The sequence below is a fragment of the Mizuhopecten yessoensis genome, unplaced genomic scaffold (assembly GCF_002113885.1).
Source record: "Mizuhopecten yessoensis strain PY_sf001 unplaced genomic scaffold, ASM211388v2 scaffold10913, whole genome shotgun sequence".
Classification (NCBI taxonomy): domain Eukaryota; kingdom Metazoa; phylum Mollusca; class Bivalvia; order Pectinida; family Pectinidae; genus Mizuhopecten; species Mizuhopecten yessoensis.
In genome coordinates this window covers 684,739-756,827 of record NW_018408784.1, presented here as the reverse complement: position 1 = coordinate 756,827, position 72,089 = coordinate 684,739, and the positions used below count along the sequence as shown (strand labels likewise).

The 72,089-nt window shown below is 39.4% G+C and overlaps 1 protein-coding gene across 1 annotated transcript; it reads left to right on the top strand.

The window, feature by feature from the left end:
* The first annotated feature begins 41,959 nt into the window (after positions 1–41,959).
* LOC110463522 (disrupted in renal carcinoma protein 2 homolog) lies at positions 41,960–65,704 on the top strand. Its single transcript, XM_021518165.1, has 12 exons — positions 41,960–42,364; positions 47,795–47,885; positions 48,379–48,542; positions 49,119–49,182; positions 50,859–50,905; positions 51,236–51,280; positions 55,217–55,346; positions 55,792–55,900; positions 60,410–60,477; positions 62,350–62,468; positions 63,268–63,450; positions 65,108–65,704. Exons 1-12 carry the CDS (start codon positions 42,091–42,093, stop codon positions 65,245–65,247), a joined length of 1,434 nt encoding a protein of 477 aa, XP_021373840.1. The 5' UTR covers positions 41,960–42,090; the 3' UTR covers positions 65,248–65,704.
* The last annotated feature ends 6,385 nt before the right edge of the window (positions 65,705–72,089 follow it).

Genomic DNA, 72,089 nt, shown 5'->3' with positions numbered 1-72,089 from the left:
TATTCCACAAAAACCTTTCTGACTCACTTTGTTGTGTTTGTGGCTTTCTGATAGAATATAACTTTCATCTTTTTATTTACTTGTGTTAATTATACTCGTAATAGACAGCAGTGCTTAACTGATATAATCTTAAAATACAATATTCATGACAATGTAGATGTTCTTTTATGGGGTGATCTCACACTAAATGATAGGGGAAAATGCAGAAATATTCATTTCCGTGCAGAACATTATCGTCAACAGCTGCAGATTTTAATTGCATATCTAAATTAGTTTTCCTTTTCACCACTGACGTAACTATTTCTTTGTGATTCCTTAGGAATCTTTATCAATTAATTTTCTTTATATTCCTTACTAAGTATCAGCTCGTTGTCAAAGTCATTTACTATCGATCACATACTGTATAACTGTAGTATTTGTTGTATTATCTTAAGAATGTTTGTCCGTCTCATCAATGATGTGTGTCAATGTCCATGTAAAGTGCTGCAACTGTACTAGAGGAGAGGAATTCATTTAAGCATTGAACTGCTTTTGTATGGTATTTATGATCTATTTGAATGACACAGCTTTGCAAGCAAACAACTCAAAATGCGCGCTTAAAATACCATACAAAAACAGTTCAATACTTATATTTACGTTTTCTCTGCCTCCTATGTTCTTTTTTAACTTATAATTTATATTTAAAATTAAAAATGCCCGCCTTATCGACAGTCCACACAATTTCGTTCAATAGTTTGAACAGCGTATTGTCGCGTGCTGATTGGCGAACAAAGTAGTACTTTGAAATTTTGACAAACACTTCAATTTTATTCCATAATTCAGCACCAATACAATTGCGTATGATATGTCTATAGGGTGATTTAAGTTTATTAATAGAACTCTGAGCTGAAAGTTAGATTTGAAATTGTTTCGATTTCTCCCCGGAAAAAATTTCGCGCATGGACAAATACAGTGAACACCGTAAATCCGACCTTGCCCTCCACGAGGGAGTTATGTTTGGAAGTTAATTCGAACTTTTCTCTTCGCTCATTTGGTGAAGAATCCAGGCGTGAATTTATTTGTTGATTGTATGGAAACCTGACAACAGTCGGTAGAATCTATAACGGCCTCGTTATTTGACATGTCGTCAGAAATCAGGAACCGTGGATACGAGACGCGTGAAACTGATAGCGCTTGAAGTAAGTGATCTTGCGACGGAGCACAGGTTCGTTACAAAATGTCTGAAATGTTTATGTGTTCTGTGACTCATATCAGTAGGTCTGTAACATATGTGTCAGTAGGTCTATAGAATATGTGTATTTCAGACATTTGTAACGAACCCCTGTTGATCAGTGCAGTGTAACAGACGATATTTCTGATAAATTGCATTAGCGTTAAAAAAAATTCCATTGCCGGCATTGGTGATTTCAACCGATGTGCATTTTGTACGATATTGCAGACCTTGGTCTTGTTTTCGTTGTAATAAAAGTTGGGGTAATTTACAATGACATTGTCAAATCTCACAATGCCCAGCGATATTTCAGCAGTCGTCATGTTTATTTATATTTCAAAGAGGCTATATAGTGACAATGCCATGCAAATGTAAATATATAAGCGTATAGCTTGTTTTCCGATCCTTGTTGTATCTGCACTGTATTGTATTGAAGTGTGCAAATGATGAAATAATGTATTGTTTAAACTAAAACACCATACATGTTATTCCAGGGACGTATATGCTATCCCTGGTTATTCTAATATGGCCGCTTTAATAGAGAGAATTACCCGGATATACAAAGGGCGATAACACATACAGGCAGCTACTTGTAAGGTAGCGGTACAGTTATATTGTCGTGAATTCGGTGTGTGAATAAACACACTGTCACAACAAGTAGTTGTAAATGCTCTCAGCTCCTGAAATCAAAGACAAGGTGGAGGAAATTCACTCACGTGTTGCTGGTTCGATATCAAGAAGTAAAAGAGACCGCGCCAACGCGTCACAGCGATGATATCACGTAGCTCACGATATCTCGTGTCGGCGCGGTCCACGGTCCAAGGGAGATAACTCTCCCGAAATTCACCACACTCCTCCCCGTTTTATGAAGGCCCCTTCTGGGGCCTGGTTATGGCCAGGAAGAAGTCCATTGATCGGAAACCGCCTAGGTGTTGGCGCTTGGCGTCGGCCAGACGGATGTCGGCCCTCCGGAGGTGGATTAATGGGGAGGTCAGAATCCCCCTTAAATGAACAGTGTTTTGCGAAGGTCAGATCCCCCCTTAAGTGAACAGTGTTTTGTGAAGGTCGGAACCCCTATTAAGTAGATAATACATTGTCGCCCTCTAGAATTGAGCGACAAGTTATTTAGTAACTCCTTAAGTAACAATATGTTAAGCACAGTCCTACCGTACCCATTTGGAGATGAGATTAGTGGTGGAGGCCAGTGTTTGATTTAGGCCTCAATAATCACAGCTTCTAGACTTGCTGGGCTTATCTCCCCAAGGAACACCACGGCTATGGATACAATCCACACGATAGGCACAGTCACCCCGTGCCTTGATAAGTATGAGAATAGTCTCCCCGTGACAGTGCCCAACATTAGCTACGGGGAACGTGGCAACACTGTTGGTCGATACGACAGTGTGTTCCCCTGCAAATTGCATTGATGGGCATGCTGCCTGTAGGCGGCCCCATTTAAGCTGTTATCCTACCAATTACTGGCGAAGGGAGCTGCCTTATCACAATAGGAACCTAGGTAGCCAATAAAATGTTCAGGGAAAGAATGCCCTCCCAATTTGTAAAAAGATGTAGGATGACTTGGTTTTAGAGGATAATAGGGAAGCTTAACCTCCCCTGCCTGTGAATGACACAGACAAGTCCAGGGGCTACTTTAGTGCCCCCCACTTTGAGTTTGGAGTTAAGGAGGAGAGAATCCCACTCCCCTTACTACCACCGTACTTCTAACGTGCTGACGGGTTACTCGCACGGAGTGCAGGAGTAAGCTGGTGGGGAAGTGATCCCTCCCCACACTGCAGGTGTGCCATACAACTGGCGACGACTGTTGCTAGCTATGCCCCTTACTCGAAAGAGTAGAACTCCCTGGCGTTGGCATTGAGCTGGCTCGCCAGGAGATACACGTTATCTCCCCTGAGCTAGGCCAACTCCTCCAGGGTATGCCTTAGGAGCCAGGGGCTGTTGATTCCAACCCCGGCTCCTGTAGGCACCAGGTAGGGGGCATCCGACTCTAGCAATAATCTGCTAGGGTCAATGCCCCCAGGGCCAGTCGCGTGGAGGGGGCTCTAAGGGATAGAGCCGTCACCCAAATATGGAGGTTCGGCAGCAGCTGCCGCCAAGCCTCAATATCCTCCACGGACCCAGTGAAACAGTGCCAATGCACCGCCAGCGTGGAGGCCNCCGCTAACGCTATAGAAGGGGACCTCCGACCAGTCCCCCTCCCCCTCAGGGCCCTCTGTCCCTTCCTCCACCTCCGGAGGAGCTAATTCCCCCTCTGGAGGTGCCGCCTCCTCCTCCGCACTAAGAAATTCCTCACTGGGGGAGTAGTCAAGACGCAGTATGCCATCCATTCTGTAAAGGAAAGAAAACCTTCCTCTACTATGGTGAAATAGAAATACCCTTTTTTGAAGACTCGCTCTCAATTAAAGCTGTCTCCCTCACCTGCACCCTGTGACTTCATTTAACAAGTCCCAGGAAATACGGAGGGATTTTTACTATCCTTGCTACTATCCCTAGAGCGCTTTTCTATACCCGTTAGGTATAGTATTTTTTATATACCATACCCCCAACTATGCTCTCTGCACTGGTTTTAGTGAAGAACATAGTTGTCGAGTTTCTGGGGTGCCCTTATCTGCCTTCCCGTGCGGGTACGTACCCCACTCGGAATGACACTAGCTTTACCTAGCCGCTCATCAACGATACGGTGCCCATGCTCAGAGACCTGTCCTTTCCTACCCTCGTCATGCGTTCCCACCAAGGGTTCGGGAGAACCTGCCCCCGTCGGGGGTTCGGGTCCCTGCGTGCGCGTCTCACGATTCTTCGCACCTACGACCGGCACCTGTACGGGCAATGAGAGAGAATGTTTCATGCGACGCAACCACAAGGGCAGAAACCGCCCATTGTAAGCTTTTAACCGATCATGATGGCAGTGCTTTGGCCCCTTGTGATTCTTCAAATTGTAAACTGGGTGCTTTACCCCAGCTATTAGGTATGGTCCTATCCAGGGGGGCTTCAGCTTTGAGCTTTTTCCTACCTTCGTGGACGTGTCCCTTTTGTATACGACGTCCCCTACTTCGAATATGGTTTCCGCCAACCTAAGGTCATAGTCCCGTTTTTGTCTCCGCTGAACCTTTCCCACCTGTTGCCGGGCAACAGTATAAACCTCTGCCAGCGAATCAACTAAATGCCTAACCCACCCATGAGGCTCCCTATCTGCGGGAGTCGGGAGACCCAATAGGAGATCTAGTGGCTGTAACGTTTCCCTTCCCAACATCATCATGTTGGGAGTAAATCCGGTGCTCCTGTGTTCTGTCGCATGCAAGGCCATCTTGATTAGAGGGAGGTAGTAATCCCAGGTATCATCTTTACCCTTAATGCAGCAGCGTATCATTTGTAGCACCGTACTGTTTAACCGTTCCACTTGTCCGTTTGAGGAGGGGTGATAAGGCGTTGTACGAGTCTTGGCGATCTCCAGTAGTCGACACAAGCTGGTGAACAATTCGCTTACGAAATTCGGCCCCTGATCTGTATGGATCTGTAAGGGGCACCCAAAAGTGGACAGGATGTTCTTAACCACACTGTATGCGACAGCCTCTGCACACTGGGTCGGGAGAGCTTCCATCTCCACCCATTTGGTGAACTGATCCACCATCATCAGGATATACCTGTTGCCCATTTTGCTAGGGGAGAATGGTCCCAAAATGTCAATGTGTACCCTCTCCATAGGGAATCCGGCATGGAAGGACTTAAGCCCGGACTTAGCTTTTCTTTGCTTCTTGTTCCGAGCGCAGGAAGTACAGGACTGCATGTGAAGTTTGGCATCCAGCGTCATAGTGTACCACCAGACATGCTGCCTCAACCGGAGGAACGTCTTCCTCTCCCCCAGGTGACCTCCGATGTCGCTATCATGTGCACAGCTCAATGCCGTGTCACGCAGACTGGCAGGGAGAACCACCCGGGGCCGCTTGTGGCGCACAGTAGGCTGTAAAAGTCTATACAATACCCCCTTTTGTAGAACTAACGAATTCCTTATTAACCACAAGGCCTTGACGGCGCGACCATGTCCAAATAGCTCCGCCTCCGTCAGACAGCTGTTATTCTCTATCCATAACATCACTGGCCCTATGTCAGGGTCTCGGAGCTGTGCCGTCCTTAAACCTTCTCCACTCAGTCCTTCCATCCAGTTAACGAGTTTTCCCTGATGTTTCCCGGATTTCTCAGTTCCTGTTGGGGGTGTTCCATCCCCGTTTCCAGAGGCCTTACTTACTTCAGCCTCGCTCTCCGCCTCAGAGGAGGAGTCACTACGGTCTGGTGTAACATCTGCCCCATCTCCCTCATTCGACCAATTGTCGTCTGGAACGCCGCCAGGTACCTCTTCATTTGACTCTGGCTTAGTTGGCGGAGCAGATTACTCCGGTTCGCTCTCATTGTCTGTCAGGTTGTCCCCGGAGAGGCCATTTAACCCCCCCCCCTCGTCACTGTTCAGCAACCGTGAGGCAATTACGGGTTGGACTGCCAATCCTAAGGTAATGGGAGAGTACTCCTGGGGAGGACTCAATGGGGCAATGACTCGGTAGGCTAGTGGAATCACATCATCTACATCTTCCCCAAATCTCTGCCACTGTTGGTGGGCACGTCTGCAGTATGAGCATCCCCCACAAGGAAGACTTTCAGCCTGCGTGCCTGCTCGGTAACAGTTACAGAGTTCCTCATGGGCCGGAATTCGAGATAGCCCGTCTGCATTCCCGTGGTCCTTGCCAGGTCGATGTAGAATGTGCATATCAAATTGAGCTAACTCCTCTAGCGATCGCGCGAGTTGACCCTCAATATGTTTGAATCGGGTCAACCACACCAAACTATTGTGATCGGTGCGTAGATAGAACCTCCTACCTAGCAGATAATGACGAAAATGCCGACAAAACTTCACCACCGCTAAGAGTTCCTTGCGTGTAGTACAGTACTTCCTTTGAGCAGGAAGGAGAACATGGCTGGCGTACGCAATGACCCTGATCTGTCCATCCTGTATCTGAGAAAGTTCTGCTCCGATGGAGGACTCGGAGGCGTCTGTATCAAGTATAAACTCCCCATCTCCGTCCGGATAAGACAAGCAAGGTGCGCTTGCTAGTGCCGCCTTGACATTCTCAAAGGCGTTCTGGTGCCTTTCCTCCCACTGGAAGTCAGCGGTCACCTTGGTCAATTCATACATTGGTTGTGTCATTCCAGCATAGTTCTGGATATGGTTGCGGTGGTAATTTGCGAAGCCCAAAAAAGACATAAGCTTAGTTTTATCCGCCGGTATTGGCCAGGTCTTGATGGCCTCGACCTTCTTTGGGTCCATTGATATTCCGGACTCGTTCACCAGTCGTCCCAGGAAAACCGCCTCCTTTCGGAATAGCTCGCACTTCTTTGGTTTGAGCTTCAACCCGTACATTCGGAATCTGTCAAAAACTCGCTTCAGCTTGGCCAAGGTATCCTCGAAGGACTTCCCGAGTATTACTATATCATCTAAGTACACTAACACCTCCGACCATGTTAGTCCCCGTAGGACGAGGTTCATCGCCCTTTGGAAGGTAGCTGGAGCGTTACAGAGACCAAAACCCATTCGGGTATGTTCAAATAACCCGTACCGAGTAATAAATGCTGTTTTCCTGCGATCCGCCTCATCCAGCACTATTTGGTAATAGCCTGAGGCCATATCCAGGGTTGAGAAGTACTTAGTTCCCTGGAGCGCGTCTAGGCAGTCGTCAATATTCGGTAAAGGGAAACGATCCTTCACCGTCTTATCGTTCAGGGCCCGATAGTCTATACACCATCTAAGACTCCCGTCTTTTTTCCTCACCAGCACCGGAGCTGAGGACCATTCCGAGCAAGAGGGTTGTATAACGCCGGCAGCCAGCATCTTATCAAGGTGTTCCCTCTCCTGATCTTGGAAATGGGCAGGTGTCCGCCTCATTTTATGACGGACGGGCACCTCCATGCCAGTGTCTATCTTGTGGGTAATGTCCATCAAGCAGCCTATATCCAGATCATGTTGAGCAAATGCATCCTGATACTCTATTAGCAATTCCTCCAGCTGTTGACGCTGTTCTGGGTCGAGCTCCTTACTTGATCTGTTTACCAGCTCTGCCAGGAAGTCAGGTACTTTTTGAGCATTATCCCTGAGGGGCACATCTTGGCCACACCCCGGGCCTTCCTCAGGGAGTGCAGGTACGACCTCCACGGACTCCTTTACTCCTATGCTCTGCCCTTTCTTCATTTTTACTGACTTGGCGGAGTCATTCACTACTCTCATAATGGAATGTTGTGCTCCCGGGGGTACCAATGCATTGGCTATTATAGCTCCCCCGGGACGTTGTGTCGGTTGGATCATGGACGTGCTCCCGTTGGGTTTAGCCCAGTCCACTTGACAGTGTCCTATGGTGTTTGGTGGTATTGTTACATTTTGTGCTACCTTGACAGCAGAAGATGTCCTCTGTTCCTCTAACCTTGATGTGATAGGTATTGCCTGATTACCAATGAACAGGACGCCCGCATCTAGGTCGATGACACAGTTGTTCCGAGACAGGAAATCCACCCCCAGCAACATGTCGTCCATGATGGGGGCCTCACATACGGTCCAGGGTACCTCAGTGTTCCCTATTCCGATATTTAGGTCTTTTATTTCCCACACTATCTCCACATTGCCAGTAAAACCCCGGAGCCTCACTCGTTTTCCAAGCACCAGTGGTCCCTCAAGCTTGTCTACCAGCTCCCGCTTAATCAGTGTCATAGTTGCTGCTGTATCCACGACAGCTTGAATAGAAGTTCCATTCAAAGTGAGTGGTATGGTGATGCTACTGCCATCTGAGACCGCCAGCTTCACCTCTCTCAAAGGTTGGACCTCCTTTCTAGGCGTGGGTGATGGAGACCTTGATCTCTCTGCCTGGTTATTCCGTCCTTTGTCGTTACCCCAACTGGCGGGACCGTTGCTCCCTCTATATGGTTCCGGGGACGCAGATGGAGATCTTTGACGGTACGCCTGGGTATTCCGTCCTCGGTCGTTACCCCAACTGGCGGGGCTGTTGTTGCCTCTCCCTGGTTCCCATGGGCCCCTGCCTGGTTGATTTTGACCTCGGCCTTGTGACCCTGTGCCAGGTGAGTCCCCCTGATATCTGGGTGACCAGTTACGGTTCCGCGAAGGATCTTGTTCAGCGTATGGTGACCTGTCGCGGGGTCTACCGTCGTACCTATTACGTCCGTTGTCCTGGGGTGGACGAGGGTACTGGGGCCTATCGCGATAATCTGATGAGGGATAAGGGACCGGTGTCCTATCACGATAATCCGGAGATCGGTTTCCCCCATAGTTTTGAGGGAACCCTCGGTCGCGTTCCGGAGATCGGTAGTCACCCCAAGGTGGAGGAGAAGACGGACGGGCAGATACGCCGCCCGCACTAAGCCGGGCCAGGTATTTCTTTAGCTCCTGTAGCTCATCTTTTGAGAACTGTACAGGGGCTTCCTCTACTTTATCATCCCCCGACTTAGTGCCCTCCGCAAACTCTACCTGCCTACTAGGGTAGTGAGGCGCGCGAGAACCAAACAAAGCACGCTGATTGGCCACGGAGGCCTTTATGTATTTCAGAGCTTTGTGAACCGTCTTGGGATTCTTCTCCATGGCTCTCTGTGCTGCCATCTTCTCGCGACAGCCTTTGAGGAATGCCTCCGTAGCGATCTGGTTCCTGGTGGTGGTGTCTGCGTGAGCAAAGCCATCCCCCGTAATGGTTTGAATCCGCTGAGCAAATTCTGCCAAACTCTCACTCTCCTCTTGTCTAGTGAAGTTTAGCTCCCTGCGGGCCACTACTGGAACGTCCTTGTCGCTAAACCGTTCCTTCATCTTTTTCTTGAGTTTTGCGAACCCAAGAGTTCGTGGGAGTTTATCTGCGTACTCCAACGCATCACCCACCAGACAATCGAAAAACCGTTGTTTGGTCTTACGGTCCGACCATCTACTGTCTTCTATTATCCTGGTGAATTTAAGAGCGAATGGCTCCCAGCGCTCTTTACCCGAGTAAGTGGGCATCTTATGTCGCTGAGGACTCCTACTCCTTTGACGATGCCTCTGGTAGTCGTCGGAGGAGTCCCCTGAATCTGTATTGCTGTCCCCCTCTCCCTCACTGGAGAAATCGGGGTCCGATTCGTCGCTCTCTGACGAATCATCACGTCTGCGCCTTGTAGGCGCACGGCGCGTGCCTTGTGGTTGGCGCACATGTCGCTCACCGAGGACGCGATGCGTGCGCCTTGCAGGACGTTCGTTGTCCAACCTGTCGCGGGTCCGTCTATTTCTATTCTCCTCGCGGGTAGCATGCGCCGATGTGGTTACGCCACAATTTGTGCTGGTTATGGGCACCCTCGCGTAAGCACCGGCAACGGCCGAAGGCAGACCATGAGCAGGAATAGTATGTTGTTCTATCTTAACCTGATTTTGCCCTAACTGAGTGTCTATGTGTCCCAACAGGGGATAGTTACTTATCCCGCCATTGGTGTATGGCAGCCTATTACCTGGGGGTATGTTACCCCCCCTATGTTGAAAAGCTGGCTGTGAAGGGTCATATCCCCCAGGATAATTCCCCCCTCCCTGCTTGCGAGGCGTCAAACTAGGCTTGACATCTTCCAACAGGAAGTCAGCCCCCTTTTCATTGTCCGATGATAGGCATGACAAGGGCAGACTCATTTCCCCTTCAACTTTTGGGGCCGATTCCAGCTTAAACCCCCACTTAGAAGCAATGGGTGCAATGGGTGCATTGGCACCTCCAGCTGTCCATGTTGATACATGGGCACCCTGATCTTGACCCCTTACATACCTTCCATCCTTCGGGATAGCTTGTAAGATAGGGTCAAACTCTGACTCCTTCTGTTTAGGAATCATTGTCTGCGAGTTCGAGTATGGTGGCACGGAGGTTGAGGTAGCATGAGTGGTACCCCTATCCCCCCAGGGTGACCAGCTATTTATTTGTGGCCTCTGGCTGACATACTGACCACCACTAGGTGTAGTCAGTAGCATAGTGCCGGGAGTAGAGCTCTTTTTCGGAGGCGAGGCAGCACGAGCCGCCAGACTCTCTGATTTTCTAAGAGCCTCCGTCTCCAATGTTACCATTAACTCCCTGAATTGGACCCGCAGTTCCTTAACTTCCTGCTTTATGTCCATAACCTCGTCCTCCTGTCTGTCTAGCCTATCTGCCCGTGATGAGGTCGACCGGGTTGGTGATTGCGCCTCTACAGGGGCAGTGACCATTATGCCCGTGATGACCCCATCACTTAGCCATTTCTGCCACTTCTCAATGCCCACTCTGGAAACAGTCACCAGTTTCTGCAGAGTGAGCCCCTCATCATCTCTTATACTCAAGATTTTCTGTGCCGTCGCGGGGCCTAAACCCTCCAACGTGCACAGCTCATCTTCTGTAGCTGTCCGTATATTTATGACAGCCATGACAAAATATAAAGTTCCAAGAAAGAAATAAGTCAACACACTTAATTAAACAATTACACAATTATGTACAGGGACTTATATCAACAGTGCTATAGTAGACACGTGCCACCGTCCCGTACAAAATTCCAACGATTACAACTACGATTTACAGTTTACAAAATAATTTCTAATTCCTAAAATAACTAATTTCTAACCTAATGTAATAATAACCTAACTAAACATATAATAATTTCCCTACAATATAAAAATAATATCCTATACTAACGATAACTCAAGTCTCGCCTGTCATATGTATTCCGCCAATATGGGCGGCCCACTATACAGGCGAATGAAGTTCCGTGAAAACCTAACAAGTAAACTAAATTAAATTAAATATAAATTTCAGAACGGCAGTGAAAACACCGCCGACTCTGAATTACCCCTAATAAATAATTAAATAAACAATAATAAACTGCTAGAACTGTCCCAAAATCTCTCACTCGTAATTCGCGCACTGGTCAACAAAATGGCCAGCGCACGTGCGAGCGAGAGGGAACCAGCAAGGTAGAAAAAATATGGAAAAAAAATGTCAAAATAGCGCGAATAGCGTGAGTTCTTTCTCACTTATGACACCAATTGTCGTGAATTCGGTGTGTGTTCACACACCGTCACAACAAGTAGTTGTAAATGCTCTCAGCTCCTGAAATCAAAGACAAGGTGGCGGAAATTCACTCACGTGTTGCTGGTTCGATATCAAGAAGTAAAAGAGACCGCGCCAACGCGTCACAGCGATGATATCACGTAGCTCACGAGATCTCGTGTCGGCGCGGTCCACGGTCCAAGGGAGATAACTCTCCCGAAATTCAACACAATATTCCGTCTCTTAGATCAATGGAATGTTTAATTCTGTTCCAATCTTCCATGTCACGGTTGGGAGGTCTATACACAGTTTCAGATACTAGTTTGTGACCTTTATGTAAAATCACGATCAAAACATATTCTATATCGTTTACTTCAATATCCTATCCTATCGTCATTTATCAAATAAATCGTTCATTATATATACTACTTCTTTCCGCCTATTCTGGTCTACAATGACAGAAAGGCTTTTGGAAACCTGGTAGTTTTATATTGCTATCAATTTGTGATTCGTTAGTCAAGTCTCGGTAAAGGCTTGAATACTAAAACTGTGAAATTCAGTAAAGAGAAGGTCAAGTTAAGGTCGCAAGCCCAGTATATTCAGATGTATGAAGGAAAGATCATTATTAGAGGTGAGTTGATCGTCGGAAAGTAATGACAAAAAGCTGGATGTGTCAATGAGGAGTCTTGATTGGTCGACATTTGAGAACCTGGATTTTTTCTTTATCTTGTTTGGATACAGAGGTAATGAAAATGAAATGGAAAGGATAAAGGTAGACTGGCTACCAACCTCTAAGTATATATGAAGAATTTCTCGTCTGCATTTTACCACTATCTTATCTCCCCTTAGTTTAAAATAGCAGAGATAGCAAGCCCGTGAGGTTGGCGCAACAGTATAATAGCTTAGATAGGAGGCCCGTGAGGTAGAATCAGACATCCAAGCGATCAATTTTATTTTAGTTAAACTTTTTTTTCTTAATAATTCAATATTCTAGGGCAGGGGCCAGTCTAGGATGAAGGTTATAATAACTGTTCTTATTTCCCTCTCCGTGTCAATACATTACAGTTGTATGTTCATACTTCCCTCTCTGTGTCAATACATTACAGTTGTATGTTCATACTTCCCTCCCTCTCTGTGTCAAAACATTACAGCTGTTTGTTCATACAGTACTTCCCTCTCCGTGTCAATACATTACAGTGGTATGTTCATTTTTCCCTCTCATTGTCCACACGTTACAGTTGTATGTTCATACTTCCCTCTCTGTGTCCATACGTTACAGTTGTCTGTGTCCATTCTTCCCTCTCTGTGTCAATACATTACAGTTGTATGTTCATACTTCCCTCTCTGTGTCAATACATTACAGTTGTCTGTGTCCATACTTCCCTCACTGTGTCCATACGTTACAGTTGTCTGTGTCCATTTTTCCCTCTCTGTGTCAATACATTACAGTTGTATGTTCATATTTCTCTCTCTGTGTCAATACATTACAGTTGTATGTTCATATTTCCCTCTCTGTGTCCATACGTTACAGTTGTATGTTCATGCTTCCCTCTCTGTGTCAATACATTACAGTTGTATGTTCATATTTCCCTCTCTGTGTTTATACGTTACAGTTGTCTGTGTCCATTCTTCCCTCTCTGTGTCAATACATTACAGTTGTATGTTCATATTTCCCTCTCTGTGTGCATACATAACAGTTGTCTGTCAATACGTCCCTCTTTGTGTCTAAACGTTACAATTGCCTGTCCATACTTCCCTCTTTATGTCCATTCGTTACAGTTGTCTGTCCTCACTTCCCTCTTTGTGTCCATACGTTACAGTCGTATGTCCATACTTCCCGCTCTGTGGTAATACATAACAGTTGTATGTCCAAATTGCCGTTGTTTAAAATAACAGTTGTATGTCCATATTCACTTCGTTTGTATTGATAATGAGTAGTAGGACGTACAGTAAACATTCACTCGACAAAAAAAACTCCAATTAGCTGAAGAAGATTTAAAAGTACTGCATGATTATAATTATAAATCAATAAGGTTACATCATTTGTTACTCACGTAAATGAAATTAATTCGTCCTTACTTGAGTTTCATTTTCACTATATAGCATTATCCAGAATTAGATTCCTGACATTAAATATAGACAAGCACGTGCATGTGAAAATACACGAAAAGCAACGTATCACTGAAACGAGAATTTTGCTTAATTCTTATTAACACTTGTTAACAAATTTTGCCATGATTAAATAAGCATACATGCACGTACTGGTCTTAAGAAAACTTCTCTTTTTATTGATAGATTGTTCTTTGTGTATCCAGTCATAGGTATGAACATCAATTTAACAGGTATGTTGTGTCCCGTTGTAGATGGTGAATTTACGCTTAAAAATATCACTTGTTTTGACCTCGTAATGAACATTTGTACCGACTTTGAAGTAAACTGGTGCAGTCATTCTTCAAGAGATAAAGCTAATCAGACATAAGCGTGGCCATTTTGGATTTTTGGGTCACAACGAAAAGTGAGACCACTTGCTAAAGGAAAATTGGTACCAAGTTTAAAATCAATCAGTGGAGTTGTTCCTGAAAAAAAAGTCTCAAAACATCTCGGCCTATCAAAGGCAAGGCTGGCCACATTCAATTTTCGGGAAGTCGTGATAAGTTAAAATACAAAGTTAAAAAAAAAAACTAAAAAAACTTGTGGATGACCTAGTGAAAATTTGAACCATGTTTGGATTCAATCAGTGAAAATTGTGCACGACAAAAATTAAATTAAAAAAACAATAAGAGGCAAGAGCGGCCATATTGCATTTGACGATTGGCACAAAAAGTAAAACTACATAGTGTACCTATTGAAGACTTCTTAAGAAATATGTGCTTAAAGCCTCGAGTCAATCGGTGATGTTGTCCCAATTATGACATAATGAAATTCTTATAATTTAGGGATTTTATGCACTTGACCATCCTCGACACTCCAAGGGCTACGCTCACTTACCCTCTCTGCACCCCGGGAATATGTCATAGTAAAATTGAATGTTCAGTGTGCTATGACGTATTCCAGGGGTGCAGAGAGCGAAAGTGAGCGTAACCCATGGAGTTTCGAGGAAGGTAATGTGCATAAAAAATCCTAAATTATAAGAATTTCAAAATGTCATAAGAAATCCTCCATCAGAGACAACTGCCTTGATGTACTTAACATTCACACAAGTGTTTGTATCTCGGTAATAGATACGGCATGCCACACATTAGTTACTCTGCACCATATAGCTGTTTCGACCTTCAAAGACGGAGTCTATTCCGTCTTTGCGTATTGCAGAGTTATCTTCTCTTGTGAGCAGGGATTGATTGTTACGTCGTTTGTTTGTGAGAGTAACGTCATCAATTTTAGAGAAAACGACCTAATTTTCTCACACAAACAAATGACGTAACAATCAATACCTGCTCAAAAGAGAAGACGGAATTGGCCAGCAAAAACATTGTTATTATGAAATATTGTCTTTTTTAAGATGTCTCCATTTACCCAAGTTTTTTGTTGTGCAAATACTTCAATGAAACGAAGTTATAATTCAGTTCACAATTACTTGTACGCATTTAACCTTAACTGCCATTTGAGGGTCAAAAGAGAAACATGTCTTAAGTCCATACGAACTTGTTTGTTTATCTAAGTTAATGACGTCAGTGATACTCTTGTAATAACCTATGACGTCAAAGATGACCTAGTTTGAACATTTCTTTCTACAACGAAAACATTTAAAGAATTTTTATTTGATTGCTTTGGTACATGACATTACCTTATACAGAAGACAGTTGAATTTTCTTCATACGTATGCAACCCGTTCAAGCTATTTATGCATAAAATATTCAGTATTTTTTCATTAATTTTAGAATCAGATTGATTTCGTGCTGGTATATTTTTTCAAATTAATATAATTGAATAATAAATAAATAATAAATTGTTATTCATTCCACAAAAAGTATATTTTGTATTACCAACACTTTTAATTGACGTTTTTCTTATTTAAAACTAGGTGTCCCTCTTTTTTTTCCAACAAGAGGCATATCGATATTTTTTTTAAATGATATTTATCAATTAAAAACAAGTGAGTTTTAAAATACCAGCCACATGTAATCTAGGAATGGAAAAGGGCGTTGATCTCAATAGGGATTACCCTGCTTTATTTACCAGACTGTTTATACTACATACCTTAGATTACGTAGATTAAAGGTCCTATATTTATCACGTTTGTGTTACAAATAGGTAGTCCTTAGATATATATAAACGGAAGTAGACACTTTACCTTGAATGTTTGTATCAGTCAAAATGTGGGTCATTACATTCACCCCATTTCATATGATCCTTACCTGCTTGATGGTATTAGGTACATGTATAGGTTGATAGCGCGTGGATATTGAGTTGGACCTGGTAATACAGTATACTATACATGTATGGACTTGGTAATAGGGTGATAAGAAGATTTGTGTATATTACCTGGGTACGAAGCTAAGCGTAATCAAACGTTCATATCACCCTACCACCAGAAGCACTAGGAAGTATAAAGGGAAAGAAACCCTTCAAAGCATATTCGGAGTCATAGTCAAGAATTAATCTGTATTCCGTCTTTGCGTATTGCAGAGTTATCTTCTTTTGTGAGCAGGTATTGATTGTTACGTCATTGGTTTGTGTGAGAAAATTACGTCGTTTTCTCAAAATAAATGATGTCGTTACTCCCACAAACAAATGACGTCACAATCAATACCTGCTCACAAGTGTAGATAACGATAACTCTGCAATACGAAAAGACAGAATTACAATTGTAACTGTTGTTACCACTGATCCCTCTTGGAAAATGACTGTTATATTCATTGAAGCATGCATGATATATACACTAACCTGAAATTAAAGCAGAATTTCTGGAAAAGCATATTTTAGTTTCTGTGATATCAAAATAATGTTGGTCAGAAATTACATTCAACGTACATTGTGATGTTTGCCTGCATAGCTGTGTCATTCATATAGACTGTAAATGCCAAAAAACACATTTCAATGTGACAATAACAACAAAGCTACATTTCTTTACATTAGGACAACAGTTATCTGCTATTGAAGATGATGATGATGGTGATAATGATGATGATGGTGATGATGATGATGATGATGATTGATGATGATGATGATTGATGATGATGATGATGATGATGATGTCATAAATGATGATGTAGTAAAAGGTTATAACTGTTACAAGAATTAAAGAATGGTGACCCATGAGATACGTATTGCCGAAAGTTACGATGTTTAGTCAAACAGGCGATACAGTGTGATATGATGTTTAGTCAATCAGGCGATACAGTACTGTGATATGATGTTTAGTCAAACAGGCGACACAGTGTGATATGATGTTTAGGCAAACAGGCGACACAGTACTGTGATATGATGTTTAGTCAAAAAGGCGACACAGTGTGATATGATGTTTAGTCAAACAGGCGGTACAGTACTGTGATATGATGTTTAGTCAAAAAGGCGACACAGTGTGATATGATGTTTAGTCAAACAGGCGATACAGTGTGATATGATGTTTAGTCAATCAGGTGATACAGTACTGTGATATGATATTTAGTCAAACAGGCGACACAGTGTGATATGATGTTTAGTCAATCAGGAGATACAGTACTGTGATATGATGTTTATTCAAACAGGCGATACAGTGTGGTATGATGTTTAGTCAAACAGGTGATACAGTGTGATATGATGTTTAATCAAACAGGCCATACAGTGTGATATGATGTTTTGTCAAACAGGCGAAACAGTGTTATATGATGTTTAGTCAAACAGATGATACAGTGTGATATGATGTTTAATCAAACAGGCCATACAGTGTGATATGATGTTTACTCAAACAGGCGATACAGTGTGCTATGATGTTTAGTCAAACAGGTGATACAGTGTGATATGATGTTTAGACAAACAGGCGATGCAGTGTGATATGATGTTTAGTCATTCAGGTGATACAGTACTGTGATATGATATTTAGACAAACAGGCGACACAGTGTGATATGTTGTTTAGTCAAACAGGCGATATAGTGTGATATGATGTTTAGTCGAACAGGCGAAACAGTGTGATAGGATGTTTAGTCAAACAGGCGATACGGTGTGATATGATGTTTAGTCATTCAGGTGATACAGTACTGTGATATGATATTTAGACAAACAGGCGACACAGTGTGATATGTTGTTTAGTCAAACAGGCGATAATACAGTACTGTGATATGATATTTAGACAAACAGGCGACACAGTGTGATATGTTGTTTAGTCAAACAGGCGACACAGTTTGATATGATGTTTAGTCAAACAAGCGAAACAGTGTGATATGATGTTTAGCCAAACGGGCGAAACAGTGTGATATGATGTTTAGCCAAACAGGCGATACAGTGTGAGATGATGTTGGGTCGCACAGTCATGCGATGTATTGTGATATGATGTTTAGTCAATCAGGAGATACAGTACTGTGATATGATGTTTAGTAAAACAGGCGATACAGTGTGATGTGATGTTTAGTCAAACAGGCGATCCAGTACTGTGATATGATGTTTATTCAAACAGGCGATACAGTGTGAGATGATGTTTAGTCAAACAGGCGAACCAGTGTGATATGATGTTTAGTAAAACAGGCGAAACAGTGTGATGTGATGTTTAGTCAAACAGGCGGTACAGTACTGTGATATGATGTTTATTCAAACAGGCGATACAGTGTGCTATGATGTTTAGTCAAACAGGTGATACAGTGTGATATGATGTTTTGTCAAACAGGCGAAACAGTGTTATATGATGTTTAGTCAAACAGTCGATACAGTGTGATATGATGTGTAGTCAAACAGGCGATACAGTGGCATATGATGTCTAGTCAAACAGGCGAAACAGTGGGATATGATGTTTAGTCAAACATGCGATACAGTGTGATATGATGCTTAGTCAAACAGGCGAAACAGTGTGATGTGATGTTTAGTCAAACAGGCGCTACAGTGTGATATGATGTTTAATCAAACAGGCCATACAGTGTGATATGATGTTTACTCAAACAGGCGATACAGTGTGGTATGATGTTTAGTCAAACAGGGGTTACAGTGTGATATGATGTTTAGACAAACAGGCGACACAGTGTGATATGTTGTTTAGTCAAACAGGCGACACAGTACTGTGATATGATGTTTAGTAAAACAGGCGATACAGTGTGATATGTTGTTTAGTCAAACAGGCGACACAGTTTGATATGATGTTTAGTCAAACAGATGATACAGTGTGATATGATGTTTAGTCAAACAGGCGATACAGTGTGATATGATGTTGTGTCGCACAGTCATGCGATGTATCAGGATCAATCGAAGACAATGTAAGAGGAATAAATGATAACGCTTAGTATTATTACGAATGCAGAAAATGTGAATTCGTAATAGGATCTATTAAATTTCTTTTTAGTTGGTCTGGTATCAGTCATAGGCAATATAGTTTTAAAATGTCTATTAACTATATCATTCACATTGTAATTCTTCAGAATAGATTTGCTAACTTCATATCACTATGAATAAACTAAACAAAACGTTACGATATACATGTATCACTTGGTATCTCTCCATACAGCCTCGATATCCATGGTTACACTCACATTCGCTCTCTGCATCCCTGGAATATGTCATAGCAAAATTGAAGGCTCAGTGTGCGCCACCTTGTTGTAAAGACAAGAAGACTAGTTGAATCCTTTGATGTACACCAAAAGAATCTCGCGGTCATGTAACGGTAAAAATTGAAAAGGCTTTAAAGTTAGGCGTCTCTCCTTTGTAATCTTCAAAGGGCAGGTATCGATTGGTCAGGTTTTTTAAACCTGAGACCAATCAGCAATTTTCATGCCTTCAATTTTGGCATGACATATTCCAGGGGTGCAGAGAGAGAAAGTGAGCGTTACCCCTGGATATCGAGGATGCTTTCCATAGTGAAATCAACTTTATAGTAACGTAATATTCATTCATTTGAATATTATCTATTTTACAGGCAGATAAATACTCCATTCGATGGAACAAAAGAATTCAAACGATATAGGTGCGGTGTACATTTTAGTTATATATATTTACCGGCACTGGAAACTATTGAAATCTTCAGAGGGACTCCAGCTTCATCCTTAGTCAATACTTCTCCATTATCTGCAATAAAGATAGTGTTTTATATTAAAATAAACACCTGTTTTATATCAAAATAAACACCTATTATCCAACAGAAACTGCTATTTTAATATACTTTACACTTTAGATACATGTAGTAGTACACAAATGCCTTAGAATGTTTACAAAAGTCCAGTGATCAGTTGTTACAATTGTGATCAGCTTAACGACTTTGACGCAAAGCTCAGAAAATGATTTTTGAGAACTATGTGAAACTTCACAAATATATTTTGGTTGTTGTCATTAGATGAGTATTTATAAATCACCATTTAAGTAACTTTACTTTCGAATTTCAACACTTTTTGAACATCTGCAAATTTTGAATATTTCACTAAAGTGTCGTTAAGCTTACCATGCTTTCACCAACTCGGCCCAGGTGAATTATCAAGACGTTCATTCAAACTAGGCCCTGATCATGGATACGTTGATTTTAGTTGTTTATATTCCTGTAACAGATCAAGATGCGAGTAACGTAACATATCATTTTTTGTATAACAAATATTGTTATTTTAGAAACATAACGATGAAACTACTAGCGTCTAACACTATGTATCAACTAGTTGTAGATAGATGGAGTTTAAAGTGTTTTTGATTTTTGCAAAGCTTAATGCAGTTTTTCAGTGTAGTTTAGAGTAATTATACATTTAGTTTATACAAGTTTAAAAACCTATTCCCTACCCGATTGCTCTAAACTAATAAAAAAAAAATGTATTTAACTTAAAAATATAACTTTGTTAGTCGTACATTGTGTGTATAAAACAATAAATATTTTAATTTATCACATTTCTATCCTGTTATTAGTACATTGTATCATGACATCCGTAACATGAATTATGTTGTGGACCCACATTTAATAACACCAGCGGATCTGTGATTGGCTAGTAGGTCCCCCTTGCTTCAATTGTGACGTCACAACTTCTTATTGTTTCAATTGCGTCCCTTTGTTTAAATTGTGATGTCACAACTTCATAGTGTACGATTGCGTTGTAGAGTCCATTTGTTTCAATTGTGACGTCACAACTTCATAGTGTACGATTGCGCTGTAGAGTCCATTTGTTTCAATTGTGACGTCACAACTCCATAGCATCTCAATGGCGTTGTGACGATAATTAGCCTTACCTCACCAGAAAGATGCAAACGCTCAAAATTATGTTCCTCGTTTAATAAAGTCGTAACAAATATTCAGTGAATATCAAGAATCGGCTTCACTCAATCACTCAGGAGCATCGATAGAAACGTTTTACATGTAAGCATGTAATGGTGTAGCTTTCCCGTAACTTGTACTAGACTTTCTAGCAATCAACTGTTAATGTATACGTACCTAGGTATAATAACTCGATAATCTGTATTTGTTTGTATAAATCCTCTTCTATTGACGTCAGCTTTAACCTTCATGTTGACCTTAATATAGATCATGGGCGTCATTGTACTAACTCCTCATTTCAACGCAAGAATCTTGTTATCTATATAGTAGACTATAGATGTAGAAAAAACACTCAAACAGCCAATGCTACTTAGCATCTGAAATCAATTAATTCCACTTTTTAAAGCTTTGAATGTGCACAGTTATTTTCTTAAAAAGCTTTCTCTCTCATCTACTTTTTTTAATATAACTTGTATAGAAAAGAAACAATTCTGGTTTTTTTTTAGTATTTATTCTTTCCATATCAATAGACTTGGAAAAAGTCAAGCATACATTAAAATCGATGAAATAAAATTAAAGATTATTTCTTTATATTAAAATGCAATTATCGCGTAACTGCCCACTGTTGATAAATAAATAACATAGTCAGAGTTTCCTATCGGAGACCATAAAAACTACTCTGCATAAGGTTTAAGGTCGTTCTTTTGAATTGAGATTTGAGCCTGACATAATAACAGAAATATTCATTCATCAGTGTGGCAAACAAACGTTTTTGTACTTTTACAGAAAAACACCATGAGTTGGTACCACAAGTGGGTTAGGGACCGCTTACTGTGAATGAATATTTAATGCAGCTTCTCAAGGTTTGATATATTTCTTTTTATATATCTTCTATTCCTGTTTTTCCAGGGAATATTTCTTTGTGTCTGTTGAATATAGAATATGCCATGGTACCAACACAGAAATATACAATCGGAGTGATGACCGGTCACCCACAGTATCATCATCATTGTATAGAAATTAACCGAACTCCCTATAAAGACAGCTTATATAATAATGGGTACAGAACAAAATAAAATATTTTTGGAAAAAGTTTAAAAATATTGCACAGCAGGATCTGACATACAGGCACAATACTGTTTAGAAATTTCAATTATTCTATGTCAACATTGCCGATATCATCCCCAAGTCACATCAGTTATCTGACATACCCCGCGACAGCTATAAGAAGATTTCTCGGTAATCGAGCTCCACAGTAATGAGTAGTGTTTTTTGATATTTTCACAACTTTTGTTGAGTAAACTTCCAGCTTACAATTAAATATTGTTAAGTATAGAATAGACCAAAGTATCAAGTACCAATACGTGCTGACGAGTCCTCCACGGTATCGTCAGCATCATTGTCTAAGAAACCGAACTCCTCAGATAGTCAGTTTATATAATAATGGGTACAGGAAACTTTTTTTTTTTTTTGAAAAGTGTTTTAAAATATTTCGCAGTAGGATCAATCATATAGCCACAATGTTGTTCAACCTAGATTTTCAATTATTCTATGTCAACACTGCCCAGATCATCCCCAAGTCACATCAATTATCTGACATACCCCTCGACAGCTATAATAAGATTTCTTTGTATTCGAGCTCCACAGTAATGAGTAGTGCTTGTTGATATTTTCACAACCTTTGATGAGTAAACTTCCAGCGTTCAATTATCAATATTGCTGTCACCTGTTAGGAACAATGATCGATGATACTTCAACAGTAAGGAAGCGAGAAACAGGAAGGTAAAACAGTTCACCGTTTATTTTAACAAAAGTTGTTACTGTATACCATCAGGAACTAGATAAAAAATTCGATAAAAACAAACAATTAGTTCTGCAGTTTGATAAATGAAACCTATCTCATAATTAATATAAGCTGTCATACAATTTCAACGAATGTTTGCCTTTATTTAAACCCAGTGCTACCTCCAACAACTGACGAACATGTATAGCTTCACGTGTAAGTATCATTCCCTACATAATCTGTAAAAAGTTCTTTTTACATAAAATATGTTGCATCATTCTGCATATTTTATATTAATTTTGCATCTAATGATTAAAGTCTATTCATGTTCTCGAGATTTCGAACTAAATGTAACACCAGTCTATGTGGTGCATTTTATCTCCTGTCCTTATACATTCAGATTAATAACAAAAACATGCAAACTTATTTATTTATTTATTTATTTAAACAGGTATTCCTTCGTCTTCGTGATTCATTGCAAAAACACGCAAACTTTTTTTTATTTATTTATTTCAACGAACATTTCCTGGTCCAAATGTCATTTCCGCGGTTATCATCACATTAAGTGACTTATCTCGTATCGAGAATTATGTAACATATTTTTGTTTTCATTGAGCGACACGACCATCTAAATAATATGGTCAGAAATATTGTTATCAGTTTACGTAATTTCCTATAAAACCGCCTACTGTCTACTGCTAGGGAGTTCTAATATCACACCCTTCGTTTACACCACCAAAACACGGAAGACATGATTTATTTGGTCTGTTTGTCTGTCGGATAAATTCGGTACGATATGATTTACTGTAAACGTAGAGACAGACAGACAGATATATCTCCTTATTATTTCTTCTTTTCACAGAATTTTCGCATAAATAAGCAAGCACTTAATTATCATTTATCATTTTGTAGATTAGAAAAGACGCTAAATCATTATTCATATTACTAAGAAAATTACGATGGCAAATTTACGAAAAGCGCCAGTATAAGTAAGTTTACAATATCGAAAAATTAAGTCGGGATAAATCATATCATTTTTTTGTTTTGAGATGGAGGCGAACCGCTTATTCTTATATCATTAATCGATTATATACCTGACGATTCATTATGTTTGTTGTCTTTATTAGAAAGATTGTACCTGAACTGGTTTTTCTCGTTAAATCCATCTTCATTAAACAAGCACTCATGGATATTTAACATCACTCCAACGTAAACTTTTCCCTCAGCTTTAAGTGCTTACAAACTGAGTTATGAAACCTAATATATCCTGTTAGTTTTGCTGACGTATTTAAAAGAATTTGATGACGTCTGTAAAATATTACAATACAAAAACAACAATGGGATGTTCCTTGTTTATTATTTCTGTCAACACCTTTGGAATCAAACCCTTACGTTCAAGTGGTAAGTTTGTTGCTCCTGTATTATCGAAATTCAAGATTCAAGATGCGTATATATCAATTCAAGGGTTAAACAAGGACATGGTGTACAAATAGCAGGTATGATATTTTACCTGATTTGTATCAACAAACTTACAAACACAAACACTCGATGGTCTGAAATCCTAACTTCTTGGTTAACCGGTAGTCAAGATATCTGTCTGGACATTTCAAATAGTAAACTCTTGTCCTTCTGACAGACAATGGTATATAACACATTTTAAAAATATTTTTTATCTACTTACAGACTTTTTCCTAGACTGGTGTTGATAAAGTTTCTTTTCCATGCATTTCCTATTTTCTTTTACCGAGACTCTTCGGGGCAACGTTAAAATTTAAAGTTCTGCATATCAAATTAAATACCTGAGTGATGAAATATTGTTTTAATAATATATTGATTGTGAGCTTTTGAACAAGGGAGCTTAAGCTTGAAATTAAGAAATCTAGATAAGATAAGTACACTGTTGCCAAGATGCCAGTGCATTAAAAGTACAGGCATATTTTAGACGTACGCGAAATTGAAGTAAAAACGTAAATGTGTACATTATTGCACAAGTACAAGAATAAAAAGCATTAAATGAAACGCTCTAGCAACCACAAACGTGATCACCTCTAACCATAGGGATGTGATGATTTCCCTTTTATCTCATTCGATTCAAGATTGATACTGTGAAAGTATTTATTTAAGCGGATTAACATTGTTAGGGGAAAATGGATTTCAATGAAAAGCGCTTTGATAAATTGGCGCACTCCTTCTCTATGCAATATGACATTACATACAGAAACTTTAATTAGCGCAATCTTATTTAAGCGCAATTCATAAAGTGCTAAAATGATAATACGGCTTTAACATGTCCTGTACGTCTACAGTATATCATCACTCCAGCTTCCGCTAATCTGGTGGGTCCATTTTGAGACAGATTTACAGGGAGCCGATTTTCCATGTTCTGTTGAAAACGACATGAATATGCAGTCGTTCCTTATTCAACTCCCGTACCTGAAAACGAAGATGACTGAATTCACAAGGATTTGAATCTCCTGTAACACATGAATAGGTCACGTTTTGTGTTGTAACTACATGCATAGGGTGCTCCAGCTGTGAATTGTCTATGTTGTGGTATTTAATCAATGCTTATCATTCCGATATTATAGGGAAAACTTGATAAGATTCGAATTTATATGACACTGGCTGCCGCTGTTACGAAGACGTTCAGCTCCATACAAACAGTATCAAACTCATGATGGGGTGTATTTAAATCGTTTGTCATATACATTGCATCTTGTTTCCTTCAATAAATTCTTTTCACAGGGCACTGAAAACACATACAAATTAACTAAACCTTGCATCCGTTTAACCTTGAATCTTTTTGTTTTCTTATTACTGTGTACATGTATGCAATTTGTGTATCACTTTCGTCATTTCTTATTGACATAAATAACATTTCAAGGATTTGGGCATGATTTTCGGAAATTACTAATATCATAACTTCTTTTTGAATTGCATCAGGCATTACGTAAGCAGAACATTAGGAGTGGCAGTTCCGGAAATCTTTTTCCCGGATGCTTCTTATATCCAATAAAAAGCATCAAAACAGAAATGGTTTTTAACATTGTACATGTAATCAATATCCACCAAAACATGTACATTTCGTAGTTAAGGCACGTGCAATGTTATGTGTGTTTGACCTTTGACACGTACTTTAGGATAATACTATTGGACTAAAGTGTAGAAAATAAGACAAGACAACCATAATTAATTTGTTTATAAATAAAATGAAAAGGCGTTGACGGATAATACTAATCCGGTAATCTTCTAAGTAAACACGCTACCGACGGGCCAGCTTATCTATTAACTATTTGGATTGCACATTCAAGTAAATATTTCAATGGAGTTAGTATCTAATATATTCTAAATTTAACTTGTGTTCTAAAAATAGAACAAGTGGCCATCAAGTCCGTCCATACCTGATATATATATATATATATATAAAATCTACATTTAAGTATTAATATCAAATCTCAAAAACTAGTCTTTGTTTAAAAGAATATAGAATAAAATAAATTGTCAACCTCTCCGATATTCGAAAATATCTGGAATCGAATACAGATGAAGGAATTTCGAGCTTGACCTCTTGGCCCGTATTTTATCAATGGGAATACTCCTAGTGCTAGACATCGTACAGAGGCCCGGTTTGTGTATACTTAACAAATTTTAAAGTTTTCCATTTGGATTTTTAAATGGAATTCCACTTTCCATCTCTTATCAAACGTCTTAGGGTATATAAAGACTCCTTTGATGGAACAGAACCCAGATTATAATAAGTATCCAACCTTACACCCATAGCTCTACATAAATTGCAGCGCAGTTACCTCGTGTATATTGGTAAAAACATCCAGGGAAAATGTTGCATGTGGAATTTAAACACCCTCGTTTCTGGCAGGTAAGTCGTACATGTTGAATACAAAGTGCAAAACAATTGTTTTTTTGAAGCTTTTGTACATGTAACAATCTACATGAATTTGAAATGATTTATTTTTAAATGCTATATTTTATCTTTTTTGATACTTCTTAACCACTTTTCATTCTTACAAATGTGTTTTATGAGAAATAATACCATTATTTTATTTATTATTTTCAGAAAAGCATGGCGCTATTCGCATGTACATGTGCATATCTCACACATGCAATGCAAATTCAATGCAGTGATCCAACAAATTTACGTCAGAGGTTAGAATCCAATAACCCAACCATCAATATCACCCAGTTTATGTCAGAATTCAGCGAAGACAGTTGTCCAGATGTAGTGCAATCCGAACTAGACATTGCGCAGAGATGTAGCAACACAGATCAGCATCACCATAGCAATCATCTTCGTTACCGGTCGACGTGTCCTTGGGTAACGGAAGTGACGTGTGACATAAACAGATATCCGATTGATCTTCATAATGCACGTTGTTGCCGCCGCCATCATTGTAACGGAAGATCGAACAACCACAATTGTGAATCTATAACAATTATGGTGACAGTCTTAATGAGATCTGGTCGATGTGTTGACGGTTTCAATGAATACGTAGAAAGCCAGGAACAGATAAGTGTCGGCTGCACATGCGCTGCTAGACGACGGCATAGACATGGGTGAAGCGCCTGACATTACGCAAATTCTGATCTTACTCTTCAGGATGTTAATACTTTGTTAAAAACTGACTTTGTTGCCCTTTTGTTAGGTGATTACGAGATTTAATTTTGCTTGTTATGTTTGTTGTTAAACGTGTTTTTGCTCTCACTTATTGAAGATATCGAATCCTATTTATTGAAATACACATTGATAACACTGTTGTCTTACATTAATTGAAATTTGTGATAAGGGTGATGCCTGTGTCAGCAATGCAATTCTATACATTAGTAGTCGATGTACGTGTTGACATTTTGAGCAGACTTGCTCCTGTCCGCAGTTCTCATTGTGGTTTGAAAGTTTATGTTCCTGATGGGTGTCGCGGTGTATATGAATGAATAGTATGCATGACAAGTAAATTCATATTGATAAATACAAATATTTCTATTTTTCTAATAAAACGGTTCACAAAAATGTTCTGTATTATGTTTTAATCTAAGATTTTTTCTGTGTTATAAGACCGGTTATAGCCAATCTACAATTTGTTCAAAATAAATAACTTGCATTACTGATCATGAATATGCAACAGGGGGTCGCGGTGGTCTTACGGTTAAGGCGTTTGACCGTCACTATCCCTCCACCACTAGGTCGCACGTTCCAGGCTCACGTGGGACAGTTGCCCGATACTGGTCGCAGGTTGGTAGTTTTTTCTCCATGTGCTTCGGTTTTCCTCCACCACCAAAACTTTGGCTCGCCCTTAAATGGCCATGGCTGCTAATAGGACGTTAATCACAAACAAACTCAAGGTTATGCAACTAATAAAATCGACATCTTTAGTCAAACCATCCGCTGATTAACACATTGTGGCTCTACGTATACATATCCAGACAAACACTAGAAAACTGAAATGTGTACTGAAAGAGAAGTACAGTACTATACAGGTTAAAGACGAGGTATAGTAAAATAAAAGGTTAATATGTCAAATAATGCAATGAATCAGGCTAGACCTGTTCAATGTCTCATCTAAAGTAAGATCATATTAGCTCTTAACGAACCATGGACTATGTAGGGGGTACTTATCGTCCACAATGTAGTGGAATGGAGCAGGACAACCATTTTCTATAATTACACAAGGGTCAAGTCACTCAAAGCGAAGTTGTCTTAACCGAATCGTTAACACAAACTTTCAAAATGCTATGTTTTGGAAAATCTTACTTTGACACAAATATGTTTGTTCATTGAGATGTCTTGTTTCAAGGGAATCGATTTAAGTCTGTATAAAATTATTTTATTTGATGATATCCATTAATCTGAAATCGTACTAGGATTTCTATATATCTGAAATCGTACTAGGATTTCTATCTATCTGAAATCGTACTATAGGATTTCTATCCATCTGAAATCGTACTAGGATTTTAATCTATCTGAAATCGTACTAGGATTTCTATCTATTTGAAATCGTACTAAGATTTCTATCTATTTGAAATCGTACTAAGATTTTAATATATTTGAAATCGTACTAGGATTTTAATCTATCTGAAATCATACTAGTGTTTAGTTTTGTGTTATATTAATACAGATGTGATCGAATGGGCCATGTGGAATAATATACACCATTAAAATATTATACGTATTTTATTCATACATCTTCAATTTGTTTTGGGGTTCCTACTAGCTACAAGTAATTTTGGATGTCACATGTGCATCAAAACCTTTTATTATTATGAAAAGTTATTTATACTTTCATAGTCAAGGAGGGAACAGTATTGTAAGGAGCTTTATAGATGGGGTCGCGTTGGCCGAGTGGTTAATGCTTCTGACCTCCTATGCTCACAAGCCATCAACCTCTGGGTCGCGGGTTCGAGGCCTTAACGTGGGGCAGTCGCCGGGTCCTTGCGACGGGTCGATGTTTTTTCACTAGGTACTCCGGTTTCCCTTCACCCCTTAAACCTGACTCGTCCCTAAATAACTATAGCTGTTAAAAGGACGTAAATAAAAAAATAAATCTAACTTAATTAGCTGTATATGACGAAATCGATCATATCTTAATCGTCTGTTTACCCGATACATTTATAGTACATCAGTAATAAATAAGGCATTATTTTGCATCAGGCTCCAGTATGTCCCACAGTTGAGTATGAACTCAAGAATTTGTACTCAACTCCCCATGTTTTAATATTAGAATTTGAACGTTAAGACACAAACATGCAAAAGTACCTATGGGTAAAATGTGTACATGTGTAAAGGTTACGACAAACCCCGAGGACTACGAAATCCCGCAACAGATCATGCCACCTTGTACAAAACAGTCTTGATTTAGAACCCAGGTTGAATTCGCACCCAAATTGCTGGTAATCATATTACTATATATTACTTGTAGATTAATGCATCTATTGGAATTTGTGTATCATTGCAAATGTATATTTTACAAATATTTGTTTCGATATAGGTACTTCAACAAACTTTAAACAACAGAACAATTAATAACTATTTGTAACAGAGGTCATTAGTTTTTTCAATGCCTCCGCCAGGAGCCAAACCCGGGACCTTAGCTTACTAGTCTTACGCTCTACCGAATGAGCTAAACAGAAATTCTCCCTAACCGAGTCGGTAGAAAGCGGTTCGTTTTTACCAGGATGACATCATATATATATATGTAATGTCCCTTCTTTTATTCTGTTTATAGCTTTGTCGGATATGTATCGTGTGTATATTATAAAGTATCATCACACATTTAAAATAAGGTCAAAAATGATGAAAAACAACAACTACAACAACAACAACAACAACCGCAACGGTATCTGAGGAGACACCTAAACAACATGAATTGCAGAATGCGCAGAAAAGGTCGTCGAAACCAGATTTCCGTCAATATATTTCTCGATAACGTATTTAAAAGTTACAACCTCTTGCACTACAGACGTACCTGTACTTGGTGACCTTTTCCTACATTACGAATGAAGAGCTTAAGCAAGTAAATATACGTTATAGATCATTACAGTGTAAAATATTTACCTGTACAACTTAGAGGTGATACCCCGTTGCAACCGGGTCGGTAGCCGAGTTATCCGAACATACAAATACTTATAGATAAGTACAATCAGCCTAACACACTGAAGTGTGTTATTGTATCTATGCATTGATTCACATAATCTTCCCTTAGCGCGAGGTTTAGTCATGGAAATCTCAACCAGAGGGTCATATTCTCAATTGTCTGTTCATACCGAGGGTTTGACGTTCGGGAATCTTATCCCGAGGGTTGATATGTCTCTACCATACCCTCACCATGATCCTATAATTATTTATCACCAGTCATTTAAATAATGTATTCGAAAATGATGTGGTTATCATCATTTGTAATCTGTGAATTGTTGCTGGAATTCATCGTGGCAAGGTTTCCATGAAAGACTAGTTTAAAAAATAAAGAGCACATGTACAATATATCTGTTGTAGCCACAACGTGTAGATTGATACACTGTAAATTTGAGGTTTTTGAAGTAAAACCAATTTTCATGATGTAATACTTACCATAACTTTAGTATGCATATACAATACCTACACCCATCTTTGTAGCCCAAAAACAAAAGATTCAAATATCCCTACCTCCCTACCGTGACGTAACCTCTATCTCGATGACAGAGCCACGGAGTGATCTCCCTTCCTCAAACCCCCTTTTATGGAGCCTAAAGGCAGCCAGGATGAGGAGGCAAGGGGAGGAATACAGGGTGGGACTCCATAAAGTTATGGTAAGTATTACATCATGAAAATTGGTTTTACTTCAAAAACCTCAATTTCATTTCAGTAATAATTACCATAACTTTAGTATGCGAATTCGTCTTACCGTAGTGGAGGCTTCGAATCCAGGCAGACCAGGCTGACGGAACAAACTCGAGACATGCTCAAGGTAGGGAAAAGGTTCAAGGAACCCCCCTAATAAAGCCCCGAAAGTAATTAAAAAATGGAAAACCTCCCCGTGAAACGAGCAGGTGTACCACCGTGGTGCCTGATAGCATACTATTTAAAATCACTGAATTACTGTGGAGGAACAGCCACAGACTGTGCAACCACCACCGGTCCAAGGGAATACAATCCATCAGAATGAGAGGCCAAGGACCGGAGATAAAAATCCGTGAAGGTAGTCTGTCCGCGCCAGAAAGCTGCGGACATGACCTCCTGAAAGGGGGACCCATTGAGGAGGGCCCATGACGCAGCAAGGGCCCTGATCTCATGAGCCCTCACCTTATACAACGCCCGAACCTGATCATCCGAGTGGTCGTAACCGTACTTGATGACCTGACAGATCCATCTAGACACTGACTGAGAAGAGATATCCTGTTGACCCTGCTTAATGGGCAAAAACAGACGAGATCGAGGACCTCCCCCCCCCCTGGTTTTATCGAGGTAAAACCTAAGCGCCCGACAGGGACAGAGCAACCTATCCCGTTCCTCAGTTCCAACGAAGGCAGTCAAAGACGGAATCTTAATCGGATCGGGCGAGAAGCCAGGAACCTGATTCTTAGCCACAAAGGCACGATCAGTGAGAAGGGTAACGGCAGAGTAATTCCTGGACCATCGGAGGCAAGAGGGGTGAGAAGACAAGGCATGAATCTCACTCCTCCTTCGACCTGAGGCCAGGGCAACAAGGAATACCACCTTGTAAGTAACAAACTTCAAGGAGGCAGACGCTAAAGGCTCATAAGGTGCCCGCATCAGCGATTCGAGCACCAGTGGCAAATTCCACTGCGGAGCCAACTGCCGGACCCTAGGCCTGTCCAACCCAAACCCCCTAATCAAGGCAGAAAGAGAGGAGGACGAGCCTACCTCCGACCTACCATGAACAGAGAGAACACTAGCAATGGCCGTGCGATAACCAGCGATAGTGCCAGGGGCAAGATTGCGGTCCCTAAACAGCCAAAGAAGGAAGTCCGCAATCACCTGGACAGTAGCCTTGATCGGATCAACCTTCCTGCCGACACACCAATCACAGTAAATCTTCCATCGTGACTGGTAGACGGCAGATGAGGAAGCCCTAATTGATCGAGCGATGCGATCTGACACGTCCCTAGAAAAGCCCGCCTGAGCGAGGCCTCCTGAGATAGCTTCCACGCGTGAAGGTGGAGGATCTCCGGACGAGAGTGCATCGTCCTGGAACGAGGCTGGCGAAGGAGGTTCGCTCTGAGAGGAAGAGCCAGGGGCTCTTCCACCAGAAGCGACAAAAGCTCCGGAAACCAAGGCTGCCTCGGCCACAGGGGCGCTATCAGGAGGAGGGAACACTGATGCTCCCGAAACTTCTGCAGCACCCTGCCCACCATGTTGAAGGGTGGGAATGCATATGCATGCATTCCCTCCCAATCCAGAGACAGAGCGTCCACGGCCCAAGCCCTTGGATCTGGTACCGGAGAGACAAACGTTGGCAACTGATTGTTCAGTGAAGTGGCGAACAGGTCTATGTGAGGCCTGTCCCACACCTGACAAATTCCCACGAAAATCGAGGGATTCAGTTGCCACTCTGTCAAAACCGGCTGGCGGCGCCTGGAAAGAGTATCCGCCAGAACATTCAACCTGCCTGGTAGATGCTTGACACAAATTGTCAACTGCATTTCCTGACATAGAAGCAGAATGCGGATAGCGAGGGCACACAGGGTGTGAGACCTGGTTCCCCCCTGTCTCTCCAGATACGCGACAACCGTAGTGTTGTCCGTAGCCACACAAACCACCTTGGAATGCAGGATCTCCCGAAAAGACTGCAGAGCCAACAGAACAGCCCTCATCTCGAGCACATTGCTGTGCTCCGAGAGCTGTTCCCCAGACCACTCCCCCGACTGGCAACGCCCGTCGAGATAAGCTCCCCACCCTGTCATGGATGCATCCGTGTACAGGGTCATAGTGGGAACTGGCTTGGACAAAGGAACCCCTCGGAGAACATTGTCCTGATGAGTCCACCAGCGTGCGTACTCCTTGACCGACTGGTTCAGAGGAAGCAAGGCTTCCCAATCCCTTGAAGAAGGGACCCAGTTGGCAAGGAGAAACATCTGGAGAGGCCTGATGTGAAGTCTCCCTAAGGGGACCACATCGGCCAGGGCGTTGAGATATCCCAGAAAACTGAGAAACCAACGTACCTGGACTTGAGACCGGCCGATAAAGGTCAGAGCAAAAGCCCTGGCCTTCTCGAACTTCTCCATCGGTGGAAGGGCGATGCCCTGAACCGTATTGAAACGGTTCCCCAGAAAAACAAAATCCTGAGATGGGGAAACCTCCGACTTTTCTCTGGAAGGAATGAAGCCGACCTTGAGTAAGAGTTTCAGAACCAACCGGGTGACCTGTACCAGAGACTCTCTCACTAGGTGGAGCATGAGGGAGTCGTCGAAATAGATGTGAACATCTATTCCTCGAGAGTGCAGGAATCCCACGACCACCTGCAGCAGCTTGGTGAAAACCAAAGGTGCAGTCGTGAGCCCGAACGGCATGGCCCGGAACTGGAAGACCTTTCCGTTGCAAGTAAAACGGAGGTACTTCCGTGCCGACTTCTTGATGGGGATGTGGAAGTAGGCGTCCTTTAGATCTACTGAAGTCGCCCACATTCCCTCTCTCACGGAGGCGATAATACCCCGAGGAGTCTCCATCTTGAAGTGAGGAGAATCTACGTGCTTGTTGAAGGCACTTAGATCTATGATGGGACGCCACGCCCCGGACTTCTTCCGAACCAGAAACATTCTGGAGTAGAACCCGGGAGTGCATCCCGACATAGGAACCTCCTCGACCGCGCCCTTGGAAAGCATGGTCCTTACTTCCTCCTGGAGCGCCAGAGCCTTTTCCGGATCCCCCGGTGGAGGAAAAAAGATTGGCTCTGACGCTAAGGGCGGATCCCGCACTAGCGGAATGCCTAACCCCTCCTTGATCACAGACAAGGTCCATGCGTCTTCCGTAATTTCCTTCCACTCTGGAAGGAAAGCAGAAAGACGACCCCCCACAGGAAGATCTGGTCGAGGCAGATCGAGACCTTGCCAGGCAAGAGAATCGTCTGCTGACCCGAAGCCTAATCCTGCGGGAGAAGGACCTAAGCTTGAGCCGAGAGGACTGCATTCCTCCCGGCCAAACTCGTCGTCTGACACGACCAAGGAGGGAAGAAAAGAGTCAGGAACCCTTCTTCTTACCCCCAGGAGGGTTCTTACCCTTCTTACCCTTCCATTTGTTGCCCTTGAAGGGAGGCTTATACTTGGGCTGCGCAGAGGACTGCGAAGCCGAAGGTTTAGCCTTCTTCTTAGGAGGCGCTGACCCCTGCGAGGTACTGGCCTTCTCAGCCTGAATCCTCTTCACCAGAAGTGCAGAGGCGACCGAGTCCTCCTTCAAATCCTTCTGAACAGAAGGAAGGGCCCCTCCAAAAAGAGTGGACCCTGAGAAGGGGGCAGTCAACAGTCTGGAACGGTAAGGCTCATCGACCGGGCGATTTTTCAAAACTGAAAACCGCCTAGCCAACAAGACATTGACGAGGGATGACACCTGTAAAGCTGCCAGCGCTCTCAATGCCCCGTTCAGGGCAGAGGTCACTCTGTCCTGGATGTCGGCCTGCTCTGTCTCGGTTATCCGACCCTCAGGCAAGTCGGATACCCTATATAGACAAACCGTCAAGTAGTCTATATACGACAGAATCTGGATGGAGAGACGCAGCAGTCTCTCCATCTTGTGGTGTTCTTTGGGACCGAACACCACCTGGTCCACCGATTTACCGGGCCAAGCTGCAAGTTCCCTCGATTCCAGCTTAGCTGGTTGAGGGGCAAGCAGACCATCATGTGTGGCATAGTCAGTGGCGTGCACCTCTGACAAATCGCCAACACTGAGCTGCAACCCAGCATACCCAGGACTACGGGTTGAAGAAGAATTCTTCCCTAAAACCCGAGACTGGGCGGTGGCCAGAGCTGAAGACACAATGGTGCCTTCTGGCAGAGAGCGGTCCGACCGAGCGGACACCCGAGGAGCCACCAAAGAACCCAAAAGGGTGGTGGACTCGGGGACAGATGATGCCGAAGGTGGTGGGCAAACCTCCTCCCCAAGAATCCGGGAAACGTCAGCCCTAAGGCCCCGCATACCGGATAACACATGCTGGGCCTCAACCTCAGCAGCCTCAGGGTCTCCCTCATCCTGGAAGTCCTCCTCTGAGGGCAAGCCCTCCTGAGGACTGTCGTCAGACGACTCGGAAAGACCAGCGTCTATATCCGAACAACCAGGTGAAAGATGAACAACATCATTGTCCTCTGCCATACCCGCGCCCTCAACGTCCATAGCCTCCACACCATCCAGACCAGAAGCCTGGGGCGGAGGAAATGGGCCAGCCAGAGGGGCCAACCCGAGAGAAGGCTCCCCGTACCGGCGTTTAGGTGCAGTGCGCCTAACGGCCGTGGCTGTAGGTTTAGGCTTAGTAGCCAAAACCCTACCCTTGGACCCAGAGACCAACGAGCCTGCCCGAGAGGCAGAAGTCCTAAAGGTCCGACACATCTTCTTCGGACCGGCCGATAAGGCCCCCGAAGTAGCAGAAAGGTGGGGGGGGGGGGGGGGGTCAACAGAACTGCTAACACGTCTCCGCGAGGGAGAGACCAAACCCCAAGTATTCCACGACGGAAATGCCATGGGGTTAAACCCATATCCCGGAGGATAGGGGAAAGGTCCCGCGGGCTGGGAGTGCCCCCAGAACTGGCCAAACTGGCCTGCCTGAGACTGGGGCTGGCCAACCTGCCCAAAGGGCGAAGGTGGACCGCCACTCCCTCCAGGTGGAACCCCGGACATGTACGGGCTATGCCCGTAACTGCCGGGATGCTGCCGCAACCCAAAACCATCCGCAGGCTGGTAAGGGCGGCCCAATGATGGTTGCCCGCAGGCACCCGTATACCCTAGGCCAGGGGAAAACGGTTGCCGGAAACCGGCCCCCTGTCCAGCAAACCCAACCCCTGGGGGGAAACCCCCCAGGTTCCCAGAAGAATGAAACTCGGGACCGGACCTAATAGGACCGGGTCCGGGTAACTGACCGGGAGGGTATGCCTGACCAGGGTCAGGCTGCCCCTCCCCTACTCCAGGGAGTTCCTGGACTGGAAGGGCCACCCCCTGCTCACGAGAGGGACTTGCCGAAGCAAGACCCCCCGAGACAGGAACAGAGACAGTACCACCAGACCCCAGAGAGCTGGTGGCACGACCCCTACCTCTCTGCTTCCCTCGCTTACCGGAAGAAACAGACGAATCTGTCTTACGGTAAGTTGAGGGTAGCTTTGGAACAATGAAGTCCTTGCCCTGAGATTTTGACTGTGAACAAAGTTCACAAGGCGAAACCTCACTGCAAGGACGACACCTGGGACAGGCATCATGAGGGTCCCGTTCCACAAAGAAATGGGAACACCCATGAGCACTACCTCGTCGCTGTCCCGACCGAGACATACCCTCCAAAGCGAACGTAAACAAAAAATTTACAAGCAGATAAAACGGGAAAATAAGGATAAAATACGATAGTACAAAGTACGCAACGTAGAAAGAATTTCACCCGTAATATAAATCAGAAAACGGTTAAAATAAATAACGTTTGCCGAAACAAACAACCGTCACCGAAATAAACAGAGGTCGGAAATTAACCCACGATAATGGCGGACCGTGGCACACCACCGGCACACGTGGAGTAAAATAACCGGCCGTAAAAGGCACAAAAATAATTTTCAACAACAATTAGCTATATCAATAAGGGCAGATGGGTAAAAGGCACACAAACTGCGCAAAAATATGAGTTGACACTCAAACCAAACCGACAAAACAAAGTTTTAAATTGGAGCAAGCTCCGTGCGTCAGCATGCAGCAGGCGCCATAAAAGGAAGAGGAAGGGAGATCACTCCGTGGCTCTGTCATCGAGATAGAGGTTACGTCACGGTAGGGAGGTAGGGATATTTGAATCTTTTGTTTTTGGGCTACAAAGATGGGTGTAGGTATTGTATATGCATACTAAAGTTATGGTAATTATTACTGAAATGAAATCAGGGGTTCTAAATGTACCTTGAACTTTTTCGCTGTATTCTGCATGTTCCTTGAGACACTTGTAGTAAAAGAAGTCTAAGTCCTAAACGAAATAAATGGTCATACGGTCAATAATAAAATTGTTTACTCCTTGCATCAACTATAGAATATGGTTTCAAGTTGAGTGTATTTATAACTTGTGTGTATGTGTTGTTGTTGTTGTCCAAATACCAACGTTTGATGTCAGAACGGAGATGGTAAGCGTAAGCAAGATGATTAAATAAACAAGAAATGTCTCAAACAGTCTCAAATTCAAGAAATCTCCTACACAATACGGAATATTACGTCAATTTCACTTCACTTGTGTGTAAAGTAATAGAAAACACTCGTTGTTGCTATACGACGTTTGCAGATGATTCATCAAATATCGATAACAAATATTAGACACATTGTGATAGGTACATTGTATGACATTCGATGTTGCTCCTGCTGCTGCGACTGTTGTTTTAGGCATTTTTAAATTTCCAAGTGCAAAATAATATGACTCAGGCATCCCATTGAGAGAGCGAAGCTCGTACTGTACATTTGTTTCAACACATTTGATTTTTGAATCATAACATTTCACATTTTGATACATAAAAAATGTACCTGTACTTGGTTTCATGTAATATACTTGAATCTGTTGCTGGGCAAAATCATCCGACCTTGCTGTTTTAGTGTGATCCACATTCGCGCTACACTAATATGACGCATTCCATGTTAGTTGAAGTTGACACTGATTTGTATTACGGTACTACTAGACCATATTGATAGTAATAGTATCCTCATTTGGTTCTTTTTTATCCAAGAATACCAGTATAGGTAGCAGAGTACAGTAGAAATGGCTTGACCCTAAAAATAAAGGGCATGTCTCGGATAAACATGGATAGCGGATTCATCCTGCACAACACACCTTCATATATATATATATTTATAAACTATATCTTGAATACGTTTTTTTTTTAAATGATTGCATAATTTTTTCAAAAAGCGATTTCCCCAAATTCAGGACTTGTGAAAACCATGGTTACCACTTCAAAAAACGCCAAAAAATGCAAAAAAACATGATATTTAACCCAAAATTTGACCCATGCAAGTAGTAATTTTATTCTTAAAACCTGTCTTAAATTAAAAATCACCTACTCGGTCACAAAAATACTCACGTTTTATCATAGGTTGAAAACTTGATATTTCACAATATTTACACATGTGCTGAGAACAAAAATAGACTACATGAAAAGCTAGCTTTTGTTGTGTAGACACAGATTCGTAAATGGCCAAAAATGTAGTCTCGAGCCAAATTCGATTTATTATTTTTAAATGTGAAACCCACATAGTTCAACTCATCATGTATATGCCAATTTTAGAGCTGATTTTTTTGTTTTTGTTACATGTAATATTACAGAGGTTATTCATTGTACAAAATATCACGTGGTCACCGTACGCTATTGTACACTGCTACCATAGGCCTATACCCCTCCCCCTACTCATGTTTGTTCATAAAAATATGTATTATTATTTTCATCCAAAAGTTTAAAAGAAACAAATGTCATTAAAACATTATAGAGTTCACATGATAATGTGAGTTGTAGGCAGAATGTATAAATATATAAACAAATGGTTTGAGCCGATATGCAAAACGATGAAGGATGTATTTGTTTTTATTTAAATATACATAGATATTCTGAACAACAATATGTTTAACATGTTAGACAAAGCAGATTAGAGACTGTAAAGTCTCCGGCCAGTACATGATGATGGAATTGATGTCGGTTTCATGCTGGACTTGTTGTTCTTGAGTCAATATTGGTGTTAAATGTGGTTGAATAAAAACAGTTGCCATCACCAGGTACATCAATATGCGGAATAGTTTTGATTTTGATTAGAAATGGTTGCTGACGGACGCATAGGCCTAGTTATTTTTAAGTATGCATTGTGTTAAACAAAAATATAAATGGTGAAAATATAATGTTTCTAATTATCTTCCTTACTGATATTCTTAAAGCAGAGCAAACTAATGCTTTTTACTTCAATGTCTAATCAAAATGCTGTAATGATTTACACAGTTGAACGGAAGTACAAATTGTCAAGCGTTTAAAGTTTATATTTTTCTAAGTATCAATAAAGATATTTTACTGTACAAAACTGTAAATTTTGTTACATTAGATGAAACCAGATTCAATCTATTATACAAGCAGATCTAGCATTTAAATACTCCAATTCAAATACGGGATGTTCCACGGGAGGTAACTCGTAATTTCGAATCTTCATTAGTTTTCTTTGTCACCTCCCTATTCATTCTATACGCGTTATCGTGTTTTATTCCGGAGAAACTTAGAGATCAACAAGTGTTAACATATAGATATCATGCATTCGACAGAATATACCGAGTCACTCGCCATTTTAAAATGTTCTTAATGAATGGGACATAAATCCCAATTCCAATTTTGTAGAAAATATATTGTTAACCAATAAAAACAACACATATCAGCATTCAGTCTGCACTGACGCGATGAATCCAAAAAAACTATCTGAAAAGGCTCTGTCGAAACATATTGAATACACTTACGAGACATTTAGAGCCCCTCTGATTTTTTCTGTACATACTTATTTTTGTACAAAGAATCGATGTTATATTGTCAAAGCTTAATACCGCTTGGAAATATCAATATAGAATAACCAATGACCTGTTCGTTTATGCTTAACAACCAGTTTGTAATGTAACATTTTCGGGAATATATGCACAGGCCTTACAAGTCTTTGTCGAGGCTCGTCTGAACCAACCATTTGGATAGCGAGAAATTAAAGTGACACTGATTTCACCACACCAAACACACATCAACTGACGCAGGGGCGGGTCCAGGTGAGGGCGAAATGGGCGTACGCCTCCCCCCTTTTCAAAAAAAAAAAAAAAAAAAAAACCCCTATCGTAATATAAAATATACATGCTCCAAGTCAGGAACCGTTACATTAGTGCATTTCACAATTATTTTATGTTTTTAAGTAAAAAAAAAGGTCCAATTTTTTTTTCGACTCGCTCCGCTCGGCAAAAGATTTAATTATCCTAGAAACACCCCTGTGACGCACAGACAGAACAGACAGATACACAACAACTGACGTACAGGCAAAACACATCAACTATCTTACACTCAAATAAGTAGCAGACGTACGTACGTACAGACGGATATGTTGAATTGATACCGACAGAATGCAACAGTCGAACGAAAATATTCACGGGTTAGACGTACAGAGATCCTTTAATCAGACACGCGAGTGCGCGACAGACAAACAGACCGATACGCGAAGGACGTACAGATTCACAGTACAATCACACAGTAGACGTACATATTCACAATAAATGCACAGTCATACAACAGAAGTACGCACAGATATATTCCCAACAGAAGTACAGAAAGATTCGAAGTAGAGTCGGATTTAGTTGCCATTATAAGACTTATTAGCTTCAAGGGGCATAACTCTTACAAATGATACACACCAGACGTCTAGACGGTCATAAAAAATGCAAAAATAAGAAGGATACCGTATTTGTTATAGTAGGAGAATATGAGAAACGGTAGAGGGGTATGGCCCGTTGAACTACCGGTGGTATAATTGATTTACCAGGAGGTAAAACCCTTATGGTCTAAGATATATAGTGTTGAGTCGATGCATATAGTGCGCGCCGGAAAATCTACATGTATCTTTTAAATAAGCCGTTTTAACAAGTTCTTAAATTTCATTCGAAAAAGAAGGTCACAGGTTACATCTCGGCCCAGATACAAGTGCAAACGCATGAGCCCAGATAGCGTTGTCCCAGTCGCTATAATGTAGGCTTCAAGTTCATGTAAATCGTCGAATCTAGTGTTTTCAAGGCCCCTTTCTCCTCCTTGTCATGTTGGATGAACAGCAAGGTAACAACATCTTGGATGAAAGATTTTGTTTTACAACTAAAACTGCAACTGACGACTTAATTTGGGATTTAAACCCAGTCTAAGTGTAGGAGAATGGCCAGACTCTCTGTTTAATAAAACAGGAATTTCACCTGGTTTCCTTAGTGTGAAGCGATTATTGATGATTGACTTTTACGAAAGAAATCCTGTAACAGAATGACTTCCTAGTATACTGATAGCCTATATTACAGCTGGGTATACTAAAATTACACGTGTAATGTTTGTATCAAGGACACAGCAAGCGTAGTCTAAACTGATGCTTTAAAGTTTTAGTGTACTCTATTCTTATATCTAATTGATGACAACATCGAACGGAGGCACTTCTGACTTCTGATTTCTGTTATACACACGCAAATCGGCTTAAACCAAAAAGAATATTTCAAGAAACGATAAATGAGCTGATGGATTATGATTAATATGAGGTCAAATAATTGAATTTCCTTTTTTTATTTTGTAAAATCGACTCTGCTTTCAGTTTTCATCGAGAATGGCCCTTTTAATTTTCAAGCATAACCGACATGACAATTTCTCTCAAAGGGGTAGACAGACAGAAAAACGGAGACAGAGAGAGGGATAGACATGCAGAGACAGACCGAGACAGACAGACACACAGACAGACAGACAGGCAGAAACAGATAGACTGACAGAGACAGACAGACACACAGACAGACAGACAGACAGGCAGAAACAGAACCTGGCAGATACATGGAGAGAGAGAGGATGATTAAAACACAGCATCAGCAAATATGGACAAAAGTGGAAAGACAACAACTGTGAAGGCAAACGATTTCACCTCACCCCAGTTCATATCACAATTGATTGTCAGTGTACGGTTAGCAATTATGATTATAACTTAATTCAAATGATGTCAATGGTGACTGTGTCTCCGTTAAAATACCTAACTGATATGGTGTACGTGTGATTAGGTCCGATTTATAATCGCCCTCGTCTGATAACAGGAAGTATGGTATGTACAACAGCTCAAATCATAACCGTAATGCGGTACGGCATGTAACAGACACTGACATATCTTAAGTGTGCATAAGTTGTACGTTAACTGTACCTGGTAGCTTCCACATATACTTTTTGTTATATTAGAAATATGTGATATAGCTACACGAATCATTGGTGATATTGGGATATCAAACAATGGATCCAGGAACAGCCGACTCCAAAACAGCACTTGTGACACATGATGACACATCTACGCGAAGGACGTATCGGACCCGCTGGTACGTTTTGTGTTTAGTGTCTATAATGAGCTGTGTCCAAAACTGTATATGGGCAGGCTGGGGTCCCATCGCCCAATCAGCGAAGGTAGTCTACGGTTGGGACGACAGAATTATTGACATGCTAGTGAACGCTGGGAACATAGCTTGCATCGTTTTCATACTACCAGCGGCATGGCTGTTGGATGTTAAAGGTAAAACAGTCAGCTTTTCAAGTCTCGATAGCAAATATTCAGTTTCATTGCAAATTCCTGCTACAACCAGATCAGGAACATTAGATGTTCACGGTAGTGTGTCACTCACTAGAGATGCATTCGCTTGGACCTCTCGTTTGAACTGTGATAATGCTCTGCTCTGTGGTACATCTCAATTTAATTAAAACTATATCTTAATATACACTCCGTTCCGTAAACTACACTCTGCTACGTCATAAAGTTTACGGAACGGAGCGCAGATCCAGATATGGTTTTAATCAGATTTGGTATATCTGATACACTAACTAGCCGTCTGCAGTGGTTCCAGAACATTACATCACATCTGGTTATCTGTACTTATCTATATTCAAAAGAGAAAACACATCACAGCAGTACTACATCCATATGGCATTGGTTACCTGATATACAGGCCGCAGTATAAAATTTTGATGTACACATACAAGGTACGGATGAATAGAAAAATCCCTCAGTGTTACAGGAAGATTGTTACCCTTTATCAGTTATCAGTATCACTGCCGTCGGAGACAGACTCTCGTTATGCGACTTATGGAAGTTGTTGTTTCGGAATGGTAGCAGCTTCTTTGTGAAATTCACCTATTTCCGTCTGCATTTTAGACCCTCTGTAACACAGACGTCCTGCCATTACCATGTCATCCTATCAAAGGTTTCGTACAAGAATTTTATTATGAAATTCGATGCTTTTTAGAGACTTTTAAGGGGTTTTTTTCAGTTACATTAAGGCCTTAAATCTCCCGTCAATTGCAAATTCTCGATTTTCAGAGAACTGGGAGTTTAATCTCAGTGTCTCCTTGCTCTACGTCAAGTTGGTTAGTCCGAAAATCTAAAAATTAACTCATAGCACATATTTCATTTCCGTGTATTTTCTGAGTTCATATTTTTGAGAATAACACCTCAAACCACCAAAATTGATAAACAATCTGAATTTAACGATCAATTAGTCTAATCCAAGGTTCATCTTCATCCTTTCAAGACATTTTTGTTAAAAGGACTATCTACAGCTATGTTGAAATTACATGGGAGCCTGCTTCCTCATAACTTTCGTTCGGAAGTGTTACATGTACGAGAGTTATGCTGCTGTATTAACTTTGTTCAATCCCTTGTTCATCTAGAGTTATTACTTTGAATAACTTCACTAATTATTTAGATGATTAATTAACCTAATTACAGCAACGGGGTCGAAAACAGAATATCAGTCTGCAAATATTGTTCTGAAAAAATCATATTTTTTGCCTCATTATACTTGGTAAAGAACATTTTCTTTGATGTGATGCTAACATAATACATTTATTATCCAAAATGTGAGGATAATCGAGCATCTTGTGAAAATCATCATGTTAAATGTTAAGTGCAGGATATTTCGTTCTTATTATTACTGCATACCAAACATTTTCATGGTACATGTATGAAGAGGTGTTGTTTTTTCAAATATGGATGCGAAAATTCAGTCCAAAAAATTGATGGAAAGTATTCATTTCGTACAATCAACTGTCCTGTGTATCAAAATAGGTGAGGGCCTAAGACGCCTCCCTGGTGTCCACCAGAAAGCAGTGCATCTGATTACTGATAAGTGGTAATGAAATTCAGTGCAAGCCTACAATGAAACTTTCAATGCATTGTAAGTCACAAAAAAAGGCCTAATTTAGATTTGTTTCATAACTTGGCGTGATTGATAAAGTTTTATGTAACAATCAGTTTTGAGATAAAATGTAATATCCTTGTCACTTTTAAGAATTGGTTCTGATATATGTATACACTTTATCATCACCCTTTTGTTACTATATTGCTTAAAGGGGATATTCTATACTAATTGGTTAGCATTCATTTCATAATGAAGAGTAAATGTATTGGTGGAAATTGACATCGTATCTTCGTGAAATCTCGTAAATATAAATGGACAAGAAATTTAAAAAAAAAACACTACAATATAATTTGCTTTTGGATATACTGACTAAAAGTGGCATACATGTAGATTACTCAAATGAAGATGTTAGTATTTATCCGAAGTGCTACATAAGGTATCTGCGCAAAAGAGAATCTGAAACAAATCGTTTGGAAGATGAAACTACAAATAGTTTTCCTCTCTTAACAATCAAGGACCTTTTACGGGTCCAAGACATGATCTCTTTGTTTTAACAATTTAATTTCGAAGTAAAACAAATCCACACTTCTACCAAAAACGTGCCAGGCATCAGATGATTATCACACACAAATTGTGGTGTTCTCTGTCATCACGTGTCGGCTTATTTTATCTTATTGGCAATGACCAGAACCCATGTACACAGGTTATCCTACAAGGAAGCAAGCCTTTGTATTCTCAGTAATAAAGTAGTTCGTCTGAAAGAATTGATGACTTTTAAGAAGTGTCGTACATCTTATCAAAGAATCAATCAGCCTTCACTCTCAATTTTTGTCTCTTGGATGACCCTGGCTGCAAAGCTTGGACAGGTTGGTCCAGAGAACAGTTTCTCAATGTCCATTCGCACTTATCCTGTATATGCCAAAACTCTTTTCTCTCATTTCCTTGTGTGTAAGATAGAGCTGTCCAAGGTAAGAAAGGGGTGTAGGAAATTTCTTTCTATTACCCTGGGCAGGTGTATCCGCACTTTTACCGGTGTGAGATTTCCTTTTCTTGCATGCTAGACCGAGTTATCCGCATTTCCGGCGGTGCTGGAAAATTCTATCCGACCCACGGGTCTAGATCGCTTACACGCACAGACTGGCGGGGGAATTATAGTGACCTTTCGGGGTCACGCTATTGTTCGTGACGTCATTTTATGACGATTTGGGGCCAGTCAGGGTCATTGACGTCACTAACAATTGCCATCCGGGCTTCATATGCAAATTAGAATGTGCGGACAGTTTACAACTTTACTAGAAGAGCAGGTGTTTTTACGGGTTTTAGGTAAAAAGCAAGAAATATAATCCATCCCTGATATGAGGTAAGGATAAGGTTATTCAAACCTTCGGGATAAAATATTGAGCAAAAGACCCTCGGCAAAGCCTTGGGTCTCCTGCTCGATATCTTATCCCTTGGGTTTGAATAACCTTATCCATACCTCACATCAGGGATGGATTCTATTAGTCTCACCCTAGGGTTGAGACGGGGGGATTCCCCTATTCATAACAATGGCATGACGTTTAGCATGTAACATTATCATTACATTGTGTATATGATGCACAATGGGAGAACAGGTTAAGAGAAAAAAGAATCATTCATCCCCTTGTGGGTGAGAAAGGGGAATCTCAAACCTCGGGGAAAGATTCTTAAGTTGCCAAACACGAGGCTTTGCCTCTCGAGAACTTAAGAATCTTCCCCCTCGGGTTGAGATTCTCCTATCTCACCCCAAAGGGGGTGAAAGAGATCGATTCTATTAATCGTACACCCCATTGCACGTAACGTGACGTCACAACGGCTCAACAATGACGTCTACGATGCCCCAATGCGGAAAAGGCGACGTGACGAAATTAAAACCTGTTACTATATATTTACCATACACGTCAGAAAGATGGGATTAAATTTTCTTCGCAAACGCTGTTTGCAAATATGGGATATGCTTAATCTGGCTGGCTGATTCGTTTTCGTCTCAAAAGCTCAGGGGAAAATTGATGTTGCCAGTCCAAACGCATTTTCATGGTTTCTGGGCTTATTCTGGTGTTTGGAATGAGAGAACAATACTCTTCCATGCCCAAGGGTGTAGGATAGGAACATTCCCTATCCTATCCCCCTGGGCATGAAAGAGTCTGATATTCTCTTATTTCCCTGTGTATGAGATAAAGCCTCGGGTTTTACCAAATTTGAAAACCCCTTGAGTGGAATTTCCCTATCCTACACCCCTGGGCATGAAAGAGTCTTATATTACTGTTCTTTTTGGCTTTTCCTTGTTTAATATTTCAAAAACCTATCATTCTGTAGTACAAGCATGGAATAAATCTATAGTTCCATTGTTCCTTGGTCCTGACCATTTGAGTAGGGAACCGATACTTTCACACAATATTGTATTATCATAAACATTCTTTGGAGACAGAGTGTCTGCCATGCCAGAAGGTACATTTTTTTCATATTTAAAAAGTGCTGACCATAAGCTTCAGAGAATGACTAACTGTGGTCAAAAGCAACGTAATTATCTTAAATTTATGAGCATAGCTCTACCTGTTGTCTACATTTTGGACACAGTAAGACCATTCTCTGGAAGCCAAAATGATGAAAGCATTGCAAAACACATCATAGACAAGCCCATATGATAGGAGCAAGACGAAAATGTAGTCGTTGATCGTGGTTTTAGTGATGCCCTGCCAAAGTTAAAGGCGACCCCGTGGTGGAGGGCTAGTGGTAGCAGAATGTCAGACGCATTAACCTATTGGCCACCACGGCCCCATATGTAGATCCCATGCGTTATAAGAAACCTTCATTCTGAGACGAATACATTTTTGTTCTGGAAAATTTAATTGCTTGAGATGGCTTCTGGCTGTTGATTTGTCTGTAAAAATCTGATAACTCCCCATAGCAAAGGACTTTTACATGTATACCTATGATCCCTAGTTTTGGCTGCATTATAATTTATCCTTCAATGTATTGTTAGTTTGGAAAACATTCGTCTTTTGGGACATTTGAGAATTTCAATGTTATGCTTCTAGGAAACACGAACCAAGTGCTCATATGAATTCTAATGGTTGTTTTCGTTGTGATAAGGTAAGGTCTACGCGTCCCCTAAAGAAAAAATGAAATTAAAGGAGGGTCCATTTTGGAGAAAAGAAATACTTTCAGGGGTGTAGGTCCTTTTCATCAAATTTTGGCTTTTAACGAACCCTGTTATATACAGATGATTCTCATGCTCATGTAAAGTGTAGCTGTTCATACCTTACATAAATGCTAAATATATATTATCTATACATGCATCTGTAACTCTTGAACGATCATTGTGCATGTATTTAAACGCACCATGGATAAAGTTTGCAAATTAAAAAGGGTACTGTATATATTGTATGTATATTTATTCGAAACGTATTCATGAGCACTGTATGACTGTGTTCAAAGTCTACCTAGACACTAGAGATTTTTGTTCTTCTTCATTCTGATTCGAGATGAGGGGGTTCATAGATTATTGCACATCAATTGCGAGATATCAAACAAAGCGAAACTGAATTGATTTGTCGATTTTATCGTCATCTTATATAAAATTGTATTAATATAGCTTAGCCAAACTGATTTGCACATTCCCTTTACCGGTCGTTTGAACGATGATGGTGACACAGCACCTATATTTCTAGTCATCGAAACGTCACAAATAAAGTTTTCACTTGTTGTGCTATATGAAACTGTATAAATATATTTTTATAAATATTTGTATATCCAAGTGGTACTAGTATAGATAGTTTGTGTGTTTGAAGGTCTCCGTGTATCTATTGTGCTGGCGAGTGTCGTCATCGCCGTAGGATCAGGGCTTCGCTGTATCACTTCGCAGCCTATTCCTGCCACCTGGTATGTATCTTAAAATACAATGTCAGTCTTTTCCAGTTATCGAAATTGTCCAAATTATTTTTTATCTTTCAAAGTAATATATCGGTTTCGAAGACGTATAGGAAAATAATTCGGAGGAAACAAAATTGAGATCTCTGTGTTTGAGACACCATAAATGTTAGTTTAGGTTAACTTACGCTATATTACGTAATTGACAAACATTATCGGCCAAGGCATACAGTCATTTAATGGTCAATGTTATCAGTATAATGTTTTCAAATTATTGCTAGTGATAGATATCATAATGGGACTGAACTGAACGCTATCATTGTAGATATGTATTTTTTTACAGCCTCATGATCCCCTGCCTACATACCCTTCAAAACGTCATTGCTTCGCGACTGTTATTACATCTAATGATACACAATGTGCAATGTTTAATCTTAGTTTTTCTTTCGAATATATCAATAATTTATTTGATATATTAATTTTCAGTAATATATTCTTTGTATAGGCTAATATTTCTTGGTCAAATATTGAATGGTATTGGCGGTACTATGGCGTTCGCAGCGCCCCCTTTACTCTCCGGGACTTGGTTCCCGCCCCAGGAGCGGACGACTGCCACTGGTATAGGTATTCTGTTCTCCTCGGCCGGTGGTGCGCTGTCTTTCTTATTAGGTTTGTATGTGTAGCTATTCTGGTTTCCCCTGCCTGAAAAATAAATGAAAAATTATACACTAAAATTTATCTCTTTCACATTCCGATTATGCCTAGTTTATTCACACAGATCACTTACTTGTTAATTTTACTCTTATTTATCATAATCATGTTTTCCTCTACAGACATACATTGTATAAGAGATATTTAGTAATCGAAAAGAGATGAAAATGGCCGAGCGTGGTTCGAATGAGAAATGTCTGTGTATCTAAAGTCGAGCTGTCGCCCCTCATGCATGTTTTACGCTTTTCGTTATGTAGCGTAAACTTCTTTCAAAAAGAAAGGGCGTCACAAGATATTTTTTACATATTTTTGTACATTATTATCATGTAATAACATCGGTTTTGTATAATATATATACATGCATAATGATATGTGATACTCAAATAAACCTCTTGAATTTGAAGTGTTGATTATCATGGTTTCAAGACGTTTATACGATAAAGCTATATTTGACATATAAATCCGGTTAATTTTATAAATCAATTTAAAATACAAAACACAGTATATTATACCGTTATATTTACCACCCTTCAGGTCCACTCATCGTCTCGGAACCAACGAGTAGCACTGGGAATTACACGATCGGCAATTCTTCATGGTGAGCATAAACTATGAATAACGCCGTAAAATGACCTCCACCATATTACTATACTAAATTATAAATGGCCTTGTGGCATTTTATGGCAACCTCCAAATTCTCCAGCAAACCCGACAACACAAATTCGAGATTCAACACAACTCCACAAATTATCATGTAAATTTCATTCTTTCCTAGAACAATGCGTACCTTCAACAGCCTCCAAACCTTTATCGCCGACAGTGCTGACCTCTCCACACGGAAGGCAAATCTTCTCTCTCACAAATGCTTAGCGTACATGTTGTTTTAATCGTAATGTTCAGTACATTGAACGCTTTAGAGTATCCTGTTGAAGTTTAAGCACACTTTCGATTTATTCACGTAATAGCTGTATTGAACAATGGGGCGACAACTGCAAATTGTACACACAAATTGATATAGGGGGACGTCAGGGAGCACCGCTATCAAGTCCGTTATTTCAATAATAATTGCGGATTAATAGGGGCTGTTTTTAACTCTGTTTCCCATTCAAATTTGTCTAAAACAATTTTATGCAATACTAAAAATAACCTTTTCTAAAGGTAAAAGGTTACCCTACTTTGGATTAAATATCCCTCCTATCGAAAAAGAGTTCCAAAGTCATAAAAAGCGTAAGGCAACTGGCAATTAAGATTTTATTTACTTATTAATTAATGTATACAGTTTTGTCTCCAACTATATCTCACAAGTATTCATGGAGTTTGAAATTTTGCGGTGTAATGATTCCGAGAGCGCGAACATAATGCGGCCGCGAAAATTTCCCGGTATACAGTACACAGTTAAAATACATGTATACTCAAAGTAACAAAACCATAATTTAAGGGAAATAATTCCAAGGTAACAAAGTATGACAATAGAAAAAGACATATAATTTTTATTTAAAAGTATATTAGATACATATACAATATTTCAAACGTTCATGTTTGACAACTGATCCACCAATACCATTGAAATATGTATTGTTCAATGAGTGTTCGGGTGGCGTAATGGATAGAGCACTCGTCTTTCACTTCGAAGGCCTGGGTTCGATTGTATAATCGGACGTAAAAAGGTATGGGGTCATCTGTCCAACAATGTAGGTTTTCTACGGGTACTCCGTTTTCTTCAAATATATAAAACTCTATATGCGCTTCCAATCGGATTTCATGAGTGATAAACACGCTAACTCCATTATCCATTGTACTTTCGATAAGAAATGATGTCTTACTACGGCGAGATTTTTAGTCAAATTTACGTTTACTGAATCAACACAAGCACAGACACGCGCGAACATATTGATAGCCTAGGAAAGGTAGTGATATAGCTCTGGGAGGAATGTCATTTGATGTATTCACAAAACTATCTAACACGGTAGTCGAACCAGTTTTTATGTATCTAACATAGCTACCCGCGGAGACATGGGATGGTTATCATGTTATACAAAACAATCCGGGTAAAGGAGGGGATGGTATTTCGCGGTTAACAAATTTCTGAATAATATAGATACGGATAATCTGGTGAATAATGTAAACTTTTCTACACAATTCGTCGTAAGAAATCTTATGAATAAGCTACGCGTGCCAGATAGTGCAGAGTGGCAAAGTGATCTATGGAACGATCTAAGAATCAAAATGGGATTTTTACACTACATCACTATATTAATACATTTCTCTAAACAGGAACAACTCCTCTACCCCTGCTCTAGCCTGTAATATCAGTGATAAAGGTATGTTCATGTGAAGTTATTCCAAAAAATATCGAGATATCTTGGTTTAAAAAAAAAAAAAAAAAATTTTTTATTAAATATAATCCGGCAAATTGGTTAATATTTGTTGGTATTTTAGAGAAGCATACAACTTGGCATGATTGTAGGGGATGTTGTCCTGATTAATTTTGGATATGGGCTAAGCAGATTTTTAGATTAATAGCGCCTTTAACTATTTTAAATTAAAAAAGTATTTACATTCCACTAGAGTGTTATTTGAGGGGTTTTTTTATGCAATATTAAGCGTTTTATATTGACCATAAGGAAGCCAAATGTTACCTACTTTTGCAGATATTTCTTTGATGCGAGGACAGATAAAGGTTCTGAACTACCTTGGTAAGTAATTATAGGTAACTTATGTGAAGGTTATGTTTGTTTGTTTGTTTGTTTGCTTGGGGTTTTTTTTTTTTTTTTTTTTTTTTTCTTGGGGTTTTTTTTTTTTTTTTTTATTTGTTCGTCTTTGTTTGTTTGTTTTATACATGTTTCCGAGTGATAAGGTCATCCTATTAAGACGTTTGCATAGAATGACGAGATTCTAAAGTACCTAAGGACGGTACCGAAAAGGCAAGGCTTAGAATAGGTAAAAGGGGAAAATGATTATTGTCTAAGTGTGCAACTCTGCTTCCCTAAGGTTAGAACAGACGCATCCCATGATTCAACAAAATTTCACACATGAGTCGCCTCTTGCAATCATGCAGAGGGATACTCAAGCCGAAATCTTTTGCTTTGAAACATACATGGGATTTTATAGAGATTCCAGAATCTCAGGTACTTCAGGGTTTCACGATTCGTCGGTCAGATAGACGCCTTTGTCACAGACATGCAGGGGTCGCGGACTCGGTGATTTCACAGAATGAGGGGTTAAGCAGACTCCTGGGGCATACAGACACAGGCCCATGGTTCGGAACTGTTTTACAGCTTTGTCATATCTTAAAGATTGTTTGACGTTTATGTGAGACAATCTGCAGCACATTGGCTGTGTGGATTCTGTATTTCAAGATTTTTTTGTTTGTGTTACTACTCGGTTCATGTCATCATACTTCATGCACATAACAGCGTGCATGAATGGATGTATTGATCACATGACGGGGAAACAAGACTATGTGTCTCCCTCTTGTACCCGAGTTTCCCCCGTCATACTTCCGTTATTCAGAGTCTCTCTAGAAAACTTAACAAGAGTTACTGAACCTGAGTTCCGTGTGATTGAAGTAGACAACAAAATGGCTCGTAAGCCTCATGTGTTTTTGATCTATTTCGGTATACTCAAATCTTGCCCTTATTGTAGGGAAACATATTTTTTGTTTACCCTCGAATAATCATGTTTCATTCGGCTATCGTCCTCCGTGAATGGTCCTGTTATGGACATGTAAGTCAATTTTCAAACATTGGCTTGAATTGGAGTTGGTATCTTATCAGCCTTGCTATGGTAATGACAGAATTTCATGTCAGATTTTAAAAAGGTCCATTTTATATATACATCCTTTTCAACGTGGTTCTTTGTCACTATTTCCTCTGACTTATGACAAGTCGAATTAAGAGAAACACATGTATTCTAATGATCGTTAAAGTGCAGACAATCGTATGGTCTAGTTCTCGAGGCGACCAAGTGAATTCATGCACATAATATCGGGTTATTTTTTTTTAATTGCTCACTAATGAAGAATGTTTTCTCTTAATAACAAAACATTGCGAAGAAACGTCAACAAGCTTAAGGACAGGCGATTTCTCACAAACACCCTGTAATTATCTGAATACATTTTGAGATATATATAATTGGCTTTCACATAACGAGTTACAAATGCCGATATTTCGATGTCAATCAACCTTAATATTATCACAAAATTATATCGGATTAAACGGTATCGGATTTGCATATGGTGTAAAAATCAACAAGAGAAGATTTAAACTCATTACCAGTGTGGGTAGATTATGAGAAGTTCTTTTTTACACAACTAATAATATTTTCTAGGTGACGTTTCGATGACTAGTACGATATGTAAACTGTCACCTTCATTGTCCAGCGTAGCTGAAATCGACATCGATTTAATGGACAACTCGTACACATTTTACACCTTTGTGTGCATACGCTTCACTGGTCATTTGCCTGATGAAGGTGGGTGGCAGTGTACGTATCGTAGTAGTCATCGAAACGTCACATAGAAAATTGTATTGGTTGTATAAAAATAACTTCTCATAATCCATACATACCAACCCGAAGAAAATGTTTATAAACACTCAAACAGTGTGGGTAGAAATAGGTTAATGTTCAGAAGGACGTATATTATATATAAAAAAAAAAACGGGTAGTTACAAAGTACTGTGCTCGAGTGTGCTAAATATGAGGAGTGATGTTACGTAATTGATGTGTGTCCCCTTTTCACATGAGCTTTTGAACATGTTTAAGCACACACAAATTAAATTTTGGAAGATGTTGGAGAAAAACATATAATACATATAGGTGTCTGTTTCAACAGTTGTCGGCATAACCTTAACAAAAAAATGTTTTTGTTCTTATTTAAAAAAAAAAAAAAAAAAAGCTATGTACACAAGATATTAGTACATGTTTTAATTAAACTTGTATGTGACTATTTTACATGCTATGATGTCCGTTTTGTAAACTGTAAAGTACGTTTCTTCATATCAATATCTTGACGTGTAAGGTAATGGCTACATTTCCTCAGAAGTGTATTTATTGTGGACATGCTATACCTGCCATATAAGGTAATGGCTACGTTTCCTCAGAAGTGTATTTATTGTGGACATGTTATATCTGCCATGTAAGATCATGAGTTTGTTTTCTTTTAGGTAGATTGTCTTACTGTAAACATTTTATACCTGTCATGTAAATTGTTTCCAATAATTCCTCAACTGAAGGATACCATACCACTGCCAAAAGCTGTAACTATTCAAAGAAGTTCGTTTCTGTCCGGCATGATAAGATAGCTTTGATAAATCGTTTCTTAAAAGAAACCCATACTTGCGGGACTTGAATATTAAAAAAACAAAAAAAACAAAAACAAAAAAAAACCCATTGCTCTCAGTGTAATATCACTATGGAGCCCTGTTCCTCAGATCATTATACTATGCTACATGGTCAGCAAAAGTGTCCTGAACAAGTGGTGCTACATGTACAATTATACCCAAAAGCAAAAGTTAAAGGGCGATTTACTGAATATACAAAAAACTACCGAGAAATTCTCTAGATTTTAGCATGCAGTGGGACAAGGATCCTTAATAAATCTGTCAATGATACCTTTGTTGTACATGTATCTTAATGAATCTGTCGATGATACCTGTGTTGTATCTTAACCAATCTGTCGATGATACCTGTGTTGTATCTTAATGAATCTGTCGATGATACCTGTGTTGTATCTTAACCAATCTGTCGATGATACCTGTGTTGTATGTTAATGAATCTGTCAATGATACCTGTGTTGTATCTTAACGAATCTGTCGATGATACCTGTGTTGTATCTTAACTACTTTTCTTTGAAAACGATTTTTTACGATAAATTAAAACAAAATTGTGATCTTCACTGAGATAAAATACTCTATACACCTATGATAACCTATATTTTGTTTGCTCCCAATATATTTCGTGGCACATGTCGAATACAGACTGACAAACTTCCAACACAGTATTTCGAGATGCATATTGATCAAGACTATGTACAGTTCTTTTTTTCCCACCTCTATATTATTTTGTTTAAGTTCTCCCAATACTTTTGAATCAGGAGACTTGTATCGCTTTTAAGGATCCCCGTACCACTGCCAAAAGCTGTCACTAAGTGTTGGAAACTGTTTTTTCCAGCATGACGACGGCTTTGATAAATCATTTCTGGAAAGTAAACCATACCTTGCGGGATTCTTATCAAAAATAAAATAAAGATGGTTTTAACAAAATATTATCAACAACAGTGTTCTGTTCTGAATGTAAATAAGGCTTATTGGGGCTAGACCAGGATTCGAACCCTGGACTTCAGATTGATGAACATTGCTCTAACCGATTGAACTACCAGGTCAACAGAAGTATCCTGGTCCAACTGTGCTACAGTTTTATTTAAACGGAAGTTAAAGGGAGGTTACTGTTAATGAGAAAAAATGCAGTGCAGTGGGATAGGGATCATTTAAGGATATGAATGAGATAATATTAACCAGCCTGGATGCGTCGTATTGTTATGCATCGATGTTTATTTACAAAAGGAATACACACTTTTCACAAGCATTATATACACTTTCAAACTCTGATCGTTTAATGCTACGATACTTCAGAGTTTGGCCTCGCCGCCGGGATTGCTGTGCTGGTATTGGTCTACTTTCCAAACAAACCTCCCACTCCTCCAAGTGTGTCTGCTGGGGCCAAGAGAATGGGGTTCAAGGACGGTCTAAAGCTTATATCGAAGTCAGTTTTTTAAAGATACACTTGCGTGCATATTGTTAGGTATTATATATGACGTTGAAAAGATGTATGAAAATGAAGCTTCCAATACAGCACCTTGTCGTAAACCTTTTTCGCCATTTTAATCAAAATGACCACATTTTAGCAATTCTATTCGCTTTTCTTTATATGATATAATTTCCCGTAATGTTCATTACGCTGCCATTATAATCAGGTTGTGGACCATTCAATAGTGGAAACAAAGCTGTCTCTTTCATTAAGTCAGGTGTCTTTATAGACATTAAGACATCGTCAAGCAACACTTATACTGGCAAATTCAACAAATTCTTCCAGACATGTTAGGTTTCCTGTCTATTATTTTAATATTGATTAAATGAGAAATATCAGAAACAAAGAGGCATTAACACCATTTTATTTTATTTTCCATTTTGATTTGTCTTTGTGACAGGATGTTTGCATTTTGGCATCTGGCCTTGGCCTTCTCTATCCCATCCGGGGTCTATGGTGTGTGGAGCAGCACGCTTGATGTCAGCATCCACCAGTTCGGCATTTCTCAGGTAAAATCAGCAGTAATGTCGGTTACCATTTTGGCATTTCGCAGGTAAAATCATCAGTAATGTAGGTTACCAGTTTGCAACTTGCGTATGAATACAATCCTGTTGTGAAAAACATGCATATGTATTTTTTAAGTTGTCTGATAGAACATCATTAATGATGCAATGTGACCAAAAATATAAATGGATATTGTTAGGGACCTTATTGGGGGAACATGTTTGGACATGAGTTACCAGTGGCAACAAGTTAATTTTTAAGGAGTAGAGTAAATTGAATAGAAATATAATGATGGTGGATATATATTTCTTTTGATAAGTTGTTCTTAAAAGATTACGTAACACCCACACACATGTTATTGAACCCTAAAAGTTGGTAAAAGATACAGTAGGCCAAAATGAATTACACTGCATCAATATTCATACAGCTGTTTCATCATTCTAGGACTCATCGGAGACGCTATCTTAAAATTGAAAACTAAACGTTAACGAATTCTTGTTATAAAAAACACTACGTCTATCGTAGAATATGTAACACCGTGTAAGAAATAGGGGAAACCTTTGCAAACAACGGGGAAAATAAGAGATACATGTATATGTTTTCCTTATAACCAATGAAGGGATCAGACACCAGAAGAATGTTTGATAAAGTCTCGACACAGTCTTGACGCAGATGGCACGTTTCCTTTCAGTCAAAGTCAGTCCCTTTCTGTACAGATCACTCCATCCTGGATACTCTACTGGTTACGCTCACTTTTGTTCTAGCCACTGGAATATGTCATAGCAAATGGAAAGCACGCGGCTAGCTATTTAATTGGTCTCATGTAAAAATAAACCTGACCTATCTTTTAAGGTTGATATCTGTCCTTTGATGATAACAGGGGAGCGACACCTGATTTCAAAGCCAGTCAATTTTACAGTTACCCGACAGACAGATTGCTTTTGATGTGCATCAAAGTATCAAACTAGTCTTCTCGTCTTATCCACAAGCATTCTCTGGACTAGTTTGACGGTAAAATTGACTGCTTTTGAAGTCATGTGTTGCTCGTCTGTAATCTTCAAAGGTAGGAGTCAGCCTAGTGATTGGTCAGTTTTCTTTTGCACCTGGGACCAATCAAATAGCTTGCCGCGTGCCTTCAATGTTGTTATGACATATTCCAGGGGTGCAGAAGTTGACACCGAGCATAACCCCTGGAGTATCGAGGATGGGATCGCATTGTCGACGAAAGTAATATACATGTACGGTTATATTGTCTCGAAATATATGCCCTTGTTATAATTCTTCTCTAAGCTCAAAGATATTTTTATCAAATGTTACTTAATTCGATGTGATATTTGATTGTAGAAGTATTTCAGTTCAAAAACAGGATTATATTGGCTCATGAATATTGACGCACCTACTATATACATGTATCAAAACTAAATTGCAAGCTTAAACGAGGATCGTATAATTTTTATTTTTTTCTGAAATTGGTGAAATCAGATATGAAAATGCCAACCATTAAATGGTACGATCGTGTTAAAAAACAAGTCCATTTTCAGCATTCACATCTCTAAGGAGTTGGACTCCATCCATTTCGGCCATACAAGTGAAACTCTAGTTCGCAGAGAACTAACATACTAATCGGGAGGCTTTCGTCACTAATATCATTATCCTTATTATGGTTCCGAATCGTGTCTGGTTTTAAAGAGTTTAGCATCAAATTAGCAGATTAGGTAATTTATGGGTGTTCCTCAATGTGCCTAATGAATGCATGTATAAGTTCATGTGTGTTTTGAGACGGTATGTTAGTGTATATGCCTCTCTGAGATATCTCGAATCTGCCGACTTTATGGTCCTACCTCATTGAAATACCATGCTGAAGGCACCCAACCGGTCACAGTATACTATTAACGTGTTAGCCTGTTGTCGCGATTATCCTAAATGCTGAACATTTAGCAGGGAGTAACACCCATCTTTCCTAGGAAATATGGTGTGTCCCGGCATAGGAATATAAACCATTGCCTTCTTTACTTGAGGAAACTTTCAACATTAAGGCAACATTAGGAGGCACGGTATTCTAGTGGTAGGACGCCGGGTTCGTGACCGAAGGGTTGCGGGTTCGAGTCACGGCACGACACTGTGTTGTGTTTTTGAGCAAGATACTTTACTCCGCTTGTTCCAGTCCACTCAGCTGTAAATGAGTACGTGGTTTGGCAGTGCTAGAATTGTTGAATGCTAGCTGTGAACGCCGAAATTGCAGTACCGGCTGTATGCTCCCCAGGGAGTTGAGAAAGATATTGGCTGGTTGCAAAGGCCTTATAACCACGGATAATAATTTGTGAACCGCTTTGAGACGACCTTCGAACTAGGTTTAGATAAAGCGGTTTATAAGAACCTCGAATTGTTATCATTATTTTCAGTTTGGTATTACCAGGTGCAAGAAAATAAACAGGTTGTTAGGAAGGAGGGAATGTATAAAGATTATCAACGTTACAATGGGTACATTGGTTCTAGTTTGGTAACTTTTGTGTCATCAATAAGAAGGGTACAAAAGCCAATCCCCAGTATTGATGTTGGTTCCCACCTTAGTTGCCTCTTACAATATGCAGTGGGTATATTGTTTTCTCAATCCCCGACCTACAGGGCTTGTCCTTGATTAGTGTAACCGACTCATATCATGTCATATAGTATACATGGGTATACATGGACTTGTCTCTACCTTGTGTTTACGTTACCAAGCGTGCTTTGATTATTTTCATTTTATTTTACCAGTGAAATACTAGGATTCATAGTGAAAGGAAAGTTGATTTTATCCTCCAGAGACATTTTTGTTTTGTTATTCTGGCATGAAGCCGACCAATCAGAGAGCAGGATTAAGTGAAGAATAGCAAAAAGAAAATGCCATGTAAAACTTGGTCATTGACCTGATACAGCAATCAATAAACACCCATTAACCGGCCAACCCCCTTGCTAAAATACGAAACCGTCAACATCTTTTTACTCAATCATATATGATATTCTTGTCTTTTTGTTTTTGCTTGTCATTTTCTTTACACGCCTTTCTTTGTAAACCCAACAGGTAATTGGAAGAGCCATTTGCATTCATTTTAAATCAATATGTCCACCTCCTCACATGATACGTACAATAAACCAACATAAACACGACTCCAGGTGAAAGAACTCGAAATGACTAATGAAATCTTGCTATCCGAACCGTCTAAAGTTCTAGTCTGGTAAATTACGCTAACGAACTCTGCTTAATCAACGGTATGACAAATGGCACAGGGGGAAGCGATAGGTTTTTACGAACCAATTAGTGTCTTACTTTCCTGACAGGTGATGGTATTTATCAATCAAAAGCCGGCTTAAGAAACTGTCATGGTGCTCTTAATCCTCCAGCTGGCATCAGAAACAGTCATTGTGCTCTTAATCAGTAAGCTGGCATCATAAACTGACATTGTGCTCTTAATGCGTAAGCTGGCATCATAAACTGACATTGTGCTGCTCTTAATCCTTATAATCCGTAAGTTGGCATCACTGATGTGGCAAAGTGCTATATAGAAAGCTTGCAACAAAGGTGTGACATTTTTAACATTTATAGAACCCATAAGCTGGCATGTGTAATGTTGGATGGTGTTTTATAAAATACATGTCTAGCATCAGTGATGTGGCACATTTAACATTTGTAGAACCCACAAGCTGGCATGTGTAATGTTGGATGGTGTTTTATAGAATAATAAATCTGGCATCAAAGATGTGGCACATTTAACACTTATAAGATCATATCAAAATTATGCAATGATGCGTAATATCATCCATAATCTAGCGTCCATGTTAAGCTGGTATAGAAATTGTCATGTTACCTTATATGGGTTGTATCAATGATATGCCAAATGTCCAATACCGTACAAGGTAAAATGTTCGCGGCATTTTATGTTTTGTCATTAACAGTGAACTTTTCAAGCAAAATATTTGTATCTGTCAGTTGTACACTGAACTATATTAAAAAATATATAAATACGCCGACTGTTGTACGTTATATTATTGAGTTTTAGAGATACCATCGTTGTCTGTGACTGTACAAGGTTAGAAATGCGTCCAAACAGGATGTCAAGTTACCAGCTTTATCGCACATCTTATTAACATCTCGTACATTATTGGAAGTGTAACCAACGAGCGTAACAGTAAAACCTGTCGAAACCGGCCATCGCAGTAAAACATAGGAAATCAAACACAAGTGAAAACCTCTCAAAACCGATCATAACAGTAAAATCTCTCAAAACATCATATATGGGCAAGAGAGCGCACCTAAAGTCTTCTCTCAAAAGTGATCATCGTCGTGACAGCTATTCATCACTACATCACATTGGAACCTCTCAAACTCAAAATATATAGAACGGTATGCTGTATCGCGACGCCATTATAAGAAAAACGACAGTTCTAATGCAAAAGCTTTATAGTGGGATATTAACAATGTTGAAGAATTCGGTACTAAATATTCCTTCCTATGATTAAATTGAACTTTATTTCAGACTGAAGCAGGCTGGCTTGGTTTCTGGGGAAATACAGGAGGGACCTTACTCGGAATTTTAATTTCAAGGCAAGTATTAATGCCATGCAAGGATCATTGTCCCTCTGAACTCTAGGTTTTCTTATTCACAGCAACCTCCTTATATTTTGGTTTTGGGTAATATCGGTAGCACAGTTGGGCCAGGACACTTGTGTCGACAGGAAGCTCAGTCAGTAAGAGCGACAGTATAACATCAAGTATCCCATCGGTTTCAATACCAGTCTAGCTCCGCTAATTCTTTCACACTCATGACATTTTTGTTGATTATATTTTACTTATTTCACTTTATTTTTCAAGAATTCAAATTAACAAAAGTACCGCCTGGTATGGTTTTCTTTTCTATAATAATCATTATTTATTGAGCAAAAGAAATACCTGGAAAACAGTTCCCGATGCAATGTTACAGTTTGGGACAGTGGTACGGTGATCCTTAAAGGGATTTTAAGATAAATAACGTCTGTGAAGGCAAATTCGTCACATTAGTAAGGCTTTCTGTTTATAATTCGACCGAATAGGCATGTATCAAAATGCCGACGAGCACTAATACAGAATAAGATTCGATTGAAATGCCTATAAATAAACATTGTTGTAAACATGCCTAAATGATGACATGCAGCAACATTTGTGACGTCATCAGGCCTTCCGTGGTTTTGCTCAAAGGTACAGGCAGTTTCGCCACCTTCAAACATTTAACTAATTTACAAGAACTCTAAGTGTTTAAATGTAAAAAAAATAAAAAAATGTTACACAAGCTGTACTGATACAAACAGCTCCAAATGTGTGTGTTTAATAATGATTAACATCGAAATACATGGCTTTTCTTAGTTGTGATAGTTAGTTTTCGGTAAGTTGAAGAAACTGATTAATGTCGTTTAAGAAAGATGACGGGTATCGGCTGAGATGATGTCAATTTACATGATACGCAATGAAGACTCAGTCATAAACTTCCAAATCGAAACCCATTTTTTTTTTTTTTCATCGGGGCAGGATGAGAGAGTCCAGGGCTTTCATGTGTATGTAATAAATTTACACTAAATAACAACCAACTGGCCTCAGATTAATGAGTTTAGTTGACGAGATGTCCGTCGCACAGACCAAATTTTTAAGATTTGTTCTGTTACACAATATTTCATAACTGTTTTCATTAAAGTAAAGCTTTTCCCTTCTTATACCTCTTCTTGTCAAAATATTTGAAGGCTTTAACTGTGTTGAAGACTATGGTGACGTTATTTACGTCACATCTTATGTATTATGACGTCATATGGCATTTTCGTCACAGGGTGGCGAATTTGGGTGCATGGCGAATTTGCCTGCACTAACGTTAGCTGTTTTGTAAGATTTAAGTAAATAGTGGAATATATACGGAAGCGTATTTAGGATAGGATTGAAAAAATAATCTTTCCATGCAAATTAACAGACAATGAATGATTTCACATCCCTGTCCAAGATTGCCTACATTGCTAGCCTAACAAATTAGTTTATCTCTGCGGGTAGATAGGTGTTTCTTTGCCATGCAGAATGTCAATTTGACCGGACAGATTAAGTTGATAGATCAAACACATTACTATTGTTTTAGTTACTCTACTGCTTTATACATCATTTGGCAGTAACAGATAACGTATGTTAAATAGAAATTCCAGGTAAACAGTTGCAAACCCAGAAGACATGTTGTCCACCGACAGATTCCAAACCACTTCGTGACGTTAAATAATCAATAGAAAACGATATATACAGTAAATTATCATGGAAATGTCACATGTAGGATTGTCCAATTATGTACAGTAATGATATCGAACACAGCAATTATTCGGAATACATAAAAATGATATGTCTCCCAGTCCAATAACCAAATAATCTATGATGTCATACCAAGGGTAAATCAGGATTCAATATCTTTTACAGGTTCGCCGATATATTTGCAAAAAGGATGAAACTCTTCTTGATCTGTATTTATTCCCTATCAACTATCTTTTACGTCCTATTCACCTTAATGGTTATCCAATTAATACCTGGAAATTCAGGTAAGAGTTAAAGATTTCATATTGCTTAAACAAATTAAATTGCAATGGCTTTAATAATAGCCATCATGAAATTAATTTTCAGTATTTGGTTGTGATATAAAAAAGTTGATTAAAATGAGAAATCAATATATTTTTTCTTCAATCTGGTGTAAGAACGTTCCTATTCCGCGTTGTTTGTTTGTTAATTTCTTTTTTGGGGTGTGTGTGTAAGGGGGGCGGACTATCCAAAGTACTGTGATTTTCCTTATGTCATTTTAGCCTGATACTTTTGTTTCAAAATGTTTCAGTTTTTTAAAAGTTTTTTTTTTGTTATCTATGAAGATTTAACGATGTATCGTCATCATAATAAGGAATTGAAATAGGGTGACTTGTTGTTTCTTAATTTGATAATTACAATTCCAAAAAAGGAAATTACATAACGTGAAATTGGATCGCCTTGACGAAAACACCTTTATATTTTAAAGATTGTTGACAGATAAACACCTCGGTGAACAGGAAGTTAGATTGTTTCTTTGGAAATTTTCACTGATATTGATACTGGCTTAATAACCATTTCCATTGTTTAGGAACATGTTCATATTCTGTCAGAATAGTATTTACTTCTCGTCAGGAATGCCATTCTTTTTTGGTAAATAAAACTGTGATTTATGACGTCAAAATATAAGTAAACAAACAATTTGACGTTACAGAGCATAACGTCGTCATTTCTTTGCTTAAAGGTTATTGGTCAATATAGAAATGCATGTAGTATTAAAAAAAAAAGTTGTAGAAGCTATAGTATGTTAATTTTTTCTTGCAGCATTGATCTACTTTACGTGCATTTCCGGAGGCGTTTTTGTCACTGGTGCCATGCCGCTGTTTTATGAGATGGCCTGTGAGGGTGCTTATCCTGCAGCAGAAGGCGTCATTTCCGGTTGCATCACCCTTTTTCTCAACCTCACGGGATCTTTCGTTCTTTTGTTGTCCCTCATACCAAATATAGGTAGGTATTTTCAATAAATCTCCTGCTAAATTTTATACTGAGTATAGATAGACCTGATGGTAGACTAGCAAATGTAAATTTAAAAAGAGACTGTTCTATTCTGCACTAGTCCGAATTATTCTGACGTTTTATCGACTTTTTTGATATCGGTCTGTTGTCGATTAACGTCAGACCTCCGGCCCTCTATAATATGCGGGAAATAAGCGACCCGCGCCAGGGTCGCTCTTCAAACTGATATTTCATAAACAAATCGTCACTTTCACACACATGTCGCACATGGATCGAAATATCTATTCTTTATGCACTAGGTAGTATCAATTGTATGTTTCAAAGATCATTACGAACAGTATTTTCCAACGTTTTCTATACCAACCCATGTTTTTAATGGAAATTAGGGCATGCGCCATGTCACATGACTTGACGAGATCTCGCGTTACCGAAGGTATTTCCCAACGTTATGACGTAGGCCGTCGATATTTTAGTCACATGGCATTAGAAGGCGGGGCTATCAAAAACGTAAAGTAAAACAAAGTAAGTTTGAAAAAATATGTCTTAAGTGATTGTATTGGTTGTTGGCATGCTATGTATGTTCATCTCGTGCATAAAGAATAGATATTTCGATCCATGTGCGACATGTGTGTGAAATTGACGATATGTTTCTAAAATATCAGTTTGAAGTGCGACCCGGGCGCGGGTCGCTTATTTCCCGCATAGTATAGAGGGCTGGAGTTCTTACGTTAATCGACATCAGACCGATATCAAAAAGTCGATAAAACGTCTGAATAATTCGGACTAATTCTGCACGTACACTTCTTTATTCCCAATACAAGTAGATCTTATCCTAGAATAGCAATAGTTTATTTTATCATCTATATACTACTTTATACCACCTATTGGTATCATGATAAACTCATGATCATGGGTTGTCGATATAAAGATACTCAAGAAGAAGTTGAGAATGACTTGAAGACAACTTGGGAATCGATTTTCCCCTTTTCAGAACGGATTTTCTCCAAAAAAAAACATCTGCTCGCGCAAGGTGACGTCTCTAACCGAAAACAATATCCACACAACGGTGATCCGCGTCAGAAAGAGTACACCATGGACAAATCATTATAAAGTTATAAGCGTAAATGAGTACATGGAGAAGCCAATGACGATACTATTATGTAAAACATATCCTTCTTACATAGGTTTAAGATTCATTGTATTCCTTCGGGGAAATCATCCAGTTTTTTACGTTTGTCACAAACCGATGATTTCGATGATCATAAAGTCTAGAAGTCATTTGGAAGTGGGATTCAGTTAACAAACAGTTTATCCAACAAAGTTTTCAGGGTTTGTCGCTTGAACAATGTTCTCAAGACAAACTGTGATAATCTACAATACAATAGTCTTTTACCCGCTGTTTCTAATGCCCAACAGTTACAATCGTCAAGTACTGTAAGTTATTTATCTTAAATGTGATATATTTCAACAGTCAGTTTATGTAAGTAACTTCTTTTTCAGGAGATATATTTTACAATCGAAAGTTACTTATGCTACATTAAAACTTTGTATATATGCCAAATACTAATTGATTGTTTTTTGTTTCATTGCATTTATAGAAAGATTCATTGATTTGCTTATCTATTGAATCATTTTCTCACCATTGAAGGAACGGCCTGGATGAATTGGGCCATGGTATCCTCGGTTGCAGCTGCAGTCTTGTTAATGGCGACATTTGATGAGCAGTATAGAAGGAGTAAAGCTGATGCAACGATCAACATATCTCAACAAACAAATAGCTCAAAGTAAACAGTCATCTGATGGTCACTTTATCGCAAATGACCAATTGCTGCGTCTGATATTTCCCTCCAACCGGAAGTAGTTACATACTAGGATCTGTACTTAGATAATATGTCCTCGATGCTTGAAGTTGCATTTGGGCTTCTTTTACATTGCTTTTCGAAATTGCAAAAGGTAAAGGCTTACCACATTTATCAATTAGAATATGTAAGTGATTTTGTTAAAGATATGAACATTTCTAAATACTTCCATGTTGGAGTCTACGGGTAAATCTTGGTTACCACAAAAGAAGTAAATCAAGGTTATTGTCAATGTCAATGTCTTGTTTGTTTAAATTTGGAATGGTGTGCGCCTCCGGTGAGTCAAGTGTTTTACAGTTTAAAAAAATTGGTCAACATTATCATAGGGATGGCTACAATTACACTCATGACTTTCCACTAGATTAACCCGAAATAAATCATACTTTAGGGGAAACAAGTCTCAAGTGACCTATTGCGATCGCCTTTTGTCCGGCGTCGTGCGTCCGTTAACAATTTATATTTTCGACTTCTTCTCCAAAACCCCTGAACCAATTTCAATGAAATTTCGCAGAAACTTTCAATGGCCAAAAGTTAACCATAATTCTGAATTATATGGTCCCCAGCAACCAGGGTACTGAGGGGCGGGGCAAAAAAAGGTCGAATTTACTGAAATTTCAAAAAACTTCTTCTCAAGATCCAGATATGGTAAAATCAAATACTTTTCATAGATGGATGGCTCCTAAGGTGCTTTACCATATTTGTGAATTTCATGACCCTGGGGTCTCACGTTTCCCCTGGGGAGGCGGTAAACTTTACTATAATGTATATAGGGAAATCACATTTGTTTAATTTCCATTGGAAGTAATTCAATTTGGGTTAGCATTATCATTATTGGATAGCAATTTGATGGTATGCACATATCAGCCCTGACTGACCCCCTGGGGATGATGGGTGGGGCCAAAAAAAACCGAAATGACTGAAATTTCAAAGTCGTCTTCTCAATACCCAGATATGGTAGAATCAAATACTCTAGGGTCTCACGTTTCCCCCTGGAGAAGGGGGGGGGGGGCAACATTTATTCTGGTTTATATTGGCAAATGATACTTTAGATATTACATGTTCATAACTTGATTGGAATTATAACCCTTGGTTGACGGTTTGATACTTTGAACATTTTGAGTCAGACCTATCCCTAAGGGCTGTAGGGCGGGACCAAAAGGAGTCAATGTGCTAAAACTTTCTTCATTTTGTTTGTTTAGAATAAGAGGTGCTAGTTTCAAATACTTTTCAGTCTTAAATCTGTATGCTAGATATTGAATAAGGTGGTTTTATTGTTTGTGACTTTGAAGAATATTTCTGTTCATGTTTTAAAAACAAAAATCAATTCTTTGTATACATTTTATCAGAACTCAGGTGACCTCTAAGGCCAATGTGCCTCTTGTTTAAATATAGAGCAGTATTTAATGTAGGCGACGTTCTGATATCTCAGGTTTGTTCCAAGCACGGAGACTTGAGAATAAAAATGAGGAGTTTTGTCTGGATAGTCTATAATTAGGAAGATCAAATGTAAAATCGATTTCTTATGGATATAGTGTATTCTGACAAGCCGTATGATGCATGATATTACTGAGAAATTCTTAAGTTAATAAGCATTTCATTTGATATAGCAGATAGATTTTCCATTTTTTCCACCTGTCAGAAACAGGTTCTAGTCCGGTTTCAGCATATACAGAATTATAGGTTGCGAAAGAGGATAACCCAGTGGTTGTTATACGGACGGCTTCACGCTGGCCTTTCTCTAGTAAACTCGATTAATACACAACACAACTGTCCATACTTCACATGCATATTCCATTATTAAATTTTAATTTCAAATTTTCTTTCATATCATCAACATTTAAAATTTTAAAAAAAACACCTCCGTTTCGCTCAGATTCAAATCTACTAGCCACCTTTTTGCCTATTTACTTAGATATTCACGATCTTGGATTAATACAGTTTCAACCTCTTGACATGATAATGAACTAGTCTTAATAATGTGCCATCTGCAAGGAGACGAGAAAAAGAGTAAAAAAAACCTTCAGAAACATCATTATTTAAACAAGAAAAGGAATGGTCCTAGAATAGACCCTTTGGGGACTGATTAGTGATGTGTCTTCTGTAAAGAGACGAGAAACAGAGTAGAGAACTTCAGAAATAGCACTAATATAAAGAAGGATAGCAGTGGTCCTAGAAAAGACCCCTAGGGGAACTCTTTTTCTTTCACACCAATATTAGAAAATGAATTTGATTTATTTATTTCTGTCGTCTATAGGAGATTTAAGTATTTAACCAAGCTAATAAATCTGATAAACCGCAGGATCATGAACAAGCTGAAATAAGAGTCCTTTATACCAAACGTGATCAAATGTTTTTGACATATCGCAAAATACTAAGCATGCATTTTTTTTGTCTTCGAGAGATATACAATACTATGATAAATATTAATGAATTCTTAATTTGTTTGTTTGTTTGATTTTGTTTAACGTCCTATTAACAGCTAAGGTCATTTAAAGACGGCCTCCCCTGTATGCAAGATACATGCGTGTAGTGTATGTGTGTGTATTTTGGGAGGCTGAGATATGTTCGTGTTTGTCTCCTTGTGATAGCGAGGAACTGATGCCGACTTTATAGTGCTACCTCACTGAAACATACTGCCGAAGACACCCAGCAGGACGCCCCACCCGGTCACATTATACTGACAACGGGCGAACCAGTCGTCCCACTCGTAATTTGCTGAACGTTAAGCAGGAGTATAAACTACCATTTTTAATGACTGGTATGTCTCGGCCAGGGGACAGAATCCAAAGCCTTCCTTACAGGGGCGAACGCTCAACAAATGGCCAAAAGTGAGGCATTGTCAAGGGAGACATTAGGAAAAAGAAAGTTATTTAGAAAGGAGAGAAGAGATAAGGTCCCAAATTTAGTCGCCTCTTACGATCATGCAATTGGGGGCAGCAGGTACAATTCTTACGCCCTACCTGCACGGTCTAATGAATTGTTAAACAGTACACAGGTTTAGCAAAAAACCTGACTTGTACTTGTAAAACAAACTTGTTTTCCATAAAACATTATGTACATGTTTACAAATAACCTTTTCAAAAACCTTTCCTACTGTCGATAGTAACGATATTGGTCTATAATTAGGAAAATAGTAATGATATTGGTCTATAATTAGGAGAATGCTTATCGCCCTTTTTGAACAGTATTATTAAAATGACCATTTCCCATATAGTTTGATATTCATCGGATGAAGGGAGAAAAAATAAACAATATTTCGAGCTGTAACCTTTAACATCTGAAGACTTATTATGTCATGTTAAGAGGCTTTCCCTATTTTCAAATGTCTATGATTACGGATGATTTACTTTAATAGAATTGCAGATTTTTATAGGTTTTATCCTATGTTTCTATCACCTGCACCAGTAATAGAACAAAACTGATTGTTTTGAATATTTGCTTCATCAACATTATCTGTAAACAAGTCAACATTCCAATTTGGACGTAGAGGAGTAGGAATTGATTTGGAGGTGCCAGACGTTTTCATGAGTCGTTTAATCAGTCTTTAATATGATTGTGGGTCAGAAGTAAAATACTATATCAATATACCATTAACCTTTTTTAAAGAAATTTACAGTGTTTAAAATTCAGTGCAAATTAAAGGAACATATTAGACATTTGTTTTAGTTTTCAGTGATTAGAAAATTGAGTCTGATTACTTTGGGAATCCATGCTGGGACCTTCATCCAGGAGGAGGGGGAGTGAACATAGGGTGCAATATTGTCGTATAACTTGACTGATACCTTCGTCGACTCAATCGTGACTTAGAAAATGATGCGACAGTCGTTTGTCTTTTAAGCAATGATCTTGGCTTCATATGCATGTGAGAGTCAACACCAATGAGTTTCTGGCTGTGTCTAGTAAGATTTTCTGATATAAATACATTATACGATCCTGATCTATGGTTTTTGAGGGCAGCTTTATACATAAAAATTCGGAATCTGCATAAATATTTTTCTTTTCCATTTCTGAGTTTGCAAAAAAATTGCAACTGTGAATAACATCAAGGTCTCCTGTACAATCTAGCTCACTCTGTGCCATCGGTACACCGTGTAAAAACGGAGCGACTTTCTGCGACCTTTCTTTCTATTTCTTCATGGCCTGACTCAAGCGAAACAATATTTTTTCCTGCAACTTGATGTTTTCCTTTTTGAGAAGAAAAGACATCTCTGTCTGTCGACGAGTAGAAATGTTATTACCTTTTTGTTAGATTAGGCAGATTGATTGATCAATGGCTAAAGATATCTTTTAACATGTTGTTAAGAGTAGGAGAGATTGTTTCTGCAAGACAAGGAGCAACTGCTCATATAAATTCCGCACTCTGTATTGAAGATTATAGTAGCCATTGCATGTCGCGAATTTTACCCTAGTGGCTGACCTTCTTATCACCAAATTCAGAAAGACCATCCATAGAATGTATTTCTCCTTTTCATAGGTGGAGGAACATTATCATTATCCCCATTAACCGTTTAATACTTGAATGGACTAAATGTCCTAAATCAATGGTCACTTTGGCGTTCGGACACTGTGGTATGGACAGATGACACATTCGTCAATATAACAACACAGCGCTACAGGTTTTGAATCGTGGAATATACACACTTGTATAGTTCAAACCAACAGGTGCATAACTGACAAGTAATCGACAGGTTAGATACTCATTCAACCATAACATACACTTATTTCAACGATAAATCGATAATTATGCAATATAGATCACCAAATCTTTCATCTCACCAAAGCCAATGTTTGTTTAACAAATCGAAAGCAGTCAAACCCAACAAAATCTTATGGGGGAAATATCAGCCGTCTGTCCGTGTCGCCATTTGTTATTCCCCTACGATGATTGAAATAGCCTTTGTTAAAAAATTGTATATACAGACCCGTACACGTTCGCTGTTCCACCTTGGACGCAAACGGTACGCAAGTGCTACGCAAACGGTACGGAAATGTACCCAAACGGTACGGAAGTGCTACGGATGACGCTTATAAACGGTGATTCATTTGTGGTGACAAGAACGGGTTTACATAAAAAGCGGAAGCATATAAAATATCTAAAACGAAACGAACATACCCACAATGCATAGGAAGAAATATCAGTAAACTGCTACGTGGAGGCACATAAGAATGATTTAAATTCTGCCATTTCGTTTGCATAATGGATGAGTGTGAAACAAACAGAAATGTATCGTGATTTATAAATATAAAGGTCGATCAAATATTGGTACATGTACGATATCCATCACAAAGACCTGACGTACGCTAACAGATCAACGCGACACACAGATAATAATAAGTTATGGTCATAAGTATTTCCACCTGCTTACCGAATAAAAGACTAATTAATATTGACAGTAAGTTAACTTGTTACGGGGTTTTTTAGCGAGAAACGTAATAATTAATAAGCATAATAATAAAACAAAATGATATAATTTCAGACTCCTGTGTGAAGGATCCAATACCTCTATTTCTATTTTTATATCGTTTTTAATTCTTCCATACACTTTTAGATTTTTCGTAGGATTTGGAGACCGATCACGTGCTTAATTATTAGTACATGCAAATACATTGTAGACGCAAGTGCTACGGAAACGATACGGAAATGCTACGGTAATGGTACGGCAGTACTACGGAAATGCTACGCAAGTGATCGCAAGTGCTACGCAAACGGTACGCTGAAAGTGGAACAGCGAACGTGTACGGGTCTGTAGAACAGCGTTGTTATAGCCATTAACCTGAAAATGTCTTAGGATTTTCGTAGCAACTTTGCGAATGTAGCAAAGTTATTAAAAGATTTTTTTAAATATGTCGTAAATAATCGTAAAATGCAAAAATGGTGGAACCGAAATTCATGAGATACACCACGGATTAAGATAGCAATATGATTACGTGGAAAAACTATATACATACCTGTTTGTTCGTTCATATTTTATTTTCACTTTTTTCATGGGGAGAGGGTTGTCTGTTTGTTTTTATTTTACATTTTATATGTATTGATTGATTTATTTGTTATTTATTTATTTATTCATTCATTCATTTATTGTAGGAGAGATGAGTTATATAACACTGACAATATTGACAAATAATAGATTGCATGAATTTCGCAACTTTATGATAAACAATTTCGTAACTTTATGAAATATACCAAGGACACATCTGTATGTAAGTGTAAATGATACAGACGTTTAACCAATATCATACAATTCAATTCAATTTATTACCAAATGCACATTGCATACAGGCGTACATAAATATACATATTGATCAATACTTTACAAATATCTTGTACAATGGCAAGAACATAATAATTACAATTTCATGAAATAGTTATAAGTAGGGGGAAACTTGAAGCTTTTCCTAAGGTAACTTAGTGGATTCTTATGAAGCATAATTTAGTTGTTTATGAAACAATACAAATAAAGCCTTAAGCTAACCAAATTTCTAGGAAATAACAAAACTTCAAAGTCCGGAAAATAGAGTGAATACTGCTAACCAGTATTTACAAGCATTTGTCAATACTGTCTTCAGTATTCTCTAAGGTATTCAACGAATTTGCAATTAATGCCCTATTTTCATTCATAGAATCAGCAGTATTCACTCTTGCTTCTTCTGTCCAGGACACATACTTAGTAGTACTAAACGTATTACTGAAGTCACAACAATTACAAATATGAGTGTCTGCTTTTAAGTTGAAAAACAATGGCGCCTGGTCAGAATATTCATTAAAATCCC

Coding starts and splice junctions, on each gene's coding strand:
- LOC110463522 (XM_021518165.1), top strand. CDS start 42,091: ATGGATCCAGGAACAGCCGACTCCAAAACAGCACTTGTGACACATGAT. Junction 49,183..50,858: donor ACGATCGGCAATTCTTCATG/GTGAGCATAAAC, acceptor TTCTCTAAACAG/GAACAACTCCTCTACCCCTG. Junction 55,901..60,409: donor ACCAGTTCGGCATTTCTCAG/GTAAAATCAGCA, acceptor ACTTTATTTCAG/ACTGAAGCAGGCTGGCTTGG.